General features: G+C 40.3%; 3 protein-coding genes across 3 annotated transcripts in view; all 3 read left to right on the top strand.

Annotated features, from left to right (window-relative positions):
• Positions 1 to 5729, top strand: part of CA3 (carbonic anhydrase 3) — a 13999-nt gene extending 8270 nt beyond the window's left edge. The window contains exons 4-7 of the mRNA XM_062188298.1: positions 53 to 145; positions 1597 to 1659; positions 2515 to 2670; positions 5144 to 5729. Coding sequence (XP_062044282.1) covers positions 53 to 145; positions 1597 to 1659; positions 2515 to 2670; positions 5144 to 5263 — 432 coding nt within the window. The 3' untranslated portion in view covers positions 5264 to 5729. The remainder of the gene's footprint in view (positions 1 to 52; positions 146 to 1596; positions 1660 to 2514; positions 2671 to 5143) is intronic.
• Positions 5730 to 20041: 14312 nt separating this feature from the next.
• On the top strand, positions 20042 to 36912 carry CA2 (carbonic anhydrase 2). The gene is made up of 7 exons (XM_062189518.1): positions 20042 to 20150; positions 21226 to 21423; positions 29295 to 29413; positions 29878 to 29970; positions 31021 to 31083; positions 32297 to 32452; positions 36246 to 36912. The coding sequence occupies exons 1-7, from the start codon at positions 20117 to 20119 to the stop codon at positions 36363 to 36365; spliced, it is 783 nt and encodes a 260-aa protein (XP_062045502.1). The 5' UTR covers positions 20042 to 20116; the 3' UTR covers positions 36366 to 36912.
• Positions 36913 to 37177: 265 nt separating this feature from the next.
• On the top strand, positions 37178 to 55397 carry LOC133758685 (cytochrome b-c1 complex subunit 9-like). The gene is made up of 2 exons (XM_062189868.1): positions 37178 to 37343; positions 54975 to 55397. The coding sequence occupies exons 1-2, from the start codon at positions 37178 to 37180 to the stop codon at positions 55169 to 55171; spliced, it is 363 nt and encodes a 120-aa protein (XP_062045852.1). The 3' UTR covers positions 55172 to 55397.
• The last annotated feature ends 16692 nt before the right edge of the window (positions 55398 to 72089 follow it).

Raw genomic sequence — 72089 nt, 5'->3', positions numbered from 1 at the left:
TTTGCCATCCTTATTCCAGCATTTACCCATAACCTGTACTTCACCATTGTAGCTTCATCTGGTTCACTGGAATCCAAAGTATAACACGTATGGAGAAGCTCTGAAGCAACCTGATGGAATCGCTGTGGTTGGCGTTTTTCTGAAGGTGAGGTGAAAAGAGACTCTCCTTTTTCTTTCAAAAATTAATTCCTTATCAGTGCTCAGAATAGCATGACTTTCATTCCCTCTTTTTGCTGAAAGTGGGAGGGAGGGGTTTCTATTCGGTCTCAATATCCTTTTCATTATTTGTGCAACAAATCCAAATATTTCTGCTAAGATCAGCTCAAAATGTTTTGCTTTTCTCCGAAAGTGTTCCTTTTGCTAGAGTCCAGTGCACATTTAATTTTCTGGAAGTGTGGGATGTATGTATGGAGGGGGGAGGGGATGGTGGGGAGGTTGGGGACAGAGACTTCAGAGGCAGGGGAGCTTATATGGTTGTGCTCAGGGCAACGGAGGCATATGTTTTTTTTTTGTTTGTTTGTTTTGTTTTGTTTTTGTTTTTTGTCATCTCCCACTATTCCATTGCAATTGCACTGGAAACCAGAAAAGCCAATGTTGAGAACCTCAGTGGTGCCAAGTCCCTGGCTAGACATCCCCTTGGCTTAAAGTTGCCACACCCACATGATCCCAGGCTAAGATAGCACATGGAATGTGTGTGTTGTTGAGCCAGCCTTGGTTTAAAGAGGACTTAGTGTCATTAACACATGAGCTTAGTGGTAACATAATCTAGAGTGTAAGCCAGAGGTGAAAATCTGGCTTCTTTCTGTTTGAATGACCTAATTTGTTCTATGTTCTGAATTCATTGGGTCATTTTCAATGCTTGGCCACAGCACAACAGGAGGTGGAGCAGGTCTGAAAGGAAAGACAATGAATTTAGTTTTAGATACACAGAGTCCATTCTAGCTCTAATTCTATTTAAAATGTGGAGTGACTTTGCAGAGAAGGTCGACAACACAGTAATAAATCAACATGTTATTTTGTGGTTTTTTTGTACTCAGAGGCCTGGAGTTTAGATCCGGAAATCTAAACTATGTTTAGACCAGGAAATATAGACTCTGAAATCTTGAGGGCAGGGGGAAATAAACTTATGTTTTTGCTTAGTACAAGATATTCTGCCAGATTCATAAACATCAATTGCAGACATATCAAAATCCATTTTTATAATTTTTTTATTTGAAAGGCAAAGTTAGGAGGACACATACACACACTTGCGGGGCGGGGGGAGAGAATCTTCCACCCACTGATTCACTCCCCAGATGGCCACAATAGCTGGGGCTGGGCCAGGCAAGGAGCCCAGAGCTTCGTCTGGGTCTCCCATGTGGGAGCAGGGGCCCAAGCACTTGGGCCATTTCTATTGCTTTTACAGGTGCATTAGCAGGGAGCTGGGTTGGAAGTGGAGTAGCTGGATCTTGAAAAGGCACATGTATGAGATGTTCATGGCACGCGCAGAGGAATAACCTGCTACCCTATAATGCTATCCCAACAAAATAAGTTTTAAGGCAGATGTAAATTACAGGGAAAGGAAAATACCACATTTGGATTTCTATTTTCTTACAGATAGGACGTGAGAAGGGGGACTTCCAGATTTTCCTTGATGCATTGGACAAAATTAAGACAAAGGTAAAAAGAAATAATTTTCCCTCCTAACATGTATAGCAGTGAATATTCATCTCTTTTTTACATTTTCAAGTTAATTTCTTTCACCTAAAATCCATTTATAAGTTTGATGGATAATATATATATGGTATTATATATATATATACATATATACACACACACACCTGTGTGTGTGTGTGTATTACATTTTTATGGCAATTTCAAATACATCTGTTTATTTAATTTTCACAATTCCCCATTGGATAATTCCTTTCTCAACAAAGTGGATGAAAGTCAGATGTTAAGTGGCCACTTCTTCCTCCCCAGTACACACACACACACACACGTCTCATGCATGCACACACACAACCACAGAGGTACTAAACTTGAGCAATGGTGGGTTTGCAATTCTGGTGTTGCCTTTCTGGGTAGCACTTACATACTTTAAAATCTTAACAGTAGACTCTTCTAATTAACAGACACATTTTAAGGACTGTTCTTATCAAGCACTGTTAAGTTTTATCACCAGAAAAAAATATCGCAAGTATAATATTCAATAAAAATGTGAGCTTGGGTTTTTTTTTTTTTGCCATCAAGCATGAGACATTACTTTATATGAAATAGTTCTGTTAAATTTTAGATGCAGAATGAGTTTCTCCTTTTTCTTGAAAAGTGACAGAATTTTGGTTCTACACACAGTTAATAAGGAATAAAATATAAAAGTGATTGTGTCAGATTAAGTCAAACCAGCTTAACCTCTTTGCCCCTTATTTCTGAAAGGCCTATACTTTGTTAAAAAGCTCCAATTTCCTAATTTCACACGGAAAATTGTGAGGCCCTTGGTGGGGCTCACCGCACCTGCACTCTGATCTCTCCCAGGGCAAGGAGGCGCCCTTCTCGCACTTCGACCCGTCCTGCCTGTTCCCTGCCTGCCGGGACTACTGGACCTACCGCGGCTCCTTCACCACGCCGCCCTGTGAGGAGTGCATTGTGTGGCTGCTGCTGAAAGAGCCCATCACCGTGAGCTCCGACCAGGTGAGCGGCTCCCAGCGCCCGGCACGCGCCACCGAGAGCGCTGGCTGACAGAAGATATAGGTGCTAACTGTAAAACAAACAGCAGCTCAACAGCTGACTGCGGGATGGCTCCACAACCAGAGATTTCATGGTTTGTTCCGGTTTATTGGAATCAGCTATTTCAACTTTCTAAAAGTTGCTGTCCTGAGAATACCACAAATGCAAATCATTTAGAGGTGATTGAGAGAGTGAATGTTAGCTGGGATTATGCTCCATAAACATGTAAGGGTTTAGATTGTTCTGAGCGGAACAAATATATACACAAACAAATGAAACAAGTGAAACAAATATATATATATATATAAGCAAATATAAAAAGTTCAAACATAAAAGTTTGTATTTGAACGTATTTGAACCGAAACAGTGAGTTCTGGCTGGGAGAGGAGACGGTATATAGAGGCTTGAAAGGAGAAGGGTTCTAATGGAAGGGATTTAAGGTATTTGTGTGGTGCCTGTTGTTCCTCCAGTTTTGCAGATAGATACCTTGTAGCTCAGCAGGTGAAATACTTTGCCTATGACCTCACAGCCAAGGGCAAGAACCTAATCCCAGCTCTGGTGTGAGTGCTTGCAGTACTTTTTGGCCTCTCTTCTTAGACCTCCTTTCTTATTGTTTGTCTAAGGAGTGTCTTTGCAACCTTTATTAAAGGGACTTTCAAGGAAAACTGTTTAGGAAAATATAAGTGGTGGAAACATGGAGAACAGATTAAAGTGAGTCAACAGCACAGGCACTCACAGGATAGAACATGTCTATTCTAATAATGAAATCTGTTTGCTAATATACCTGCCTTGCTTAAGGTGGAAGCTTTATTTTTTTTTAAGATTTAGTTATTTGTCTGAAAGTCAGAGTTACACACAGAGAGAAGGAGAGGCAGAGAGAGAAAGGACTTCCATCTGCTGGTTCACTCCCCAATTGGCCGCAACTGCTGAAGCTGTGCTGATCCCAAGCCAGCAGCCAAGAGTCTCCTCTGGGTCTCCTACGTGGGTACAGAGGCCCAGGTGCATGGACCACCTTCTACTGCTTTCCCAGGCTATAGCAGAAAGTTGGATTGGAAGTGGAGCAGCCGGGACTTGAACCGGCACCCAAATGGGATGCCGGCGTTGCAGGAGGCGGCTTTATGAGCTATGCCACAGTGCAGGCCCAAGGTGGCAGCTTTAATGCATCTACCAATTGAGGATACAAGTATAGATGCTATTTTTATTAAAATGTCAGGTCTAATGATTTTGTTCATTGGTATAAACTATTTTGAAAGAAGAATGAGATTTTCCTAAGGAGAATAATTAAAAATAAAAATCTATACAGAAATATAGTGTTATTTGTGAAAACTTCCTATTTTCTTATCCATTAAAAATCAGCTTAATATTTTAAATATAGGATGACTGATTTCTTTATGCTTATAAAATGAAGACCTACTAAGCTTATTCTTTTGCATTTTAAAATTTAATTATTTGACTTATTTCTAAGGCAGAGAGATGGAGAAGGGAGGGAAGGAGGAAAGGAGGGAGGGAGGGGATGCAGAGAGAGTGAAGTGGTTCATTTACCATATCCACAACAGTTAGGACTGTGTCAAGCTTAAATAAAGAGACAGGAACTCAATGTTCTGTGTTAGTGGCAGAGATCTAACGGCTGTAGCCAGCATTGGTGCCTCCAGCATGTGCATTAGCATAAGCTGAAATCAGAAATAGAGACAGGACATGAACTCCAGTATGGAATGTCACAGTCCCAAGTGGCATCTTAGCCAGTACCCCATGCACCTGCCCCAGCTTATTCTTACTTGCACTGAAGTATTAATATTTTCATCCCCTTCAATAAAACTGTAGACTTTGGGGCCAGCACTGTGGCGCAGTGTGTTAAGCCAACATCTGCATCACCAGCATCCCATTTGGACACTGGTTTGAGTCCTGGATGTTCCACTTCCAATCCAGCTCTCTGCAAATGAGCCTGGGATTGCCCCTGCACCTATGTGGGAGACCTGGATGAAGCTCCTGGGTCCCAGCTTCAACCTGGCCCAGCCTTGGCCATTGTAGTTATTTGGGAAGTGAACCAATGGATGGAAGATTGACCTCTCTCTCCCTCTCTCTCTCTCTCTCTCTCTCTGTCTTTCAAATAAATAAATAAATAAAATCTTTAAAAGAAAGTGTAGACTTCACATTGACCCCTTGAGTTGAATTGTTTAAAAATTCAGGAGCAAAAGATTTTGACTAGAGAGTATGGTGATCCTGTATAAAATAAAACAAAGTGCTTTTATAAATTAAAAAAAAATGTATAGTCCTCAGGCTATACATTTTACAGGAATGGAAATAGCTGTGGAATGAACACTGAGGCAGGTTTTGTGGTCTGCTTGTCTTGCTGAGGAAGCTAGTGCTTCCAACACTGTTGTAGCATGTGTCCGTGAAGTGTGAGTGTCTTGTAACAGTCTGTGCCTGCCCTCTGCAGATTGCCAAGCTGCGGAGCCTCTTCTCCAGTGCTGAGAACGAGCCCCCAGTGCCCATGGTGAGGAACTGGCGTCCTCCACAGCCCATCAAAGGCAGGGTGGTGAGAGCCTCCTTCAAATGAGGCCTCGGGATCTTGCCCTCTTCAGGAAAGGAAACCTACTGTTGGCGAGCATGGCTCCTTGTCTCCTGGTGCTCCTTCCTCCAAGCATATTGGATGTCTCTCCACTGAGCAAGCAGTGTGGGAGATTTCAAGATACCAAAGTTGCTTTTGATAAACTCTGATGTGAATGCACAAGTTTCACACTTGACCTTTGTAATATCACCTTTCCTATAAAAATACTATTTCTAGTAAGGTTTTAGAGAAGAAGAAACATGGAAGAATAAAAATAAGAAAAAAAGGCTATTGGACACCATTTTTTGGTTATCTTAATTTTCACAGATCTTCAGTTTTCCTATGTTCATATTAAAAGTTATAAATCTTGAAGCAACGATGATTAATTCTATATATGGGAGTAGATAAGTATGAAGATTATATAACAATTAAACATAAGCCAGAAGTTAAAATGGCTATGAACACTAAACATTGAGATGATGATGTGTTTTACCTCTTAAACAGCACAAGGCCTATAATCTATTAAAAATTTAGCTGCAATTAAGGTTATCTGGCTTTGATTATCAGTGAAAGTGAAAGACAAAAAGTTTTATAAATTTTGATCCCAAATTTTAATTTCTTCTTCATAAAGTTGGTTGACTCTATCTTAGTAATTTTCTTGACCTGAAGGAGGGCCATTTTTTTTTATTTCACTACTTTTATCTTTGCATGCCTGTTAAAATAAAGACTGCCTCTGATGTATTTTCAGTTCAAGGCTGGAATCATTGATTCCTAATACATGATGGAGTGAATGATGGCACTTGAAGTAAAAGCAGTTGTACTGATTCCAAAACAATAAAGACGTGAAAGCAAAAAGTTGGGTACTGTGTTTTCTCATGATAAAGCATCATAAATGACAAAAATGAAGTAGAACTAAGAACAGAGAGTTTTTCAAGTTAGTTTGATAACTGAAGGGTAGCAGTATGGGACTCAGGTTCTGAGGTTGTATGCCACATTCTCTAAGAAGGAACTCAGGCAATTAGTGAGGGCTTCTGATGGAACTGCAGATAAGAAGAGGGATGTGTGATTACACATCTGAGAGTATGAATTAGTTTCCAGAGGCCTCAAAGTTGGCTTAAGGTTCAAACTGAAGTTCAAACTACTGCCATGGGTCCTACTTAGGGATACAGAATCAAGTCAGACTATAAACTTTTGTATCCATAAGCATGCAAATGAAATGGGGGTAACATTAGCCTAATACTGTAAAAGCCCATCTATGCTGTATTTAGACCTTTAAGACATTTAATGTCTTTATCTGTAAAATCTAATTTTGCAGCTAGTGGCTTTGATATACCTTTCATCACTTCATTGGTCAACATGCTTACTTACTTAAGAGAATGGCAACATTAAGGTCACAGTCTCAAAGGAATGAAAACGGTACTGGGTCAGGAGTGTCCTGAGATGCCGGAAGTCAAGTCACATAATGGACTCCTGTGGGGCTAAAGTTATTTAATAGATTACCACTTGGGTGAAGTAAAACCAGGTTGGTCAGTGCGAAGTGGATGTGTTAATTAAATCCCTTGAAATTAGTAGGCATGGAACTTTGATCATTAGTGGTAATACGCCAGTTGACTCTCTCAGGGTACTTAGTAATGCTTAGAGCACTGTAAAAACATATCCAATGTTCATTCTGTGTGTAGGAGGAGCATTTAACCCAGTACCAGCTGTGCATGGTCCTTCCAATACACAGGCTGGACAAGGCTTGAGCTCTTGAGGGAAAACACCTGATCAGAAAAAGCTGTCTCCCAAAATTGCACACAGGAAGGGGTGGATATGGATCTTACACGCTGACATTCACCTTACTCCCTATTACTGAGTCTAGCATGTAACAAGCAATCAATCAATATTTGCTAAATAAATGATGTCATGGCCATAGATGAATCCAGGAAAAATACTCATCTTCTTGAATAACACATAGCATGGCTGATCTTGTTGTTATTGCTGCTCATCTTAGTTTTAGAGCTCTTTGGAATATTATTTTATTAGCTTCAGATGAGAGCTTTCCAGAACATATTTCCCCCACCTGGAGCTTACAATGATACCTAACTAAAAGCTTCCTCCTAACATTTCCCTGTCCCCAAAGTGCTGCTTTACAGTAAATATCCATACTCATGTTTAGTGTTGAGGGTCATTATTCTGATCAAGCGCAGGTCTCTAAACAACGGCACCCCAGGCAAACATAGCCTAAAAAGGGGCATGGCTGTGAGATGCCATATTGCAAAAGTTTAAGCATCAACCAAGCTTTGTCCATCAGGGTATAGCTGCTGCAGCTATCTTAGAATTTCAAAACAGTGCAGAAGCCAATTTGAACTGTTTTCTAATACTCAGATGATCATATCCTTAAAAGTCTATGAATGGGTAGCATCAACATAAATTTATTGAAATGTAATATTACTAGGCTTTGAAGGTACAGTTCCCTACCCTTTTAATGGGAAAACAGGAGATATATTTATAAAATGGCAACTAATTCTTCAAGGTCATTGATCCAAAATTCTTTAAAATGTACCAGATAGATGAATGGGAAGTATTGTACAAAACTTCAGCTTTCAGTGTTTGACTGTAATCATTTATGCAATTAAGTAAATGCGGTTGAAATGAGTCAACTCTAAAAAAACTTGGATACATGTGAAAAATTAGTATGTCAGTCAATAAGAATTGGCACAAAAATTGATCTAAAAGAAACATATATTCAAAAACTACATAAGGAGTACACATATAAAAATTGACTATATTCTGATTTCTTCTAATGCCCTCTTATTTGATATTAAAGAGGAACTCTGGACATGAGTAAAATATATTACTTCTGTAGAGAAAGAGTGAGAAGAGATAAGAATAGTTATAACTGTGAATATCATATTTTTCAATTTCAAATCTAATGCTTGTAAGTTTAATGATTTTTAAAAATTACCCATAAGGTAGTAACTTAAAGACAGTATTAAAATACAAGTAACAAGGCAAAACTGTTTGCATGTTCTTTTCATTTAAGCCACTAGATGGCAGAAAAATATTTTAAAACTTCATATAAGTCACTAGGTGGCAGCAAAATAATTACAAGAATGAAATTAAGTTCTGCTGCTTTTTTAATTCATGTTAATTGCAGAGCAATGAGATTTTTTTAAAAAAAAATTTGAGCTGAAATAATATTTTTTCTTAAATTTTTATAATTGATCGTTACTGTTTTTCTTCAAAAGAAAAGATGGCAATGTATTCTTATATATTCATGGAAATCTTAATAGCCACAAATCAAGTCTGAGGGATAAAAGGATAGTGGTTATTCAACTGAAAAATAAATGAATAAATGAGAAACAAACATGGTGAAGATTCCAAGAGGAGCAGGATCCAGTTACATAACACTTGCTGGATATGAGACCTCTGTTCCTCTTCTGAAAATAGGATGATAACAGCACCTGCCAAGAGAGTTAATGCATGGAAACCTCTAGAATAGTCATTTTGACATAACTCTTAATAGGAACTAATTGTTATTTTTAAAAATATTTATTTAATTTATTTGAAAGCCAGAGTTACAGAGAGAGGGGGTGGGGGAAAGAGCGAGAGTGAGAGCGAGAGCGAGAGCTAGAGAGAGAGAGAGAGAGAGAGAGAGTTCTTCCATCTGCTGGTTCACTTCCCAGATGGCTGCCATGGCTGGAGTATAGCCAATCTGAAGCCAGGAGCCAGGAGCTTCTTCCAGGCTTCCCACATGAGTTCGGGGGCCCAAGAACCTGGGTCACCCTCTGCTGCTTTCCCAGGTACATTAGCAGGAAGCTGGATTGGAAGTGGAGCATCTGGGACTTAAACCAGCACTCATATGGGATGCCGACAATTCATGCCATGGCTTTAACCTGCTGCAACACAGTACCAACCTAGCTGTTATATTTTATAAATTAACTTTTCTGTAACCAAAGAAGTGTTAATGGTTTATTCAATGCCTAAAATCATGTTTCTTTTTTTAAATGTATCCATTAGCAATCACAAACCCACATATTGTTAATTCAGGTGACATTAGAAGAGTTACTATCATGGGCTCCCTTCTGTTTCTAATTGTGGGGAAATGGTATTTTGAAAACAACTGTTGTCCCACAGGAAAAGGAAGCTGTGCCCACATTACACATCAGCTGGTTGTTAGAAGAGGCTTTTTGGAGGAGGACCAGAGAATTTTTCTTGAGGAATCCTCTGTTCCAACAATTCCACACTTTACCTGAGGAGGTGTTTAATTATATATATTTTAAAAAATCCATCAAATACACCAAAGAGAGAATCATAGCATTCTTTTGTTCAATAATGTCTTGCTTTTTTCAAGTCATAGTTCCAAGGAGTACTGCCTGAAGTGGAAAATCTGTCTTACAGTCAGTATAGAAAGTCTACTGCCATGAAATTGATTTTATATGAGTCTGGGCATGTCACAAAATCAGAGTCCTGGATGAGATGAACAAGTCACACCAGGGAGTAGAGTCTATACTTTGGGGGCTGGTTCAACTCCAGTTGAACTAACTGAGATAAAACAATTGAGGTATGCAATCCAGGACCAAGCGGTTGACTAGAGTGCTAATGAACTAATTTAGATGTGAAGATGTTCCGCAGGTGCAGGAATCTGACAACCTGACCAGGTAGAAAATCACAGATAATCAACAGGAGTAAGAGCGAGTCTAACGAACTGTGCAGCCACAGGGGACCAAGCGCACTGCAGCGGCATAAAACCCAGTGATTTAAAAGCTAATTTTAGCCAGGTGAGAATTGACTCTGCAGTAAACAGGGCATCACATTCTCTCTTGTATTAAAAATCATTCCCAGGTAGAGGAGCCCAGAACCTCAGAAAAATATTTTTGCCATTAAATGTACATGTTCTCTGCTCCAACATGTCCATAAATTTCTGTAATGCTCTGTCAACTAGTTTGAAATTTGGATAGATCCAAACAAGTTTGTTCAAGGGAAGTCATTCCCTGAAGGGCAACTTGAGTCCCATGGAAGTATAATACAAATGGAAATGTTTGAAAATACTGGGCTCATAGAATTCACACTTCTCCTCTGTGTGAACAGTTTACGTGCAGCCCAAGGCAGTCACAAAGGCCACCTAGATGGATCAGGACCCCAAAGAGGGGGATTGCTTTATCCAAGTATAGCCAGTGTAAGGGCTGGTCCTTGTGAAAGGAAGAATTGAGAATTAAGAGAGCTGCAGTTCAGTGACTAGTTAACTGGCACAGATTCTTGCCATGGGAACTAGTATAGGAATAACTGTAATACTTTAAAATTCTACCTGTAATGTAAGCTAATTTGTATGTGTGTGGGGGGGGGTAGTGGAGATAAGGAGGTTTTATGAAGGTAAGGACTTTGTCTTGATATACCGCTGGAGCCTGAGTACCTAACCCAGATCCTAGTGAAATCTCAAAAACATTTATTGAATATACGAATGGAAGGATAGAAGGGTGGAGGGGTGGATGGCAGGCAGGAGTATGATACAATGAGACTCCTGCCTAAAATACAGAATGACAGCCTTGGTGCATGTGCTTCTGGAAGCTCCTGCCACATCCTAGGAAGAGATCAGCGTCTCACAGAGTTCTAGGAGGAATGCACAGATATTACCGCAACCAGGTTTCTCTGTAAAGCTATTATGAATAGAAGAAGAGATGCAGCTTGTTGTCTACCTGAAACTTAGCACTTGCAAATTTAGAATTTTAAAAACTAACTTAGTACAGAAGGGACATGTTTCAGGAGATATTAAAGAGGATTCTTTACCCGGATATTTATCTCTTTTTGCACCCATGCGTCTAATTCTCAAGTTGAAGAGGAAGGTTGGCAAAGAGCCTGGACATTAGACTCCAGTGATACTAATTGGCATGAGTCATGCTTATGCTTGAGTTTTCCCACTTTCTTTTCTGTAAGTTTGGCTTGAATTTCTTGTTAGGGTGTTAGCTCCCCATTTCATTTAGTTCTGTGTAAAGATGTTTATAGCAATTCCAAGTGTATAATCCATGCACTTCTTTCTGACTCAAATGCTTGTTTCATGATCAGAGATGAGCAAACTATCATCTTTTTGAAAATGCAGTAAACATTGAAACTCTTGCATAGTTTTTTCTTAATATATAATTTCATAAACCTTTTGAATCAAGTCTCATATATTCAGGTACTTGTAATTACAACCTAGAACCTACTTTGTAATATGGTTGAGAATTTTTTGGGAAAAAAAACCTTACCATTGACTATGAATGACTAGAAGTCAGGGTCTATTTTGGAAGTGGTGGTTAGAGAATGAGGGGGCTACTTTGTGAATAAACTCATATTGTGATATGTAAGTCTCTGGCTGTCCGCTATAAACTGTTTTCATTTAATGGAATGTTTAGTGACATTTCATCAGAGAAGGTCTAATGTCTTCCTCTTATTTTGTTTTCTCTAACAAAAGGCCTGTTGTCAAGATTGCAGGGTGTACTAAATCTCTTGTCCTTAGGATCTTAATTGATATGAAACATTGATTAGATCTCCAGAGGGGGGAGAGTTCCAGAGGAACGATGAAAAAACCTTAAAGCACAAGGAAGAAATTTTACAACTGGAGGATAGTGCTGTTAGCTGAACGAATTCATTCAATATTTGATATACGTAACTCTTATAGTATATTCACTTTAAAAACCCTCTTTGTGAAAGGATTTTATGCTTTTTGAAAGTGTTTATGTATCAAGTATGTAAGAAATGAAAAAGGTCAAGGAACTATGTAGCAGTATCAAGAAGAAGAAAAAAAAAACAGAAAAGTGTAACCTCCAAATACTACCCAAGAGAAATTCTACTGAAGATGGCTGTGGCTGCCAATGGGAAGGGCTTATCTGGCATGAACACGTGTTCAACCCATTGCACGCAAGATACATGTGCAATAGTGATATTAGCATGGCTTGCAAGAAGGTGCAGATAGCAGAACCAATGGTACAGGAGAACTCAAAACACAGCTCCAGGTCCCTGAGCCACTGTGCCACAGGGTCAGCAATGGGATCCTGATTCTTTTTGTATAATGCAGGCTGTGGAGCACAATTCTTGACCACCATCCCTCAATAGAGAATTTTAAAAAATTATATACATATAATGTTGCATCATTGTACATATTATAATATCTAAGCAATGAAGAAATTTTCAGAGGGTGAAAAATTAACTAAAAATAGATGTCTCACAGTTTCCTTCTGCCATGGAATGACTGATGCTGTGTAGCCCTGAATGGATACAGACAGCTTGTGTGAAGTTGTATGGTATTGAGGTCAAGTTATAGAGTCTCTTGTCAACCAGTCGGCTGGGTTCTGACCATGCCTTTCCACTGCCTATTTCACTGTCTCACCGAGTGCCAACTACTTGAGGGTTAAGTAGAAGACAATGATTCTCCCATTGATCTTAGCAAAATAGTGCCCAGGGAAGCCTGCCCTCAAAAGTAAGAGGTGAAGCACACAATTCTGACTGACTTTCGGCTGGGTGATTTTTTTTTTTTGAATTGGTTTTAACTTTTTCAGTTTTGGTCAATGATGAAAAAAAATAGAAGAGGAAAGAAAAAGCAATTAATCATGTATCATAGGTAGGTGGAGAGAAGGGACACTTATTATACTCTTCCTTCTATACATTAAAATATTAAAATGACATTCATTTTTTCATTCTGTTGTATGTTATCCTCCAGTCAGGGTAGCCATTTGACACAGTAGTTAAGACAACAGTTGGGATACCCAGATCCCATATTGGGATGCCTGGATTTGGGGCTTGGCTCTACTCCTGATTCCAGATTCCTGCTAGTGTGTACCCTGGAAAGTAGCAGGTGATGTAGCTGGGTCTTTGCCACCTGTGTGGGGGCTCTGGTTTGAAAGTTCCTGGCTGTCAGGCATTTGGGGAGCTAACCAGCCAAGAGGAGCTTGTTCCGGACACTGGGAATCTGAACTCCTGCTTGACCAGGAGGAAACACGTACTTATAATGCCTGCCGATCCCCTTGCAAGTAGAATTTGAAGTTGTTCATGTTACTCAAACAAAGTCAGAACCTATATGAAGAGATGACTTCTAAGCAAAAGAGAAGTTTAAGCCTGTGATAAAGCTAATGTTAACACAATCAAGCTATTATGCCCCGGTAGAAAAGTCATCTCTGGAAGTGTGTCGAAGCTGAGTGAACAGACAGTGAGCTTAAGGTACAAATGCAGGGTTTCATTTTTTCCTACCCAATCTAATATACAAAAGAGTGAGAGAATATTACAGGCAACACTATCCTAGAATTTTCATTTTGCTAGCTATACACACACAAGGGTAACTCAAAAGTCTTGTAGAAAAATGGAGTCAAAATATAGGCTTATTTTGGTTAAAAAATTTTTGAAGTTCATGCTTTTTGCCATAATATCCATTTTCACAAGTTATTTGAAGACCTCTTATATATAAGCTTTTTCTGAACTTTTCAAACACATTGCCTTATAAATACTCTTAAGGTGGGGTTTCACACTCCTGGCACTATTCACATCTTGGGCTGATTTTTTTTGTGAGGGACTGTGCTAAGCATTGTAGGATGTTGAGCAATATTCCTGCCACATACTCACTAAATGCCAGTAATACCCTTACTCCCAGTGAAAAGCAAAACTGTCCCCACACTTTGTCAATCGCCCTGTGGGGCAAAACTGACCCTAGCTAGGAAGCAATGCTCTAAGGCGAGGTGGGCTTTTACTGTTACAAAGAATGGGTATTTCATAGTGCCACACGTAGCAGTTTTCCGGGCACACACAATATTTTGTGTGTGATTTGCATATTTCAATGTAATTGTTCCACTTAATACATTTCAGTTGTGGTTGAAATTGGAACTTGGTAACAGTGTTTGAGTCCATTGACTACTTTTCAAAACTAAGTAGTTTTTTTATAGGTGCAAAAAAGTTAAATGTTACTAGGTATCATGAAAGAACAACACCATTGAGGAACCGCACTTTTAAAAGCCTGAAAAGCAGGCTTTTAGTTCAGGTGAAACTGAACTGTTTATTAGATGGAGAGTTAGTTTTATCTTCTGCCACCAAAGTTTAGAAGAAATGTGGCAGAAAATTGTAAAAAAAAAAAAAAAAAAAGCCAGCATGTTGATACTACGTTTTGTTTTTTAGAATAAACCATCTTAATAATGAAGTATGGCAACTTCATGAGCTGACTGTCTCAAGTTCTTGAAAGCACAAAGCTGGTTCTCAGGAGACCACATAGCTGAGGACTGAGAGTTTAAACACTGGAGTAGAACTATCTGGCTTCACACCTGGCTCCATCAGTTCCCAGCTGAATAAGCTGGCTCACTTACTCTATGCCTCAGTGTCTCTGGCTGTAAAGTGGAGTTATGCGACACGTTCCAAACTGTATTGATGCATAATCAGTATTCAGTAAGTGCTAATTATTTTATAGAATAAGAACTTAAAAAATAATGAAATAAATGAAGATTTTTGTTTCACTCAAGTTAGAGAAACCAACGTCAATCTATCATTTTACATTTGGAACTATTTTAATGACAGTTATACTACTTATTGAATATAGAAAAAAAATGTTTCAGAAATATAGCCAGCATCTTCTAGATATACCTTCTTAGAATAATGTTTGAGAGCCAGAATGTCTGTTCCAATTTGCAGCTAGAGTAAGTGAAGTTCAGAGGGATAACTGAGCTTGCTCAAGGTGAGGCAGCAAGTAAGTGCTGGAACCAGACTATGAACTCTGATCTGTGTTATTACAAAGTTGGTTCCCATTGACAATCCTGTGTCTCGCTACTGAAATGACAATACTCCTACGACAACAGGTAACGACATGCCAGACATTGTGCTGACACATGGGTAACTCACACAACTTCGCTATTTCATTGAACACTCTCCAGCCCTGGGTACCCCTGTTACAAACTGAGGCTTGGGGAAGTGAAAGAAATCATCCAAACTTATGCAGTAGATAAATCCTACAATCCATTTGAAACTCACAAAACGTGGGCTCTTGGCTATTCTATGATACTGTCCCCTATCATACCATAGAATAATGTCAACATATGCAGAGGCCGAAAGGGAAACCAGAGCCAGGATTAAATGGCTTTATGTGTCAGAAGGAGTATGAATTTTTTTTTTTTTAAGATTTACTTATTTATTTGAAAGGCAGAGTTACAGAGAGAGAGGAGAATACAGAGTCAGAGAGAGATCTTCCATCTACTTGTTCACTCCTCAAATGGCCACAACAGCCAGGCCTGGGCCAGGCCAAAGCCAGGAGCCAGGAGCCAGGAGCTTCTTCTGGGCCGCCTTCCACTGCTTTCCCAGGTGCATTAGCAGGGAGCAGGAATGGAAAAGGAACATCTGGGACTCAAACTGGTGACCATATAGGATGCTGGCATTGCAGGTGGTAGCTTAACCTGCTACACCACAATGCAAGCCCCAGATGTTTTTCTAAGTGGCCTTAGTAGATGTATAAAAGCAAGGAAGTAGGGCACAGTATGACACTTGAACCAGTTTCCTCACCTATAAAATAGATCAGAAAACCTCTACACTTCTGTTAATTCTGAGGTACTGTATTGTTGCAATTTGTGTTATTTCCTTTGCAACCTCCCACTGGCATCCTTGTACAATTATAAAATCCTTCCCTGCCTGCCTCTGACTTCGCAACTTGTCTTCTCTTCCTCTCTCACAATGCTCCAGCCACAAGATTTGCTGATTTAGAAAGGTCCTTGCTCAGGTTTTTACATTTGCTGTTTCCTCTGCCCTTCTGGTTCCTCAAATGGCAATCCTTCAGTGGACCCCAAAACCCTGGCATCTAAAGCAGCATTTCTCCCTTCATTAGAATCTACTTCCTTCCTGTTTTATTTTCTCCAAACTAATTACTACTGTCAGGAATTCATTTTTGGTTGTTGCTCGGTTGTTCATTTATTATTACTACTCCATCCATTTCCATGTAAGCTCCGTGAAGACGAGGATCTTGCTGATCTGATGTATGGCTGATGCCCTTGATAAGATTTTCTACGAGAGTGAATGGATGATTCATCATGAGGAGTCCGTATTGTGCCTAAAAAATAGTAAGCACATGATAGGAGCTCTCAAAAAACATGAAGCAGTAATGATGCTAACAAATATCCATTACACTCCGAGTACCGGCCTTATGCCAGATCCTTTACATACATTATATCATTTAGCCTTCATCACCACTCTCTGAGGTAGGTGGTATTATTATTATTGTCCTGGTTTTTCAGAGGAGGAAACTGAATCTTTAGCAAGATCAATCAATTTGGCTGTGGTGCTACTGAGTTCACCTGGATTCAAAGCCCATCTGATTTCATCCCAATGTCATTTATTAAATGGCTGGCTTCTGTATAGTGAGATTGCTGTTATCTCCGTTTGGATTGTTAAGACTTCATAATCCCAAAGAGTAGCTACTACATGTGTCCTGGGGCTCAGGCTAGGTAAAGGGTGCTAGGTGCCTAGGAGACAGAGGTAAACAACGCGCTACAGCTCCCAACCTCAGGTGACTCAATTTAATAAGGAAAATGAAATGTGCAAATGTGGTAGAATGGACATCTCCAAGGTGCAAATACTTCGTCTTCTTCTGGTACCCTGGCTCAAACACATAAACACATGTCATGTTGCTGGAGGCGCATGCCTCAGAAATTCTCCCCTTGCACCTCACCTCACCCAGGTGTTTAATTTTGCACTCATTTCATTGTTGTCTGTTTAGCACTGTGTAGGAGGAACTGAACAGCCATCGCATACTGAAGGCCCACAGGTGGCAGGTGGTTTATATGTATCACTAGGTCAATTCTTACAACAACCCTGAGGTGGGTGTCATTATTTCTACTTTACCAATGAGCAGCCAACAGCTTATTGGGGCCAGTGGATTACAACCAGATGATTACAATGCAGTGTCTGATCAGAATGCAGTATCACAAATACTAGAATAAAGGAATTCATTCAAGGAGCTAAGGGAGCTTCCAAAAGCCAGTAGCTCTTAGTTTTAATTGATCTTTAATACTACAATTGTTAGAAATATGAGACAAACCAAGTTTTTATTAGGCTTTTAGTTAAACATTTAATATATCATGCACATTTCCCTTTGTAAAAAATGTAGTATTCACAAAATCTTTACTGTTTTAGAGAAGGCAATTACATTTACCTTCATATTTTTAATTTTCACCAGGATTAACATGTTGGAAGCATTTCATCATAATAATTGGATCACAGATGTCAGGATTTTTTAAAGCCCTATTTTTTATTTTTCTGTAATAGTTCACCCCACCCTGCCTCCTGCCTTGGGGCAGAGAAAGTATCTTTCTTCAGGTTCTATGTAGTTTCTGAAATGGGCCAATCCTTCCCTCTATGAGAAATGCAGATATAGGGTAAGGATTATTTTTAAAAATCCAATAAGAGAGTAGTGTCTTGCAGTCAGTGAATACCAACAGCCTGCTAAGAATGCCTTCAGCAGAACCAAGATAGATTGAAACTGATTAGTATGAAGGCAAAAGTCATGTCTATTACAAAAAAAAGATGTCCAGGAAAAAAAAAAAAAGACAACCACTGTAACACTAACAAAAATGGATAAGGGAACATTTGGATCTCCTCTGATTTACCCAAATGTGAGCCCTTTCTGACATCTGGGGAGCCAGGGATTCTCTCTCTTTCTCTCTTTCTCTCTCAGAGCTGGGGTCGGGCAAGCTCCCCCTGAGAATTAACCTTCTAGAAGAGAGAGATAAGAGAACAATCCCCTGGAGTAAGAATGCATTCACTGAACACTGTTTGGTGGTGTTTGAAGTTTAGTTATTTAATAATCAGAACATGCTCCTAGTTCCTCCAGTAAAGCCACAATCCAGGTCAGAGGAAATGAAAGACAAGGATTCCTGCTGATCTAATCGCCTGGCTACCTTCTCAGTTGCTTCAGAGCCCACTCGACATTCAAAGATTTTGTACCCCACTCTTAGCATTTATCAGCGCCATATCCCCAGAGCCAACAGCAGACTTTTGCTTGGAAGATCCTGCCTTCCTTATTAAGTAATATTCTAAAATTATGCAAAGAATCACAATTATTTCACTATCAACTGAGAGACTATGCAGCTACAAAGGCATAAATAGCTAGAAAGTGTACTTTATAATGCCTAGAAATTTAAAACTACATTGCTGCTCTTTTGCCTATGAATGCCCTGTGACATCTCCCAAAAGACCCAATACATAGAAATACACAGTTTTCTAGAGCCTTAGAACAAATAAGCCTCAATGTCAGTCATATTTGTGTTGAATTGACTGAAATAAACAGTAAATAATGATTTCCAAACCCATACTGCAGACACTTACTCTAACATGGCATCTTTTTATTTAGCTATGGGTTGTTAAATATAAGTAATGTGATATCAAGGCTGTAAACTGATTCCCACCTTCCCAATTCCACCCCTAACAACATACCCTCAGAGATCACGAGGACTACAGTCCAGAGGCCCCTGCTGCCCGTATGATTAATTTTTTTCTCTTGTGGCAAAGTCCCTTGTAGGAAATGCATTTTCTCTCCCTCTGAAAACAAGCTGACATCCCTTAGGCACAGGTAAGCAGCATGCCGTGCCTCCAGCCCATCGCACTGTGAGGTGTCCACCAGAAGGTTTTCTTTGGAAATCAGAATGGAAAAAATTGGCTTTAGGTCAAAGAAAACGTTTCAACACACAACATCAAGCTATTAATCTTTTTCCTAATGCAGTTGGAAACGTGCTGTTTATGAAGAAAGAAACGACTAAAGGCAGAATGCCCAGGGCCCACGGCAGTCATAATGCTGCCTGGCCTTTCTGTGGAATCATTTGGAATGATTTCCCACTATGCCAGATGCACATTGCCTTCGCCAACCAGGCAAGGTTCTCTCCTCTTTGCAAGAAATACTCTGACCCGATTTTTCTAAGAAAAGTGAATTCCATTTTAGAAGTTTTGGTTAAGTCCATAGGTACTTAAGTAGGAAGTCACCTGTCTCCACGTTAATTCTGCAAGGAGAGGAAGGCAGACAGAGGGGGGAGATGAGCACTTCAGGCAAGGCCCTGCCAGCCTAAAAGGAAATGTAATTTCTCAGGTTTGCCTCGGTGCGGGCTGCAGGAGACACAGCAGGGCGCATTTCTCGCCTTCTTCCACGGCTGTCCAGCAGAGGGCGCATGGCTCCCAGCACCCAGGGCTGCTCGCTCCCCAGCGCCTCAAGGACCGTATCCCTATTTGCCCCAAGGTCATAGCTCCTAACCTAGCTTGCCAACCCCAGGCCGGGGACACCGGAGAGCGAGGCCTCCGACTTGGAGACCTCAGCGCGAGTGTGGCCGATGGAGTGGGGCCGGATGGCTCCGAGGCCACCAATGCGATCATAAAGTGGACAGGAGACGAACGGCGCCGGGGGCCCGGGTCCCGAGCAGTCAGCGCCGCCGCCAGCGCCCGGGAGGGGGATGGGTGCGCGTAAACGCTCCGCAGCCCGGGTCGGACGGAGGAGCCCGGGAGCCTCCGCTGCCGCCGCCGCTGCAGCCAACGCGCGCCGGAGCTGCGAACCTCGCTGCCCGCCCAGAGCCCCGGCCCCTGGGCCGAGAGCGAGCTGGGCGGCGGGAGAAGCGCTCCCAAGCCTGACCGACGCCTGCAGGGAGAGCGTTTTCCCCGCCCTCGGATCCTGGCCAGTCTGGCCCGCCCCAGCGCAGGGAGATCACCTCCGCCCGTCACCTCCTCCCCTGTCGCTCAGGTCCACCCGGGGTTCCCACCCCTGGGCCGCCCCCGAGCGCGAAGTTGGCGGGAGCCTATAAAAGCCGATGACGGTGCGACCCGCGGACACAGAGCGCAAGAGGAACCCGAACGGCCGCTGCTAGACCGGTCCAACTCCGCCCTGCCCCGACCACCGGCTCGATCATGTCCCATCACTGGGGGTACGGGAAGCACAACGGTGAGTGAGGCCGGCGTCCGGAGTCCTGGGCCCCGACCCCCGCCCACGCCGGTGGCCGGCCCGGGTCCCGCAGCGCCTGCACCTGCTGTTGGCGGCGGCCGCGGGCCGCGCGGGAGGTGCAGGTGCGCCGGCGATGCCCCCTTCGCCCGGCTCCAAGGCACTGTCGAGGAATCCGCGCGTGTGCAGGCGGAGCGCAGGGCCCTAGGGACGGGGCGCAGCTCGTTCCTCTCTGGGTTTCTGGAGCCAGGGCCCTCCTAAAGCCGGCTGCGAGGGAGCGGGCAGGGTTGTAACCGTGCAGTTTAGTTGTTGACCGCTGAAAAATTAAGGGACCCCTCTTAACCCCCCGACATCCCCGTCCGCTTCAGCAGCACCACCTGTGGCCAAGGACCTGTCCCGGGGCGTTTTGCTGAGCTGAGTTTTCCCTTCGTTTCTCAACCTAGAATGTTAGGGGTAGCGGGCACCCGGACCCAGGCTTCATGAACCCCACGGATCTGGGATCTCCCGGGCAGCGGAGCCAAGAACAAGATGCGCCTGGGGACCTCTTGCGCATCTTTGAAGAGTGCAGGGCTTCGGCTTCCCGGGCAGTTGGGACCTGACCACTAATGGAGCGAGTTCCCCGAGCCTGGGCGGCAGCTCTGTCCTTCTGTCCCGTGCGAGGACACGATGAAGGAGGAATCGGACCTGCTAGAATGGCTTAGTGAGCTTGCACATCCCAAATCCCAACCAGAAGCCTTGATGATATGAGTGTCTGCCCAACTTTAATCGCTTAATTTCAGTAAAAGGACCCTGCAAATAACTAGTATTTATATGACACTCACTACTTGGTCTAAGAACTTTACATGCGTGGATTCTAAGTCTTACAACAACATGTATGAGGTAAGTGTGCATAGTATTATATTACCCCATATTATAAATGAAGAAACAGGCACAGTGTTTTCCCAAAGATATTCTGCTTTTCGGTGGTGCCGCCAAAATTGGAGCCGAGCAGATGGCTCCCGAGTCATCGCCCTGTTCTGGGGGTCTGGGTGTACCGTTCCCCACACTGTGGGATTCATACTCGTGGTCTCATCCCCAGGACCTGAGCACTGGCATAAGGATTTTCCCATTGCCAATGGCGAGCGCCAGTCTCCTATTGACATCGACACTAACGCAGCCAAGCACGACCCTTCCCTGAAGCCTCTGCGTGTTTGCTATGAGCAGCCCATTTCTCGGAGGATCATCAACAATGGCCACTCTTTCAACGTGGAGTTTGATGACTCTCACGACAAAACAGGTCAGTGTCTTGTAGCTTACGGCTGTTTTTCCAGCTTCATGGAGGAAATCAGGAGTGGTGGAAATCCTTTAACCACTACAGTCTGTCTCCATACTCTCAAAGGCTACTCTGATCATCTTCATTAGGTCAAGAGGCTCTTGAGAAGTAGGCTAATTACTTTGAAATGCCCCTGGGCTGTCTCTCCCTGGTAAAACTCCTGACTTCTATGTAGGGCGTGAAATAACTGTGATATGCTTGTGAAAAGTAGCAAAGGCAAGATTTCTCCCCCCACCAAGGTCAGCAGTGGCAATGATGAGACTCGCAAGGTATGGACTTTTTAAAGATTCTTTCTTTCTCTTTCAGGGTCCATACCTAAGCATTAAAAATTACATACTAGTGAGTGTTATCTAGATGGTAGCAGTGAGAAGGATGATGAAAACCTGACAATTTAAAATATATGAAATTCTCGGAAGACCTTGTATCTGTAAATAGTTCTTTATATTGGTCTAGTGTGATGAAGGTGGTGGAATATCTTGGGATCTATCCGGAAATTCGTCCTGGAAACTAAGATATGTTAGAGTTGGTGGACATACATGGCCTGTTACTGACAAAACCAATTACTATAACTGATTTATAATAGAGCTGTTTACAGGATACCAACTGAATGCTTTTTTTTTTTTTTCTTATTTAGATGCCAGAGAACAATCCTATTTCAACACAGTAACTGCCTTCCTCCCTCATTAGTTGGTTTAATTGCTGGTGCCCTATTTTCCTGAGCACTTTTCTCTGAATGTCATTGAATGAAATGGTGCTACAATCAGATGATGTTTGGTTTGGCATGGGAGTAGGGAGGTGTTGGGCAAACAATGAGAAAAGATAGAGGAAACATTCAATAAGGTTTTCCAAGTTTTGCAATAGTGACCCGCAATATTAATATATTATACAATGTGTAATTATTACCATTAGGTCAAATTGATTTTTTTCAGCAGCGATCTATATATTCAGTCCAGTTTTTGAAAAAATTCTTCTTTCCCCTTTCCTTAAATCTTGAGCCACTTGCCCTTCTGAAAGGGTGTCTCTGGAAGTCAGTGAAGTGGGGCAGACAGTGGAAATCATTGGAGAAGTGCTTTCTAGCTCCCTGTGCCTGTGTGCCACCCCTCCCAAGGATGACACAAACACGTTGTGGTGTAGGCCCATAGCGTGTCCGGGTCCAGTGGAGGATGTGCACTTAGGCAGGCCTTCAGGGACTCTGCCATTTATTCTTCATGGGAATTCCTCCCCAAGAAGCAATGCTAAAGTGATTAAACAGAAGGAAATGATTTCTTTTTTTTTTGCTTGCGAGAAATACCATTTATTTATAATATGGCAAGGCTGAAGGTCTCTTGGTAGTGCACATGCAGAATGGATGCTATAAAATTTCACATTTAGTCATTCAAAAGCCAACAGAAGTAAGATGTAGCTGTTAATTTTTTTAAAGAGTCACAGGAAAATCATTATTTTCAAAGAATGAACTATCTACAAAATTATATAGCTCACTGGATGCTACATAGAAATTTGGAACCATGAGGAAACAAATGTCTAACAAATGCAACCAGATGAAGTAATTCCCTTACAAAATTGATGAAAGAAATTATTCCAGTCCCATATTACTGGGAAGTAGAATTCAGCAGATAGGCTGGTGCCTGGGAGGTTTAACTGATGCCAGACAGACCTGGATTCAGGGATGATGGTAACTGAACCTTTTTAGGAGTTTGTGATTTTTGTTTTGTTTTTTGTTTTGTTGCTGTAAACAAAATTGGGGTGAGAGTGATACCTGCCACAGTGCCTGGCCATTCCTCGGTAGATGACCTCTGTGGCTGTCACTTAAAAATTTTATTTTGATATAGTCCAAGACTTCCTGCTGATGCTATTAAATACGTACTGATTCTATAAATGAAGTTATTATACTTGCATAATAAAAACTCACTTGTTTTACCATGAGTATACTATGCTGTTAGACTTAAGTTTCTTTAATACACAAAAGTATATCATGTTTTTAAAATATTTTGTGTTATGTTCAAGCCACATATTATCTATCTATGGTTATCATTCAGAGAATTTTATTCTAATTCTATATGAGCAGTAACTAATTAGAACTAATCGCATTCTTTCAATTATTTGTTAAGAAGTTGGCAATGTTTGGATTGTGAGACAGAATAAAATCAGCTGGTTTGGAAAGGAATGCCAACCCAAGTCTGTAAAGACACATGTATTTGTTGCCCATCTAGTTCCAGTACAAAAATATCACTCTCACACCGGTTAGATGTATGATAATCTAAGCATCATGAGGGCAAGGAGGCCTGGTCCCTCTCCTGCATTCCCAGAGCCCATACTGGGGGATACCCAAGTAGAAAGATACAGAAATAGTAAGACACTGACAGTCACTTTGATAAGGGCAAGGAGGAAGTACTCCAAGAACTGTGGAAACATAAAGGAGGCTTAGGAATTGAACTGTGTAAGACGGGAAAGACTTTCTAGGGTAAATAAGGCTTCTGCGGATGCATGAGGAGTACTGATCCGATGACTAAGACTGCAAACAAAGGGAAGTAGGAAACAAGAGTCAACCAAATGTGCTCTAGAAAGAAAGAAGATATGAAGGGTCTTCCAAAAGTTCACAGAAAATGCATATGAAAAAAATGTGAGATGAAATTAAACATATTAGTCTGTTAATTTCGTTTTTCCATGAACTTTTTGAAGCCCCGTCCTTTAGTAAAAAAAAAAAAGGGTCAGGAATGGATATGAGAAAAATTGTGAATGAAAGACTTCTTTGTAGTTTTGCCTGTATCTCTTCCACATTTTCAGTAACTTTGGTCAAAAATATGGACATATATTTGTCTTAAAATGTGAATTTTAAGGGCAAATGCATCTGCAAAACAAATTTTCATAAATCATACCATGTGGAAAAAATAGCCTTTGGAACATTTTTTTTTTTTTCTTTAAGAATCGTAGACTCTCAAAGCTGGAACAAATGATAGAGATACTGTAGGCAAGCCCACTTAAAATAAACATGAGGAAACAGAAAGCTAGAGAGTTTAAATAACTTGCTAAGTCGCTTCCCTCCTAGTTTGCTAGAGAATCTAAATGGCAATCACTTAAAAATAGAATTAGAATAAAATTATTTGGCTGATAACCACAGCCAACATTCAGCTTGAACATAGCAAGTATTAAAAAACTGACACACTTTTCTGTACAGTTACATCTAGAAATGACTTATTCATTTTGGTCACTTAATTTTTTTATAGCAGCAATTTAGCACCCTTTATTTGGATCTCTTCTTATGATAATGTGTTTAGAAACCCTTTACCTCTAACTTTTCTGCACTTAAAGGCATTGGTTTTGACTTTTTGTGCCTCTCAATGATATTGTAATCTTTTAGGACTTCTCATAGATTCAGATTTTCCAGTTATGTCCTGTTGTCTTATATCCCAATTTAGGAATTTAGGTATCAGGAACTGAGCTGATTGAGTTTATTGCTATGTTAAGCTTGTGCAAATTCTTTTAAAATATGGAGTTAAGAGGCTTGGGTTAAAGCTGTCACCAATCTGCTAAATTCCTTTACATATAAGCCACCTTAAATTAATGAAGAATTGCTAATCCTGTTAGTTTATTTTTAATTATTAAAAAATAACTCCCTGCTTGAGGTATGTCTGAGAGAAAAGAATAGTAGTCAAATTATTAACTCCTGCTAACTTATTAACTTCAAGAACTTAGTTTAAAATGCTCCTGTTTTATTGAAAATTTAGGGAAAAATATTGAAAGCTAACACCTGAATTATTGGGCCAACTCACATGAAATTCTCGTCATTTCTGTGTTTTAGAAATTGAAATATTCATATCTGTAAATGTTAGTTTAAGAAGAGGAAAAAGGAAGCTGAATGAGTTTGTGCTCGTTTCAAACATCATTGTCAGTGTGACACAATGGATCTTCACACAAGGGCTCTGCTTGATGTTTAGAGACTTGCTTTTGGGACTCTAGAATTTTCCCTCCACAAGCAGTCATAACAACAAATGAAAAGATTTGTCATGCACATGATAAGTGGTCTCAACAGACCTCTAAATATCTAGAAAATGGACACAACCATTCCAAACACTGTAGTTAGTGATGTTCACATCACAAGAGCTTCTTTTCTTACTCCTGTATAATTGCTTTCTAGTTTAAACTGAAACTTCTGTTCTCTTGAATTTTGACTCTATTTGCTCTAATGAGAATGACAGCTAAACATCATACTGTTATAATGGAAGTGGAATGTGGTCATTTTCAGGTTATTCCAGATTGTTCAGCTTCTGAAAAATGCCATGTTTCCTGTAGAATTATGCATTTGAATGAATGAGATTTTAATGAGAATGATTTTAATTAATTGCCATCATTCATTAATAGGAAAAATTCAAGTTTTAGTTTAAAGATTGATGGGAATAGTTTATTTGTATTTTGGATTTAAGGGAGGTATTGACATTCACTAATGTCTTTAGTTTGTTATTTGAATGCATCTTAATTAAGAAGTAATAATAACATATTAGAAAAGAAAATATTAAAAAATGTTAAATTTTCAGTTTTCAATGTGTATGAATAGTCTGATTTATTTCAATGTTACTAATTGTTATTTATTTTGCAAAATGCTATTTGATAATTTTCCCAAACAATATACTTAGGAAGAAGTATTTTTCTATAATATTATACTTACTTGGTGTTTATGTATGTGTGTTTCTCTCTCTCTCTCTCTGTGTGTGTATAACTGATGACAGATGAAAACTAAAACTGGCGGATGCTCTTGGTGTTGAGATTTATATTGAAATTAAATTTTGGGAGTCTTAAGAAATCATTAGTATAGAAAACCCCACTTACAGATCTCTGTCCCTCAGACAGCATGTCCCTGTGGACAATGAGTCATTGTCTCACTGACCCACTAAGATGGTTGGTTTTTGCAGAGGAAACAAGTAAGCAATAAGCAGTTTCCGCTGTTTTAAAAAGAGATTATTTTTTCAGTACAAGAACAAGTTTCATTTTCACTTTAGAAATGGCATGTAATAATCACAATAAATACATATATAAGAAGTTCTGGAAAATAGCGTTAAGCATCTTATCTTTAACTGAAGTGTTGTCTTCTCTTTTTCAAATAAAAAGACGTGCTGCTTTTAGTAGAGTTTATGACTGCTTATTATTATAACAAAGTTTCTGAGGGACTTCACAGTTTAAATTCCTTGTTAAGAATCGATCGAGAAATAACCAACTAAAGACTAGAACTGCTGTTTTCTATAGCAATTAGACTTTAAAGATTCAATAACCTTTCCTAATTACAGTGAGTTTCTAATCTTGACAGAAATAAATTTTATTTAAGGTATGTGGTGATAATAGAGTAGTATGGAATGTGTTTAATCATTGAACCCAGAACACTTTTTTTTTTAATATTTTTAAATAAAAACTCACATATAATTTTGACTAATTCTAAATGCTCTCTAAAGCCAGTAAGTTGGGACACACAGTTTTCAGATCTGCAAGAGAGAGACTAAGAATAAGAAATAGCAGTAAGCCTTATTATCCTTAAAATTTAAGATCCCGGGCCAGGGTAGTGACATGGTAGGTTAAAGTTGCTGATGTTGAAGCCAGCATCCTTTATCCAAAGGCTCCTGCAAGTCCTGGCTGCTTCTTTTACAAACCAGCTCCCTACTAATGCACTTGGGAAGGGAGCGGATAATGGCCCAAGTACATAGACCTCTGCTACTCATGTAGGAGACCTGGATGGTGTTTCTAGCTCCTGCCTTCAGCCTGAGCCAGTCAGGCTGTTACAGCCATTTGGGGAGTGAACTACTGGATGGAAGATCTCTTTCTCCATCTCTCCCTCTATCAATCTGCCTTTCAAATAAATAAATCCTTAAAAAAATCAAATTTAAGGTTTTGATATGATTCCTTGTAGACTACATTTAGAAAACCAGCTCTCTCAGATGCTTAATATAATTAGACTTGCCACTGGATAGAATTAATAATGTTACAAGTGGCATTTGCTTTTTTTTTTTTTTTTTTTTTGATCAACTAATTGGTTACTAACTTTAAAGACTTAAAGGGATTTTTTTTTAGAATTTATATCATAAACATATTTCACTTTTAAGGGTGTATTACAAAAACTGGAAATTACTTCATTTTTGCAAAAACCTAGTATTGGAGAAAACATCAATTCTTTTCTTACAGAATTATCAGGTAAACAGTTTATTTTTAATTTTTATTTTTAAAAATGTTTATTTATTTATTTATTTGAAAGAGTTACACAGAGAGAAAAGGAGAGGCAGAGAGAGAGGGAGAGAAGACTTCATCTGCTGGTTCACTCCCCAGTTGGCCGCAATGGCTGGAGCTGTGCGGAACCGAAGCCAGGAGCCAGGAGTTTCCTCCAGGTCTCCCACGTGGGTACCCAAGGACTTGGGCCATTGTCTACAGCTTTCCCAGGCCATAGAAGAGAACTGGATTGGAAGAGGAGCCGCCGAGACCAGAACCGGCACCCATATGGGATACCATTCATTCTTTGTATTTTTTTTTTCTTTCTCCTAGCAAGACTGAGCTGACAGTCTTGCTGTAGAGAAGCTCCACTGCTTAAAAATCCTCCAGCCAGCTTTATCTTTTACTTTGAATAGATGAGTGAGTAGTACTACTTAGGTGAAGTTAAGCAAACAAACTTTGTTATACAGACCCTGTCTTTTTGTTTTGTAAAAACAAAGCTTGAGATCATTGTTTTATGGAATTATAAAAATGAGCTAATAAGACAGTGACAGATGATTTAAATCCAATACTAGAAATTAAAATTAAAATTAAATCCAATACTAGAGAAATAAAATTATAGTAGAATTTAACTACTTCTAAAAGCTTTGAAATATATCAATTTATTCTCATTAGTTCCATATAAGTTAGGTTAAAATTTTGGAAGCATGATGAGGGAAACAGTGATTTCCCCATGTTTTAATCCTCTATCAAGACCCAAGTTGTACATTATTTATGGATAGTTTGCAGTCTGAGAATGTGTTTTATAGTATTGATTTTGCTGAATAAAGTTGCATTGATATCAGAATCATTGAAGTATGTATGGGAAAGTTATTACCATTCAAATTTAAAGTTTTTGGAGATAATGAGTACATTATTATACAGTATACAGAAGACAATAAATAAATAATTAATTAATAATTGAATACCCATTTTATAGGGGAGAAAATTAAGGTTAAAGAGGTATAATTAAAATATTTAAGAGGCCAAAAGCTAGTTAGCAGTAGTGTAAAGACAATTAGATTTCATATGTAAAGATCCACGGGAATGCTTATTATTTCACAATTTCTGATACGTCAGAACTGTGCCAGAGGTTAAAAAAGAGGCAGTAGGGCAGCCACTGGGCCTCCGCAGAAGAGAGGTTCCCACGCGTATGTGTGCAGCAGACCAGAGCTTTGGCAAGCATCTGCACGAGTTCTTCCTAAATGACCCACAGAGAAATTCTTAGTGCAGCTTACAATTTCCTCTCTCCGGACCTGAGCCTATGACTCCTGAGCAAACTCAGAAGAGCGATGTCACTGTGATCAGAAAACAAGGATGAACCACACATGCCCCCTTCATCCAACACAGGAGGATAAAAACCAGTTGAAGTGATTGTGTCAGTAGTGTAGACTCAACCTCAGGCTGGATTTAATTTTCATGGGGTAAAAATGTGGCTACCAGCAAACATTTAGTACTATAGAACGAGATTAAGATGCTGATACTTATAGGGTGTGGGTATTTAATGTGTGTATCTATGTGTGAGTGTGTGTGTGTTTTTACATACAAATATATGTGTATGCATATACATATGTACCCGGATATGTAACCTACTGTTTGTTCAATTTTAGTGCTGAAAGAAGGACCCCTTGAAGGCACTTACAGATTGATTCAGTTTCACTTTCACTGGGGCTCATCCGATGGACAAGGCTCTGAACACACTGTGAATAAGAAGAAGTATGCTGCAGAGGTAAGAGGTGCTTTGTTTTTTCTTCCAGGGGAAAATATCTGTAAATTGCTATTTAGCTTTAATTTTGAAAGCTTAATATTATAAACTCAATTCACACTAAGTGAACCCCTTCTTTTGAAAAGGATCTTCACATTTGCATCTTCTCTTGAATTATATCACAATTAAGGCTACAAAGCATCATCTAGCATTTGCAAAATAAATCCAGAGGGGAGGATCCTGTTTGAACACAAATCTGGAAATGAAATTGGCCTCCCCTCATATACATTTCTTTGTTTTAGAGTCATTGATGAGGTCACTTGCTTTCATGTCAAATCATGGATAATGAGAATTAAAATATAAGTTTTTAGTTAAAATGATCTACATTTTCATTTTGTCTAGTAACCATTAGTAAAGAGCATTGAATAAAATCTGTAGGCTTTTATTGTGACAGTCATTCACTGTGGTTTTTTCTTTTCTGGCCTTAGCTTCATTTGGTTCACTGGAACACCAAGTACGGGGATTTTGGAAAAGCTGTACAACATCCAGATGGATTGGCTGTTTTGGGTATCTTTTTGGAGGTTAGTTGATGGCCCAGGTCTTTTTTTTCCTTGTTTCCAAGAAAGGTTGACCAGATAGAACATTCATAACACACAGGACAGTCTACAAAAGAGCCTAGGAAATGCTTTGACTCTGAAATATTTTCAGACTTACTTGCCCCTCCACAACTGTTGATTGTAGTGGAGATGGAAGACAAAGACCCAATTTGAGAGGTATCATTAGATACTATCTAGATATCAATGTGGAGTACATAAAGTGGTAAACTTTAAAGGACTAGTAGGTGTTTTGTGGGTTTGTTTGTTTGTTTGTTTGTTTGTTTTTTCCAGTTAACCTTATTCTAGATAGAGCTATTTGGTGACAGGCAATGTTAAATTAAGATCAAGCTGTGGAGGGATGAAGGGCAGTGACTCAGTATTGGAGAGTTGCAGGTAACAGCGGAACATAACAGGTAGAGCTGCCTTTTAGACAGTTGGAACATGGAATGGAGAAAGGTTGGGGCTGGAGCTTTAGGAGCCCTAACATCATATATTGACACATTTTTATGAAATCATCTGGGGACAGCATGAACAGGGAGATGAGAAAGTTGCTTAAAATGAAACCCTGACAACCTGCAAATGCAGTATCTTTAAGATAGTGAGAATGATGTCAATTAAATGACAATAAAGGAATAAAAGAGTCCAGGGAAATACATGAGGATGGTGAGCACAGAGAAAGTCAAGGGAGAAGAGAATTTTTAAAAAGAAGAGAAGACAATATTGTAGAAATCCTGCAAGGAAGTTAAGTAAGGTAAACAATTGAAGAGTATTTCTTGGCATTGGGAATTACTGGAGACATCTGCGAGGGTAGTTTCAGGGAGAAAACAGGGAAAGAAGCCAGAGACAGACAGAATTTAGTGAAAGTGGGGGCACCTATAATGTGACTGTCATCAAGCTACGGATGATGGGCAGGAATGCACAGAGTGGTGGATTTTGTTTCATTATTTGGAGAAACGTTATGATAGAGCCACCTAAATCAAAAGCAGCCTGTTTGTAACTGGGTTACAAGAGCTTATCATTTTTGTTTTTCTATAGATTGGCAGTGCTACACCAGGCCTTCAGAAAGTTGTTGATACACTGAGTTCTATCAAAACAAAGGTAAGTTGAATTTTCGCTGTTGTAATTAAGTACTTACTTTCTGTGCTTCAGTGGTTACAGAACTTTCTTTGGATCAAACCAAATAGTCTTAATGACATGTAGTTTTTGGATCAACGGTTGATACAGATAAAATATTGCTCTTATATTGAATCAACTTTTCTTTTTCCAAAAGTTGATTTTAATTCTAGAATAATTGTGAGGTTTGTATTTAGTTTTGCTTCCTATCATTTGAACATCCATACATGAGTCAGAGAATTTCATGATTTCAAGGAGGCTGAAAGGGCATCTGATCACATTAGTCAATCATTCATGCAGCAGATATTTGTTGAGTGCTTACTACTTTACTAATCCACAGCTACAATAGTGAACAAGATGAACAAAGCCTTGCTTCATGGAGATTTACATTCTGTGACCTCTTTGAATCCAGCCATTCAGTGCTTAAGTCTTTTCTACAACCTTGCTGTAGAGGTCATTGAGCAACTGCTTAAACACTACAGTTACTTAAAATGAGGGGACCTTTGGAGTCATAGTGACAGCTCTGGCTTTATAAAGCTCATCCTCAAATTGAAACAGCATAAATCTCCTGAAATGCTCACCCTTTACACCTCTTTTTACCACTTTGAATTGTATGGAATAAACCTAACCCCTCTTCATGCTTCTGCTTTCTCTTTTACCTACTCCTAGGCCAGTTCTCTTCAGTTCCTTTTAATTGCTTTCATATGACGTAGTTTTCTTTCTTTGCAACCAGCTTGTCACTTTTTCAGTAGCTTATAACTTTTAGCATCTGTTGCTTTAAATGCATTGTGTCCAGAATTGAATGTACTCCTTTAGTTCTGATCTAGCTATCAAATAAGATAGCGAGGTCATCACCTCTTCGTTAGGACACTGCATTTCTGTTACTGCAAGCACTTTAAGTACTAGCTTTGATCAGTTACTGATTTAAGAGTTAAAAGTAAGGAATTGTTTCAGAGACACGATGAGAAATGGACTAAGAAACATAGCTGTCAGTTCCTTTGCTAACACTTGCAAGTCTGTATTTCCAAGTTAAACATCATCTGTTAATTTATTTTCAGTTTGTTCACTAGGGAATTTGGCATTTCTCTTTATAAAACATTCTGGCTATCAGAGAGGTATAAGCTAATCCAGGTTCTATGCAGCCCCTTCCTCTTTCTGGGAGCATGTGACGCTTTTAACTTGCCTCCCCCCGTTTCAGGGTAAGAGCGTTGACTTCACTAACTTTGATCCTCGTGGCCTCCTTCCTGAAAGCCTGGACTACTGGACCTACCCAGGCTCACTGACCACCCCTCCTCTTCTGGAATGTGTGACGTGGATCGTGCTCAAGGAACCCATCAGTGTCAGCAGTGAGCAGGTCTGTTTTCTAATGAGAAGTGGATTTCGAGAGATGAAGTTAGTCTGGCCAGAAGAGCTATGGGGTCAGACAAACCTGGGATTTAATCTTCCTCCTGCTTGTTCTAGCCATGGAGCAGCATTCAGTAAACAGTTTTCAGTAACCATAGTCCTAGACAGTTTATTTAGTGTGTAATACAGATAGTGATGTGAGAATTAAATGAAGAAGGTGGCTGTCAACTTCTTTTTGTGGTCAATAATGAAGAAACAGAAATGCAGAAAAATGAGAGTTCATCTTCAAGTTTACTTAGTTATCAGTGATAATTCCCTGCCCACTCTTCACTTAACTTCAGGTTTGTTTATATGATAATGCATCTCTGAATCCTGACAGAAGGGAGAGTCATCCCTTGGAGAAAAAGTATCAGATCTCTTGTGATGTTCAAGTGACTAATGTGGCATCTAAGTCACTGATGAGTGGATGCAAATGAACTTTTCCAAGGTTGTCTCCTAGCAGACAGTTGGAGTGGAGAATATGGACATTTCTTAGTGGGTTTCACAAGAGCTTGGATCCTGGGTAATTTAGAGACAGAGTAAGCTGCCAACTGTGTTAAAAATGATGGTATTTTGAGTAGCTGTAATGTGCTTATCAGAGAAATGTAGAGCTTCAATGAGAAATGGATCACATTGCCCAACTTTCTCATTTCCCTGGCTATTCTTGTGTTGCTAAACTGTGAGGTACAGGAAAATTAACGTGCTTTCCACTCAGCAACCTCACAGCAGAATCAGGTCTGGGAGCAAGGATTTTGTTGCTGCATTTTCCTTTAGTGTATTAACTTACAAGTACTTTTTTTTTTTAGCATCTTTTAAAGTAAATCCATATCTAGCTGGAAATTAACTTGTAGCATATCCAAGTGGGTCAAAAAAAATAGTATGCTAGACTTGTATGTGACTTGAAAATTGCCTCATAATCATAACATTTGTGTAAGCTTCCTGAAGTAGTAACGTAAGGAAAGATTATAACACTATTTCTTGCTTGTGTATGTAATAATTGAGTCATAATTTAAACCTTAATTTCTTCCTTCACTGGGAGCTATTCAGATTGAGATCCAAAGTCTTCCATTGAGAGCTATTATAACAAATGGATATATTGTGTACACACACACCCATACACACAAATACACCTATACTCCATTAGTCTTTGTGCTATGTATTTGTCCTTAAGGTACAAAGTGTTACTAAACTAGAACTACTAATTGCATATATTGGCAAAATGCCAATGTTAAAGATATTTTTCATGTCATACAACATGGAATCTTGAGGTAGGGACATGCTTAGCCCAGAAAGTCAGAGCTCTGGTCCCTCTGCTTTGGGATTCCCTTGACTTTGCCTTGCCCCTTAAGGATTTCATCCTCAAGGCGGTTGCAAAAGCAGTTTGGGCACTGTGTGCAGCTACAACCTCTGCTTGAGGAAGGAAGGAATAGAATTTCCATTGCTTCCCTATGAGCAGAGAAGTCTTTCCCTGAAGACCCCTAGAAAACCTTTCCCATCTTCACTGATCAGAGATCACTGAATTGCTTCTAACCCAGTCTTCAGCAAGGGAAAATGATCACCTACAGATTTATCCTTCTGAGTTTAAAGAAGGGGAGTGCTGGCTGGTGCCGTGGCTTAACAGGCTAATCCTCCGCCTTGTGGCGCCGGCACACCGGGTTCTAGTCCCTGTCCGGGCACCGGATTCTATCCCAGTTGCCCCTCTTCCAGGCCAGCTCTCTGCTATGGCCCGGGAGTGCAGTGGAGGATGGCCCAAGTCCTTGGGCCCTACACCTGCATGGGAGACCAGGAGAGGCACCTGGCTCCTGGCTTCGGATCAGCATGATGCGCTGGCTGCAGCGGCCATTGGAGGGTGAACCAACGGCAAAAAGGAAGACCTTTCTCTCTGTCTCTCCTCTCTCTCTCACTATCCACTCTGCCTGTCAAAAAAAAAAAAAAAAGAAGGGGAGTGCTAGTGCAAGAGAAAGTATAGGAGAGATGAATGTTAGGTAAACAACATAAATGGGTCTGTCATATTCTGCTACCTTTATCTTCTCTACTCAGGCTTTGACTCTGATACTACAATAATGAGTCAGGTTGATCAATTTGAGAATAATTTAATTGGTGGAGTGTGGTGTAGAAATCACTTACATTGTTTGACCAAAACATTTGATCTGGTTACACTTTATAAACAGATTCTAATTCTTTCAGGTTCCTGAGATTCTGTTGTAATGAATCACCCCTAGGTATTTTTAGAGAGTCCCCTTGGATTGCAGCAATAGTCATGCACATTACAGTAGTAGACCTAAATCAAAGCTGACATTGTGTGAGTGACTGGAAGACTATTACTTGTCAAAAGATATCAGCTAAGGGCTATTGGCTCTTGGCCTTCTCCTTCTCCTTCTCCTTCTCCTTCTCTTTCTCCTTCTCCTCCTCCTCCTCCTCCTCCTCCTCCTCCTCCTCCTCCTCCTTCTCCTCCTTCTCCTCCTCCTCCTCCTCCTCCTCCTTCTTTTTTTTTATTGCCCCAAACCACCCTTCTTCATTTAGATCAAGTCTTGTTTAGGAAACGAGAAGTACTACTTTTTGAGCATAACCTCAAAGAAACAGGAAACTGTTTGAGGGCTGCCTGTGTCTGACTATTGGACTGGGAAACTGAAACAAGTTTAAAAGAGAATAAAAATCAACCAATGTCAAGTTTGAGATCTCAGATGGGCACATTGGTTCCTATGTTTCTGTACGTTTAGGCAGGCTCAGCTCACAGAGCTTGCAGATCCTGGACTACTTTATCTAATAGAACAGATGCTATAGTTTGTCTTCCCTGGGAGTAGAAAACAAAAATTTAATTTAGATCTAGAATTGTTATTGTTTTAAATTTCAGAGGTATGAGTTTGTGGATTTTGATGTTTCATTTAAATTTAAAAGAAAAAAATCTCACTGAAAGTCTCTTTCAAAATAACTCCAATGTTTTGTATATTTTATATAAATTGTTATGCGAAAGAACATAACATAATCTACACAGGGGGCCGGTGCTGTGGCTTAACAGGCTAATCCTCCGCCTTGCGGCGCCGGCACACCGGGTTCTAGTCCTGGTCGGGGCGCCAGATTCTATCCTGGTTGCCCCTCTTCCAGGCCAGCTCTCTGCTATGGCCCGGGAAGGCAGTGGAGGATGGCCCAAGTCCTTGGGCCCTGCACTCGCATGGGAGACCAGGAGAGGCACCTGGCTCCTGGCTTCGGATCAGCGAGATGCGCCGGCCGCAGCAGCCATTGGAAGGTGAACCAACGGCAAAAAGGAAGACTTTTCCCTCTGTCTCTCTCTCTCACTATCCACTCTGCCTGTCAAAAATAAATAAATAAATACCTGTCCCTAAAAACATAATTTAAAAAAATAATAATAATAATCTACACAGGGGTACTTCAAAAAGTTCATGGCAAATGGAGTTAAAACAAGTTTATTTCAATCCAAAAAATTCTAGAATTTATACATACAAAGAACCTTTAAAAGTTTCATGGAAAATATGTATTATGAAAAAACTATGTGTGGGTATGAAAATTTTGCAACAGAATAAACTTTTATTTTAATTTTATCTCCTATAATTTCATCTCCCATGAGCTTTTTTGAAGTTCTCCCATATGTGATTATACATATGCATCAGGAATTAAATTGAATTTTGGCCACTGATGCGTGGTACTGTGAATATTGGGGAATGCATGTCAAAATACGTAACATAAGCACATGAGCAAATACTTCTGTGAAAGTTTAGTTTTAAAATTTTTACTATGTCTTTTAGATGTTGAAATTCCGTAACCTTAACTTCAACAAGGAGGCAGAACCTGAGGAGCCAATGGTGGACAACTGGCGCCCTGCTCAGCCGCTGAAGAGCAGACAAGTCAAAGCTTCCTTCGTTTAAGTGGTCCCAGAGCCAGTGTCCAAATGATGAACTTCCGATGTTTCCCTTTAGCTAAGCACAAATCTGCCTTGGTGATTTGGGCCCTGGTTGCTTTGTGTCTGGTTATTTAGACCCTCATCTCTCACTTGATGTGCTTTCCAATAAAATGTGAAGAGCTACACTAAATGTCACACTTGACAGAATAGCTGTGACTGGTTGGTGCAGGTGTAGGCTGTCTGTAGCAGAGACTATAATACAAGGAACAGGAATAGAGTACCTTGACTTTGTTCACAGCACCTGGAGTGCTGAGCACTCCTAATTGTTCACTGAAAGCTATTTTTAAAACATAGGAGAGTAGAATGGATGAATGCAAATCCAAATCATGAGATAAATCAAACAAGTTAAGGCAAATGAGATAAAAAAAGTCATGATTATATGTGATATGAATCAGAGAAGATACACATTCATAATTCCAAGATGTTATGTTAAAGAAAATCTTTAAAAATTCTTATATATTTGTAGCAAAGTTATCTTAAATATGAATTATGTTATAATTTAGTGACTTTTGAATTAGAGATGTAAATGAAGTATTATCTGTAAAAATTGTTATAGTTGTGATACAGAGTATATTTCCATTCAAATAATATATCAACAATAAATATTGTATTTTAGATATATTCTCTAATAAAATTCAGAATTCTATAATGGCTTTTTTTTTGCATGCTGGGCAGTGGGTAATAATGGAGGAAAAATGTCTACTTTTACAATCCATACTTATTCATTATTAATATCAAGTCATCATAAATGGCTTACTCATCATTGAAGGAGTTGCCATGAAAGGAAAAACCCTGGAAATCCTTTATTTTTTGGCCAAGCACTACATTACGTGCTTTATGAGCACTTACTCATGCAGTCCTCATGACAATCCTGTGAGGATTAATCTTGCAAGGGAAAGGGAACTTCTTAAAGCAGCAAAGCAGAGACGAGGGAGGGAAGGTGGTATGCACTGAAGCAATACAAATGCATTGGAAATAAAAGTTCATTTTATTCTGAAAGAGAACTCAGGTGTCCTCAGAAGGCAAAGGTTAATTTGAATCTTAGAAAGGTGAATGATAGGAATCACAGACAGGTGTAAGAAAAGCGAATAAGTGAAATAAAATGTCCTACTATTATGCTTGTCCTGGATATGGCTCTATGCCATGAGCTGGGAATGTTTGGCTGATGAGTGATGCTGGATAGTTAACACATAGCTTAGGTTATGCAGTTCAGGAGATAAAAATCCTTTGTTATTTTAGAAGAAAAATTTCAAACTTACAGTTTTACTTGATTTCCAAAGCAATCATACTGAGTTTTACATGGGATGTGATGATATGTTTTGAATCCTAACTCTTCCCAACCTCTTTAGTCCTGGGTACAAAGAAATGACTAGCTCTTGGTTTCCTACAGCTCAGCTCATCCTCCTTAGGGCTCCCACCCTCATCTCTGGGCCTGCACTTAGTGGTGGCATGGAACTCCCATGCTAGCACTCATGATGTTGCCTGGGTGACTGGTGAGAGGGCCTGGATCTGCAAGGAGTCCCCAGATCCTTGTTGGCCTCTGTGATAGAGCAGCTGGCCCAGAGTGACCCAGGCCCTGATCTGCACTGGCTGATATGGGGTCATCTTGTCTTTACAGACACCTACAGTGGAAAGCTCCCTGCCCTTGTCTCTAGTAGCAAAGTTCTGTACTCCCTGATTATGGCCTCTGGGAAGGGATGGGTAAGTGTTGTTTCCAGAAAGACACAATAAAAACCTTGGTCACACAAGAAGGATCATACAGGGATGGTCACCTTTGTATGACCTAGATGTCGATGTTCTTGCATTTCCTCAACATCTAGATTTGATGAAAGAATGGGGAGGGGCTGCAGAGGGATGAGAACCTTGGTACCTGACATCTTTGTTTAACTTCCTCCCAGTTTTCTTCTGACATGGTGTCAGAAGAGAGTGACTGTCCCTTCTTGAGTGACAGCAGTTTACCTTATAACTGTTTCTTGAAAGCAATATTGAGCAGGACCTTCTCCCAGGGCCATGATAGCAGCTGAAATGTGAAAGTTGGTTTTGCAAGAAGGAAACCTCCATCAGAAAGTACACCAAAGTCAGTATCCACACTAAACCTAGCACTGTGCCGCCACCAAAGACTTTAGGAGATTTATTAACCTTATTTGGTATAACAGAGAAATCTAACTCATTTCTGCTCTTTTCATCCCTTGGCTGTCCCTTACCCCTGTCTTCATTATAAGTGACATATGGTAGCTTTGGGATCTGCAAGGAGGGAAGGCCTACACTTCCGGGAATGGAGAGTCCCTACTTGTACTTCCGGGGAAGAAAAGTCCTTGTCAAGATCCCTGCGGGTGCCTAAAGGTCAACCAATGAGGATTAGACCTGCCTCAACCTTTAACCCCATTGCCCTGTATCTATAAAAGGAGCCCTCCCAGTCTCTGAAGCACGACTTCCCCAGCCCCCGCTCTGTTGGGACCTGAGAACCTTGCCTGGGAGCGGAATCCCAATAAAAGCCTGTGAATTAATTGATTCGTCTGCCTGGGAAGATTTGTTATGCGCCAGACACCTTGCAACATACTCATATAGTTCTTCAATGTGTTTAACAAAAGGTAGCATCATAGGTGGCAGGCCAATTAATGGTTGCTTTACACAGTGATCTGCCATCCAGGAGACCCAACAGGCCAGTCCACTGCATTGGTTTTCGATATGAAAATTCAGGGCTTCAGCAGAAGTCAGCTTATGAAGAGCCGTGGCAGCTCTGCCAGCCAAGAGTTGGGTCACTGGAAACGGACCTGCCCTGGAGTCCAAGGGCTCCAGGTCAGAGCCACAGGCCTTGCTCACTCTAAGCTGAAAAGCCAAGCTGTTCACTCGCCCCAGCTTCCAAAGTAACAACTGCTGTGGAGAGGATGGCCAAGTAGGGTCAACAACATTGCAGACAGAACTGTATAGTAACTAATAAATGTTTTCCTTTTAGAAATGCCACCTATCGGCGGGCGCCACGGCTCACTAGGCTAATCCTCCGCCTTGCGGCGCCTGCACACCAGGTTCTAGTCCCGGTCAGGGCACCGATCCTATCCCGGTTGCCCCTCTTCCAGGCCAGCTCTCTGCTGTGGCCAGGGAGTGCAGTGGAGGATGGCCCAAGCCCTTGGGCCCTGCACCCCATGGGAGACCAGGAGAAGCACCTGGCTCCTGCCATCGGATCAGCGCGGTGCACCAGCCGCAGCACGCTACTGCGGCGGCCATTGGAGGGTGAACCAACGGCAAAAGGAAGACCTTTCTCTCTGTCTCTCTCTCACTGTCTGTCAAAAATTAAAAAAAAAAAAAAAAAAAAAAAAAAAGAAATGCCACCTATCTTCTCTTCAAGCCAGTTCTCTCAGGCCAGCTAGGTAATGGAAGTCAACAGGATGCCTCTCTTATCATGTACCACATGTAAAGAGATATAGATAGGACTGAGCCTCCTAACTGACAAGGCCTTAAGCCCCACCTGATTATTTTCAAGCCCTTTTTGTCAGTTTGTATTTGCCTCTCCATGAAAAAACTTGTTCATGGTTTAGACACTTTTCTTAGGGTCTCTAATAATGAGTCTGCCCTCAGTTCTAGATCCTGTGATTTTAGATCCTATGAGTTTAAACTGCTTGTTAGATTTTGTTTTCTCTGGACTTAAAAAAAATTCTAGGTGGTCATGCACATGAAACCTCTGATGGAAGCAGTTTCTGCAAGCTGGCACTGCGTCCCCCTGGAGAAGCCACCTCTTGCTGGGAAGCCACCTCCTGCTGCAACCCTGTCTCCACAGTCCTTCCCAACGATGCCCCATTTCAGCACGAAGCAGCCAGAGCCATCATTGCCCAGTTCCCCCTAAGGAATGTTAGGGCTTCCATCTCCGGGAGGAGGGGGTGTGAGGAGTCAGTAATGAGTTAATAGATAATCAGGGGATCCCAATGGAATTTAGGGTGTAAAATATTTGCTTCCTGCCCCAAGACTTTATCTTTGGCTGGAACAAACAGGCTGCCCCCCTTCCTTCGGAATCTCCAAATTTACCATGAGAATAGCAAGGAAGCTCCTCCAGAGCTCACAGCTTATTGTGAAAACAAGTTATCTACCCCACCCTCAGCAGGCCAGACAGGATGGAGAATTGCAAATGGGGTTTTTTGGTGTGCTGTCCTGACCCCACCCCCACCCCCCGCCCCCAACTGAATGCCACCAATCTAATTGTCAAGTTTTTTTTTTTTTTTCCTTTGAAATTGTACTTAAAGCCCAGTACCACCAGTCCCCTGTGGGTTCTCCTCTCTTGGAAGCCCCCCTCCAAGCCACTCTAGCTGGAAGTCCTTGATTCTAATAAGTACTTTCAAATCTCAAAAAAAAAACACAACAAGAACAACAACAAGCAACCAAACAAAAGGTAGTATCATGACCTGTACTTTTAGTATTTTTATTTGTTTATTTATTTGAAAGTCAGAGTTAGGCAAAGAGAGACACACAGAGATTTTCCATGTGCTTGTTCACTCCTCAGATGGCCTGAATGAAACCAGGAACAAGGAACTTCTTCCAGGTTTGTCACATGAGGTGCAATTTCACAGGGGCCCGAGCACTTGGGCCATCATCTGCTGCCTTTCCCAGGCCATTGGCAGGGTGCTGGATTGGAAGTGGAACAGCAGGGACATGGAACCCCTCCCCATATGGGATGCTGGAGTTGCAGGAGGCAGCTTTAGCCACTACCACACAATGCTGGCTCTCTTCTAGTATTTTTAGCAATTGGTTGTGGAATGAAACAAAAGAGAACTCCGAAGGTTCTGATACTGAATAGTTCATATTCCACAAATAGACAGTTACAGAATTTTCTTTATACTAGGGATCTTCGAAAAGTTTATGGAAAGTGGGTATCATGAAAAAAACCACATAGATTTCAAAATTTTTGTACCAAAATAATCCTATGTTTCAATTCCATTTTCCACAACTTTTTTGATATATTTGTGCATGTGTGTATAGAACCCTGTGGACAGAGATGGTCCTTCAATAGGTATTGGGGGTAGAATCCCACCATTTTGTCTGGAGGTTTCATTCAGCACTTGCGGAATTACATTCTGTAGAGCAGACTGGTATTTCCACCACCAAGCACTTGTCTTACAGGCACAGATACCTAGAAAGAGGTTTAGGAACAGAATGGGCTCTCAGTCAACAGGGACCAGCATTTGCACGAGCCAAACGAGTTTTCCCATTTGCTTCAGTCCAGAAAGTCCCTTTGCAATCAGAGAAGAAAAATCAGTTGCTTCCCTATAGCATTTTCTTCTGAAAAATATATTCAGGGACATGTACTTAAGTGTGTTATGTGCATATAATACATATGTGTCATTATATATAATTATTACACATCTGCATATTATATGCATATTATATATGTATATACAAAGTTTATAAATTATTTGAGGGGCAAAAAGATAGAGACAGAGAGCTCCCATCTGTTGTTCCACTCAAGTATTTACAATGGCCAGGGCTGAACTAAGACTGAAGTGGTGGCTGGAACTCAATTCAGGTTGCTCTTACAGAACTCAATTCTTGTGCCATCATCACGCCTCCTGGGGTCTGCATTTCTGGAAAGTTGGAATCAGGAGTCAGATCCAAGAAACTTACCCAAGCCCTCCAAAGTGGGATGCAGGTGCCTTAACCACTAGACTAAGACCTGCTCCCAAAAATATCTATCTGTATCTACATATCTATATCTATCTATATCATGTATATTAATATAAAATATTTATTTACTTACTTGAAATGCGGAGTTGCAGAGAGAGAGAGATAGAAACAGAGAGATAAATTTTCCAGCTGCTGGTTCACTTCCCAAATGACCTCAATGGCTGGGCTGGGCCAAGTGGAAGCCAGGAGCTTGAAACTCCATTTGGGTCTCCCACATGGGTGCTAGGGATCCAAGCACTTGTTCCATCTTTCACTTCTTTCCTAGGCACACTAGCAGGAAGCAGGATTGGAAACGGAGCTACAAGACTGAAACCAGCTTCAGAATATATTTTTAAAATATTTTTTATTGGTTAAGCAAGCCATATTTGAGTGACTCCCCATGGAACCTGTCGAATTATTCCACTGACCCCAGGCCAGGTGGTATTGGCTATAAACTCCTCATTCCTAAGATTCACGCTCCCCCCCCCCCCCTTTATTTCCCCTTTTTCACTTTTTGCAAGGGAGATGATTAAGTTAATTCAGACCAGCATTTTTACTTGTTTAACTCACTGCCTGTTATGATGAAATTGACTGAGAGCACTTTTATATTTAGCATGTTTTAGTCTAATGTGAAGTGGAAACATAAATATCAGTTTTGAGGAAAAGGTCTTTTATATGTAGTATTATTAATCAGTGATTACCAGGTAAGATATTAGAATTTTTTGAGTGAAAAAAGGAAGTTAGAGCAGGAAGTACAGCTTTTGTAGTATAATTGAGAGGCCTGTATTCCAACTGCATGATCATGAATATGTAAAATGGGGATAGTAATGCATTTTGAAAAGTTGAAAGAAAAAGTAAATGGGATTATATAAAAGAGCACCAGGGTAGTCTGGCTTATAGTAAGTTCTCAATAAATGGTTGCTTTTACAAACATACTCAAAATAGCTTCTATTTTAGAAACAAATAAACCTGAGGCCATTATCTGACTTGAGGATCCCATTAGCTGCTCACTGGCATGTCAGTAGTAGTGACAGAGAGCAGAGAGCGGAGTGATAAGGCTTTATTGGGGATAGGGCATCCATCAGAACGGAAGGGACAGAGAAAGAGCGCAGCACCCAGTCGCTTGGACTGGGGAGAACGAGGTTACATGGTTAAGTGGAGAGAATACACCTGGGCAGGCCAGGCTGGTGGGTCAGCAGAGAGCAGAGAGCTGAGCACACCGTCCTTTGGGCTTCCTAGGTTTTTAAGGGAGTTTGTTTACCCACCTCTCCCTCTCCTCCAGGACAAAGGATGGAGAATCCTGGTGGAAAGGTTTGTTGGGTGAAAATGAGCAAATTCCTCTCCAGATTTGCTGGTGTCCAGGCAGAGTAGGGGGGCTTCCCTTAGGGCCTCTGTGAAGGTTTTATTGCCCCATGTTATCAGGTAACCCCTTTGGTCCTGAGGAGAGAATTTTCCTGGGAGCTTTCCTTGGGAGAAGGGCTGGGACCACCTGGGAGGTTATCAGGGTCTGGGCAGAACTTTGAAGTGAGAGATGCTGGGCTTCTGGAGCTTCCTCAGTAGGTGCTGATCTTCAGGCCTTTCTCATACAATCATGGGCTCAATTTCTGACTTCCTACCTAACAGTATAAGATGGTGGACAAAACAAGGTTGGTCAGGTAGCTGATGTGTGAACACTGGCCCTGCTATTGCTCATCATGAGGTGACAGAGAAAATATTCATTTTCCCAGGACTTCAGTTTCTTCATTTACTCATTGGAGCTAATAGAGGTACCTAATTGTTGCATTTGTTTTGAAGATTTCAACAGACAATCTAGATAAAAAATATTTTTAAAGATTTATTTATTTATTTGAGAGGCAGAGTTACAGTCAGAGAGAGGGAGAGACAGACAGAGGTCTTTCATCCACTGGTTTACTCCCTAAATGGCTGCAATGGTCACCACCTGGCCAAACTGAAGTCAGGAGCCAGGAGCTTCTTCTGGGTCTCCCACATGGGTGCAGGGGCCCAAGCACTTGGGCCATCCTCCATTGCTTTCTCAGGCCTTAGCAGACAGCTGGACAGGAAGAAGAGCCCCTGGGACACAAACCAGGGATGCTGGCACTGCAGGCAGAGGTTTAACCTACTATGCCAAGGCACTGGCCCTGGCCTTAACATCATTTGCAGCTCATAGCAAGTGCTCAATGAATGTTACCTGAGGTTATAAAAAATTCATTGATCAGCCATATACAAGTGTATTTAATGATGCAGTAATTTAATTTTTTTCTAGTGCTATGGAACTGTGTAACTAAATAAGTGAATATGTAGCTGTTCTGAGGCCTTTTACTCCATAACAAACTTCAGTCATGTGGCAACCCTTGTGGAATGCCTGATTCCTCAGGGTGTAACTCAAGGAACACCCACAGTGACATCTCCAAAAATGGATGCCATCCAGCAGATAAATGGTCCATTAAGTGTGGAGTGACAGGCCCTGAAATGAGTTTCTGAAGATATAAGCACCTGATGCCTTCCCTTGTCTACAGATAGAGCTGTCCATTATATTTTTTCAGCTGATCCTGTAGCGTTCAAGAGGTGCTTTTCTTGGGACACTCCCAAGCATTTTCTTAGCCTTCTTCGTTGTGCCAATAAGCCAGCACTTGCATGTATTCACTTAGTTTTCCTTTTCCTTCCTGTCAGGTAAGCTTACTGAGTACCTGCAAAACAGTTGCTATAGCTATAAATTTACCGTATGTATATTTTAAAAATCACTGTCTATTAAATAATTAATTTTATGTTTACATAGAAGACAAAAATTGCCTTTATATGTACACTAACACTCGTCTATCTAAATTTGTACACAATTTAGAAAATGTTTACATTGAGGTTTCCATTTTTGATGCACCAATTTTACTTATGGAGTCACAGAAAATTTGTTCTGCAAAATATTCTTTTTTTTTTTTTTTTTTGACAGGCAGAGTGGACAGTGAGAGACAGAGACAGAGAGAAAGGTCTTCCTTTTGCCGTTGGTTCACCCTCCAATGGCCGCCGCGGTAGCGCGCTGCGGCCGGCGCACCGCGCTGATCCGATGGCGGGAGCCAGGTGTTTATCCTGGTCTCCCATGGGGTGCAGGGCCCAAGGGCTTGGGCCATCCTCCACTGCACTCCCTGGCCACAGCAGAGAGCTGGCCTGGAAGAGGGGCAACCGGGACAGGATCGGTGCCCCGACCGGGACTAGAACCCAGTGTGCCGGCGCCGCAAGGCGGAGGATTAGCCTATTGAGCCGCGGCGCCGGCCTGTTCTGCAAAATATTCTTTCTCTCCAAATATTTCTTCGTATCTGAGAGGTGCATATATTTACTCAATAAACATTCCATGGGCATAATTCACTATTGCCTGCTGATAAAGAAGGAAACCAAAGACATTCCATCACTCCACAGGTGATGGAATGCTGAAAGACCCTGCTACCAACGATGGAATGGGTGATGTGCCTTGCAGTCAGCACCCGGGTCACAGTCATGTTCAACCTTCCTAAGGCTTCCCAAATGAGCCTTGAACATCTTGTAGCCTATAATTCATGTCTCCTTTAATGCACAAAGGTTGGATGCTCTTGAAAAATGGAGAGTGATCTCACTTCCTCTCTGTATGTTTTATACTGATTTGAAACTCTATGTACTGAAAACATAAACACATCATTGTCTTGCAGTTCCAGAGGCTGGAGGTCTAAGATCAAGGTGTCTGTGGAACTTCTAGAGGTGTTATGAAAGAATGTGTTCCAGAAATGGCTCCTAGCTCTGGTAGCATCTTGATTTATGGCATCAGAATACCTTCCTGGGTGTTCTCCTTATGTTTCTGTGTCCAATGTGTCTCTTTTATCAGTACTGTCGTTTGTCATACTGAATTTGGAATCCAACCTAATCCAAAATGAGTTTATGTTAACTAATTACATCTGCAATGACCTTATGTCCAGATAAGGTAACACTTGGAGGTACTGGTGTTAGGACTTCTGCAATATCTTTTTTTGAGTAAAAGTGAAACAGTTCAACCCGCAACACAGTCTAAAACACCTTTTCACTTAAGATTTGTGTTATATGACAAGATGGAATTATGTTCTTCACCAATTCTGAAACATTCCCTATTTGGGCCTATGATTTATGTATTACTTCCTGCTAAAGTATTGTATTACAATATTGCAAATTCTAATCACTGCAACAGAAATTCAATTTAAATTTTCAAAGGAGGGGAAAATGCCTTTGAGGGCTGCATTAGTTTGTATGACATGCATTTATATATTTCACAATAGGCAGAAATTTTAACAGAGTATTTGTATAGGTGCCAAAATGGAAATAATAACCACTTATCAAGTCAATCTTATGTCATTGATATCTTCAAATGTATTTCTTCATAAATATTCATTTATCAGGAAGCAGTGTGTCTCTTGCCCATATGCTGTGTCTCACTAGTGTATTTTATACCAGAGTTAGAAACACAGTCTTTTAATGAGGTCAAAGCTATTTCTTTACACACCAGAATGTGGCTTATTCTTACCAGGATATCAAATTTCTAAGATAAATAAATAAATATCAAACCATTTTGTTAGTTGATAAAAATTCTTTTTGTATGAAATAAGAATAAATTTGGGTTTTTAAACATAAGAGGAGAAACAATTCACTCTCAAACTACTTTCTTTACTGCCTAACATTCTGGTAATCTGGACTTCAAATATCAGGTCCCTTTAAAAAACAATTCTGTTAATAACATGTACTTTTCCTTTGTTCTTCAAGGACAAGAATGAGATCATTAGACTTGTATTGAAAAGCCTCTGAGCAGAGAAATAGCCAATCTCCATGCTGTTGATACAAAGTAAATCAGATTATGAGGTTAGAGAACATGGGAAATACTGCATTGGCACCATTACCCTGGCAGGCTTCCTTCTGGATGAAGCTGCCTCGTCACAGCTCCCTAATTTAGGGAACTGACCCTCTGTGGTCCTCACAACACCACTGACTACTTATTGGACTATTGAGACAACCTAAGTCAAATTTGCACCATAAAATGTTTTGGAATAATGATTTCTGCCCAAAAGGGATGACAGGGAATAGGTGGTCCTGTTAAGTAGGCTTCCTTACCGGTAAGAGCAGAGACGACAAAGAAGATTGTCTAATGAAGTAAGGAGAAGGAACCAGCACCCATGATCTATTACTCAGAGACAGGAAGGCCACAGGAGAAGAGGGAGAAGCTGGTCGCAGAACCGCCTGGGACTCTCTGACAGCTCTCCACGTCTGTCTGTATGTCTCAATGTGACTTCTTAGCCTCCCGTATGTCAAGGTGGCCTGAATTATTCCTTCCTTATATACAAAGTGTCTATACATAGATATTATTTTATTTTATTTCCATGAAAATTTATTCCTATGAAAAATTTATATCCTATGAAGTGCTAGGCTCTGTGTTGGAGATGTCTAGACTTTTAGGAAGGCATAGGAGAAATAGTTTATAAAGTGAAAAAGCCGAAATCTAAACAACAGATCACTTAAATGTGTTTATAGAGTATCCAAACTACATTCAGATTTTATTTCTGTGTTCTTGAAAGACTTTGTCAATGAGTTACAAACCCACGATAGCCAGGGGTTCAGGGATTTCTCCCCTCACGTGTCTTGCTCCTGTGAATGTCACTTGAGGAGCAATCACAGCTACAGTGGAATAGAACATTGGTTAGGAGAATTCCAGAAATTCTTACTTGCCATTATTTTTCTTCTCCAAAATTAACTTGAAGAAGAAACAAAGCCATGTCATATTCCAGTGATAAAGTTTTTCCTAGCATAGATGATGATACTTTGTTTAACTGTTGGAGTTGGAATTTATTTAGGCTATGCTTTGGCTCTGTAATTCACCTCTGCTATTTTAGGGAACTTCTCTGAGCCTCAATTTTACCATCTTGAAAAATGTAGATAATAAGCTTAAAAATCCTATGAGAGAATCAGAAAATAGCATGTACCTTGTAAAAAGGACTTACTATAATGCTGGAATATAATTGATCAGTAATTGCTTGTTCTTTTCTTTCCTATCTTTACTTCCTTTTGATTCTTTTTATCAATAAAATAACATATTCTTAAAGTCCAATTTTAAGTTTTACACTAAGAATCATATTTTTAATCTGAAATAACAATGTATTTTATTATTCTAAGTCATTCCTATTTCATCTTACTTGCTTCCTGTATCACATATACTGGCTGACCTAAAACACAAACCCAAGAGAAATGATTTTCCTGGTATGTCATACAAAAACTTCCAGATGAAGTATTGTGAAACCACTTTCAGTTATATTTTTTCTTTTCTTTTTTTTTTTTTTAAGATGCATTTATTTATTTGAAAGGCAGAGAGAGAGAGGCAGAGGCAGAGAGAGAGAGAGAGACAGAAAAAGGGGGAGAGAGAGAGAGAGGTCATTCCCCAAATGGCTGCAATGGCCGGAGCTGAGCCAATCCAAAGCTAGGAGACAGGAGCTTCTTCTGGATTCCAATGCAAGTGCAGGGCCCAAGGACTTGGGCCATCTTCTACTACTTTCCCAGGCCATAGCAGAGGGCTGGGTAGGAAGTGGAGCAACCGGGACTAGAACCAGCACCAATATGGGATGCCGACACTGCAGGCTGTGGCTTTAGCCAATATGCCACAGCGTTGACCCCAGGTCTACTTTTTCTATAATAAGGTATGTGGTTGGGAAATAGAAAATATTTCTCTGCTGAAGAGGGAACCCAAAAAGGTATAAATACAAAGTTAATTCTTCCTGTGGCAGAGATGAATCCCTTCAATGATGGTCTGTGCTGCACTTCAGCATTCTTTGGTGTCTTCCAGCTCTGGTATTATCAAGCCTCTTAATCCGAGAGCTGGCTTAGACAGCATCTCAGTGTCAAGCAACTGTCTATAGGGAATATTGATTTCTGAAAATTAAAGAAACAATGTTAAGGAAATACTTAGAAAGATGCTTTAGATTAAAATCAAAACCTAGTGCATTTGGTTAAGAGCTTTTCAGAACATTTGAGATTGAAGTAAGAATCTGAAGCCTTGCTGTCTGTGCTCAGCTGGGCAGTTATAGCAAACCCATGTCTTTGTTCACAGAAAAATCTCAGGAGAGTTGTCCATACTTTCCACATCCTCATTCCTTCTCTCCTGGGGTCACTTCTGTCAGCACTTTGTCTCCTCCAGACCTTTGAAATAACACTATTTCAGATCACAGGAACCTAAACACAAAGACCACAGGATCTAAATGAAGTGAACTCTCCCTTCCATGTCCTCATCTTACTTGACCTCGATACAGTGATACTCATGCACTTGATACCGTGATCACTGTCCTTTTAGTCATTTATTTAACACTTCCTTCAGCTGACTTCAAAGACTACCCCCCCCCCCCCCCCCCCAGTTTGCTGCCTATTTCCTACCAGCCTTCTTTTGCTGGCTTCTCTTTCTTTACCAGACCTTCTATTGATGAAATTCTTCATGGGTCTGTTTTGTCTGTTTCTTTCTCCTCTAAATATATTTTCCCCCTAGATTATCTAAGATTTTATCTTTAAATGCTGCGTTTATGTTGACTAGGGTAGGGCCAGGCTGAAGTCAGGAACTTCATCCAGGTCTCCTACGTGGGTGAAAGAGCCCAAACATTGGGTCCATCTTCCACTACTTTCCCAGGTGCATTAGCAGGGACCTGGATTAGAAGTGGAACATCTGGAACTTGGACTGGCACCAATATGGGATGCTGACACTGCAGGAGGAAGATTAACACACTATGACGCAACACTGGCCCTCCAGTTTTTAATTTAAGCCCTCTTTTTTTCTGATATGAGTATGGCTATTCCTACTGTTAATGGGAATGTAAGTTAGTGCTGTCACTCTGGAAAACAGTACGAAGATTTCTTAACAAACTGTAAATGGAGCTGCCATATTATCCGACAATCCCACTACTGTGTATATACCCAAAACACATAAACTCATTGTATCAAAGAAATACTTGCTCCACCATGTTTATAGCAATATTGTTCACATCTGCCAAAATATGGAATCAACCAAGGTGCCATCATCAGATGAATGGATAAAGAATAAATGTGTATATATTACAATATATATATGCATACATACAATGTATTAATATTCAGCTATAAGAAAAAAATTATGAAATCCTTGTCATCTGAGGCAAAATGGATGAGACTGGAGGACACCATGTTGAGGGAAATAAGCCAGACACAGACAGACAGACAAATACCACATGTTGTTCTTTATATGTGAGAGCTAAAATTTAAAAAAAAAAATAATAAAGCCAACTCAGTCTGAACACAGAATAGTTATTACAAGAGGCTGGGAGAGGGGCCGTGCTGTGGCACAGTGGGTTAATCCTCTGCCTGTGGCACCGGAATCCCATATGGGTGCCGGTTCTAGTCCTGGCTGTTCCCCTTCCAATCCAGCTCTGTGCTGTGGCCTGGGAAAGAAGTAGAAGATGGCCTAAGTGCCTGGGTCCCTGTACCCACATGGGAGACCTGGAAGAAGCTCCTGGCTCCTGGCTTTGGATCAGTGCAGCTCCAGCTGTTGTGGCCATTTGGGGAGTGAACCAACGGAAGGAAGACCTTTCTCTCTGTATCTCCCTCTCACTGTCTGTAACTCTACCTCTCAAGTAAATAAATAAAATCTTTTTTTTTTTTTTTAAAAAGAGGCTGGGATGGATGTGAAGGATGAAAGGAATTTGGGTGAAAAATAGGGAAGCTGAATGTGGTTCATTAATTGTGATAAAGAATCATATATATATATATATATATATACACGTATGTATATATGTATTTATGTCAGAGTTAGAGAGAGAGAGATATTCCATCTGGTGATACAGTCCTCAGATAGATGCAATAGCAAGGGCGGGGCCAGGCTAAAGCCAGTATCCAGGAGCATCATTTGGATGGTAGGAAACCAAACACTCTGCTTCATTAGCAGGTAGCTGGGTGGGAAGTTTAGCAGGACACAAACTGACACCCGTCTAGGATCCTGGCATCACAAGCAGCATTTTACCCACTATATTACAAAGTGGGCCCCTGACAAAGATTCTAATAGGAGATATTAGTGGGGGAAATGGGATGGACATATGGAAACTTCTTGTATTAGTAACAATTTTTGGTTTGTAAATTTAAAACTATTTTGAAATAAAATGTTTAAACCATGTCTAAATTAAACAAAAGAAATGTAAATTCTTTTAGATAGCAATAGGAATCTATGGAGCAAGACTTTAAAATTGTTAGGAAGGACCTCAGTAATTTTCATAAGCTTTGACTCATAAAATCCTATGAAAATATATCTATATTTTCAGACACAGTGAAATATAATATGATTACAAAGTTTATATAATAATATAGAAATTTAAGTAAGTAAAATCTTAAAGTAAACTATTACACAAACTTGTACTATGTTAAGTTCCTCCCTCTCAAATAAAAATCCATTAAAGGCCAGCGCCATGGCTCAACAGGCTAATCCTCCACCTTGCAGCGCCGGCACACCAGGTTCTAGTCCCGGTCGGGGCACCGGATTCTATCCCAGTTGCCCCTCTTCCAGGCCAGCTCTCTGCTATGGCCCGGGAAGGCAGTGGAGGATGGCCCAAGTGCTTGGGCCCTGCACCTGCATGGGAGACCAGGATAAGCACCTGGCTCCAAGCTTCGGATCAGCACGATGCGCTGGCCGCAGCGGCCATTGGAGAGTGAACCAATGGCAAAGGAAGACCTTTCTCTCTGTTTCTCTCTCTCTCACTATCCACTCTGCCTGTCAAAAAAAAAATCCATTAAAAAAAATGAGAATAGAGATACATAAACAGTGGTAGTTATGTGATGGTGCTTTGGCAAAGTCTTGCCTTTTTCTCTAATATCCAACTTTCTTCAATAACTTATGAGTATATAACAAGGGAGGAAGTACTTATTCATAATTATTTTGATCAAGGCTTATTTTAGTTTAACTTTGCCTCTCTAGTAATCTAGCTTTAATTTTTCAGTTATTTAAAAAGTTTTAAAGGCCGGCGCTGTGGCTCAATAGGCTAATCCTCCGCCTGCAGCGCCGGCACACTAGGTTCTAGTCCCACTCGGGGCGCCGGATTCTGTCCTGGTTGCCCCTCTACCAGTCCAGCTCTCTGCTGTGGCCCGGGAGTGCAGTGGAGGATGGCCCAAGTGCTTGGGTTCTGCACCGCATGGGAGACCAGGAGAAGCACCTGGCTCCAGGCTTCGGATCAGTGTGGTGCACTGGCAGCAGCGCGCTGGCTGCAGCGGCCATTAGGGAAGACCTTTCTCTCTGTCTCTCTCTCTCTCACTGTCCACTCTGCCTGTCAAAAAAACACAAAGTTTTAAAAATAATTTAAAAATAATAAAATATATAAAAATATCCCAAATATTTTATCATTGTAATGTTAAAAACCTACTATTTTATCATTTTTGCTGTGTCTTCTCTCTTTAGTTATCAATTTGAAAAAATATTAACAGTAAGATCTGTAAATATGGAAGTCAATTTTTTTGCTTGATTACTAGCAATAATAAAACCACTCACTTTGTCTTTATAATCTGTCAACCAAATATCTTCAGGAACTAGGAATGAATTACTCCTTCAAGGTCCTTGATCTTCATAGGAAGTTTTTATTTCATTTAACTGATACTCTTTCTCATCCATTACCACAATTACTTTTGAACATTTACTTCTAAAATTCTCAGTTATGCCCCAGCTCTTCCCTTTTGCCAGACAGCCTTATCTTCTATTTCAATGAGAGAATAAAGACAATAGTCACAAATACCAGCTTTCCTCTCTACTACCAAAAACCAATATGCACTGGATGTGCATCAATACCTTTATGTGAATGGTTGTTTGCATCAGTTTGTTCCATATGATTGATTCCCACATCAAACTGATTAATCGATATTTTAAACATCTTGGCTGTCACTACCTCAAAATTTATCAGTGTTCATGTTGTTACTCATCTTTATCTCTGTCTCTTATCAAAGAGGAAGCAAGTTTCATTTTTGGTTAAAAGTTAACCTCTGTATTCTACCTCTTCATCATTTTGCAACAATAATTATTCTACCCTCCCTTCTCTCTCCACTTTTTCCTTGTCATTATGTCTCCCCCCCCCCCCCCCACATACTCAAGCACTTCTCATCACTTAAAACAAGCAAATGAAAGTCACTCTTGAAGGCTTTAGAGTCAACTTACATCTATTAAAGCTATGTGAACAGAGGAACTGACTGGTTTTACCAAGAAATCTAAAGCATGAAAATACATACATAAAAATAAAACTTAAGGAACTGTCTTTGATTTTAAGAAACTTGACACATGACAATGAAAGCATCACATTTGAAACTTGTCTGGATCTTGATTTAAATTAGCCAGCTGTAAAAATACATTTTTTGACACAGGGGAAGAATTTTGAAGATAAATTTAGAATCAAATATAATAAAGTTATTGTTAATTTTGCAGTATATAATGATGGCATTATATATGTGAAAGAAAAATTTGAATTTTTAAGGAAAAATATGGGATTAAAAACCATGATACATGGATGGCATTGTCCATAAAAGTAATTCAGGAAAGAGGACCAAGGGAAAGAATAAATGTGGTCAATGAAGCAATATGATTGTTGATAATTGTTCAATTTGATTATACTATTTGATATATATATTGTATATATATATATATACAATTTGCTTATATTATTGGTTCATTTTTACTATTTTTCTTCTTTTGTATATGTCTGATTTTTTTCTTTCTAAACACTGCTTTAAAAAACCATATGAGTGAATATATTGCCTTTAATCTCATTTCCCTTCAAAGTTCATTCTCATCTCTCTTCCCCTCCCTTTCTCTTGACATCTTCAGAAATATCTGCCTGGCTAACCACTTCTGCTTCCTTATTTACACACTGTAGTCTTTCTGAGACTACTCTACCAAAGACATCTCACGTCTCTGTCATTTCTGTTTTGTTCTCTACTCCACTGCCAGAGCAGAGAGGCTGTTTTACTTATAGAAGGGAGGGAGACATGAAACACAAGTGAGGAAACATGGCTCTACTCAAAGAACTATCATGTGATGTAACTGGCATGCTTTGTTCACAGATATAGACCTACAAGAAGGTCAGTACTATCCTATTGAAGAAGTGATTATTGATTATGAGGACCACATAGCCTTCATTGGAGAAAGGATAAATGACTTCTCCATGTTTGCCAATTGATCTACCAACCAGAGCAAGTAGGAAGAGGTTCTGTCCTGCAGGAACTGTCAGTGGGAACAAAGCATGGCTTCGCATTAAGACCTAACTCTAACAAATGACCTCTATGGCCTTCTATGATTGGCTCTAACTCCTTGCTCCATTGTACAAGCTCACTGTACTCTGTTCCACCATCTCACCTAGCATTCTCGAGCTGTACTACCATGGCCTTTGCACATATATTCCTCCCACTCCTACCACCCATACCCATTCTCCTCCCAGGCCAATAGTTCCTTTAGAGCTTGTCACAGGTATTAATTTCTCTTCTCTAAGTAGTTCAATGCTTCTTATAACCTGCTCTCCCATTTCATGTACTGCTCCTTCTTATCCCTTAATGGCCATAACTTTACATGGTTTGCACTTTTATGCAATTGGTCCCTATTATAGCATAGATTTAATGATGGGGAGCATGTTTTAACTTTTTTTCCTCATTAATCCTTCCTGCTTGTGTGTAGTAATCTCTTAATTAGTCCTTGATCAATCTCCCAACATATAAGTATCATGAGTCATTTGGTTTCTCTCTTACCTCAACCAATCCTTCTCTGAACCTCTTATTTATGTCCCACTTTTCACCTGTTCCTCTTCCATCCAGTTCTGAGTCTAAATACCATGGGAGCCTCATGAACTTTGAGGTTAAAAAGTGAAGTTAATATTCTCCTAAATCCGAGGCGCGCTGGCGCAAGGTCGGCACTGAGGAAACTTGGCTGGCCCTACGATCTCTTCGAGGTTGTACTTGCTGTTCCGTCGGACTTCCACCTTTGCTCTCACCATCGTCGTGGGTGCCCTATTCTTCAAGCGCGCCTTCGATCAAGGCGCGGACGCGATCTACGAGCACATCAACCAGGGGAAGCTGTGGAAACACATCAAGCACAAGTATGAGAACAAGGAGTAGTTTCCGGGAGGCCCCTCAGGGCCGGAAGGACCAGGGCTGCCCTCCGCCGACTCTGGCCCCGAACCGAGGCCTCTGCTTGAAGATGGAGCACAAGTGAAATCTTCCTGGACCACCCTTAGCTGTTGGCAAGAAATGATGTTAGCTCCCTAACAGACTCTTTAATTTCTGCCACGTGTGGCGTTTATTTAGTCAAAGTCATCAGCAAATAAATGTGAATTGTCCTTGAAAAAAAATATTCTCCTAAATCCCAGTTGCTGTGTCCAAACTCAGTCACCTCTCCTTCCCTTTGTAAAATCTCATTATTTTTTAGTATAAGTTCTCCAACTGGTCTCCTGCTCACTTCCCAGCCATCAGTGATTTTTTGGTTCCTCGTGTACTGCTAACTTATCAGTGACGTCAGTCACTTGCATTAGTGACCTCATAGTCCCTTGACTTCTTCATTGCTAAAGATCTTTACATCTGGTCATACTCCTAACCTGAATCTTGTCACTAAACCAGACTAATCCATATAATAAATCTTTAAACTCAGTATCCTATCATGACAATAATCTTCTATGTGTGTCCAATCCTTATTCTTGCTGAAATTTGTGGGTTATTTTCAGTCCTCTTCTTACCTGACTAGTTTATAGCATTTGACAATGTTGCCAAGTTTTTCCCAAGAAAAACTTTTTTCTTTTTAAGATTTATTTATTTATTTGAAAGTCAGAGTTACACATAGAGAGGAGAGGCAGAGAGAGAGAGGTCTTCCATCTGATGGTTCACTCCCCAATTGGCCGCAAAGGCAGGAGCTGCTGCGCCAATCCTAAGCCAGGAGCCAGGAGCCAGGAGCCTCCTCTGGGTCTCCCACATAGGTGCAGGGACCCAAGGACTCGGACTGTCTTCTACTGCTTTCCCAAGCCACAGCAGAGATCTGGATCAGAAGAGGAGCAGCCGGGACTAGAACCGACACCCATAAAGGATGCTGGCACTTCAGGCCAGGGCGTTAACCGCTGAGCCACAGTGCCAACCCCAAGAAAAACTCTTAACTGTCCTCTCTATCATGAAAATCATCTTTCTTGGCTGTCCTTCTCATTCTTCTCATTCCTTCTTACTCCCATATGTGCCCTGCATCTCAAATGGTGGCTTTTCTGGTTTCTGTCCTTACTGCACTTCTCATTCAACATGTCTTTCTGGGAGAGTCACGTAGTTTAATCAACTCCTATATAAAGAGGACTCTATCATTTATCCATCCATTCATCTATCTGTCTTTGAAGTCTTGACTTTATACCTTGGATGCACACTTGAATAGCTAAATGCTTTTTGAACATCCTCATTTGTGTGTACAGTAGACTCCTCGGGACTTTGTGTATCTCACCCTCAGCCCCACTACCTTCTCCTACTCTGTTTGGCTCTCCCTGCTGACTTTCCTGTTTATCAAAGGGCACAGTCATTCCAGTCAATGTTGAGTCACCCTGAGACCCTCCTACTCCCTCCCTTCTACACATTAATCAACCAGTAAATATTCTACTTCTTACGTAGTTTGAGTCAATGTTCTGTTACATATCAGATATGACACATTTCTTTCATTTACTCATCATTTCTCTCACCTGGAATATTACAACAGCCTCCTACCTTTGTTTACCTCCCACTGATCTCATTATTTCTCACAGTAATATTATAATATCCTTTACTTTTCTTTCATCTTGGGGAGCTTTCAAGTTTATCTTCTATACTGTTACTAGAATGGTCTATCTATATTACAATTAAACAGTTACTCCAAAGTTTTTGTTTTCCAAAAGATAATGTTCAAAGCTTGAAGCAACACACAAGACCTACATGACCTACCACTACCACCTTAGCCAAATTAGCTTTTTATTAGTAGAAATATCAAGCTGCTTGTCATTCCCATTTAAACCACTCTATTTCCCATCTCTCATCACCATTGGCCCAAACTATTGTTCTCAGTATTTTTAATATTGTGCTATTGCAAACTGGTTATTACCTACTTGCTTGTATCTTCCCTCCTGGCTAATTCATTTACCAAATGGTTGCCCAATTGTTTTCTCTGAACTGTTGATATAACCATGTTATTCTTTGGCTCCACACCTTTGCTAACCAATCAGTGTTTCAAAATATATTCAATTGCTCACCCATTTAGTCAACAAATTGATGTACACCCAGCATGATTCAGGCATTGTGTTGAAGTTTCCAGCAGCATGACATCTGCATTTGAGGATGGAATTAGACTTTTAGCTCCAGATCCCTTCTGCTGGTCCCTCTGATTGGAATTCTCTTCCCTGGTTTAGTGTAGTTCATTCATTGCCTCCTGTCACAACTCAGCTAAAATATCCTTTATTTAGGATGGTATTCCAACATGTGTTATCCAAATCCTTTTGATTTTCTCTGAAGGACACCATAGAAACCTCTGCATTTATCCCACAGAAGTTTGCATTTTATCAGTGCTTATCTCTGTCACTGATCTTTTTGCCTGTCATGAACTGTAAGTTCCATGAGGACTGAGAACTGGCACAGCACTTGGCACACAGAAGTTACTTGTGGTGAGATTAAGTGAAGTTTTCATATATGGAATAATACAAACCATGATTCTTTGTAGTTTCTCCTAATTTAAAAGTTTGAAATTTTCAACAAAACAGATAGGCTACATTTAAGTAGTCTAGGCCCTGCCCCAGTATTCTAGTTATATACCACTGATGTTGACAGTTCCCCAAGTATTTCCTGTCTCCATCTCCCTTCCATACTGTGTACACTGCCAGGAATTGTCTACTCTCTTTCCTTACCTAATGTCTCTTTATTATTGTCCATCAGTTATTCCCTTTTCCATTAGGAACACTGGATTTTACCCTTGTGTGCTCATATATTTAGCATACATTGTACTTCAGCATTTACAAGATAGTACATATATTCCTACTGAACTATGAGTTACTGAAGACTAAGGCTGTCTCCAGATCTAGGCCAAACAAATGCTTCTTCTGCTAAGTCTGGATATAAGATATCTTACTTAATATTTCATCCATTACACAAAACTTTCACAAAGTAGATAATATTGTCTATTTTTGCAGGTAAATGAAGTTGAAAGTGAAAGGGATTAAAATAGTTTGCTCAAGCTTGATGATAAATTTTAATAAGTCAATAATAGCTACTAATAAGTTAATCAATGGTAAGGCTGGGATTCAAAATATGGTAAGACTGATTTCAAGAAAAAGTTTTTATGCTTTCTTCTTTTGGTCACCTTTGTATCCTCAGCACTTAGCTCAGTGTCTTCTACAGAACATACAGTAAATAAAATATAAATTTAATCAAATTGAAAGAAGATGGGCACTAATCTGCTTTGAAGTTCATTGAGTTGAATAAATTCTTATGCCTATTAATTTTGTTCATAAACTGTAATATATACACACACAAAATAGATATTATCATGCTCTCTTTTGCCAGCTGATAACAATTTCTTCCTTTCTTTACTCCCAAAGAAACACAAATAATGTTTTGTAAGGGATATTGTGATATCCCATCATTCATTTCTTCTGTGTTACCTTAAAAGGAAGCTACAGCAGATTTTATCAATTATCATGATTCAGTCTATTCTACCATTCTTCAAACTTGTTGCTTTGTGAGTATATGGATTAAGAGTATGGATATATAACACCATAGAAAATTCTAGATTGAGGCCGGCGCCGTGGCTTAACAGGCTAATCCTCCACCTTGCGGCGCCGGCACACTGGGTTCTAGTCCCGGTTGGGGCGCCAGATTCTATCCCAGTTGCCCCTCTTCCAGGCCAGCTCTCTGCTATGGCCTGGGAAGGCAGTGGAGGATGGCCCAAGGCCTTGGGCCCGGTACCCGCATGGGAGACCAAGAGAAGCACCTGGCTCCTGGCTTTGGATCAGTGAGATGCGCTGGCCGCAGCGGCCATTGTAGGGTGAACGAACGGCAAAAAGGAAGACCTTTCTCTCTGTCTCTCTCTCTCTCTCACTATCCACTCTGCCTGTCAAAATAAATAAATTAAAAAAAAAAGAAAATTCTAGATTGATCAAAATGATAAAATTCTAACCATCTCTTCTAAAACAGTAGCCTCATGTAAAATTACTACATAAAGTAGTTATAATCCAATTTCCTGAGTAGTTTTAGATTCCAAAGAAAGATTAAAAGTAGTTGTAGTGGGACACATTTTTTATTTGTGCTAACGTATTCCAGCTTCACTTTTGTTTAAATTGCAATAGTTTTTTGGTTTATTTGATAGCCTTAGAAAAGCATGATTTTATTTGTGCAGGATTCAGCAATATGCTTTCCCAATGGTACTAAAATGACCTCATCTCATAGGGAAATATAGTGATAGACCATTATGGAAGCAGTTCCAGCTACATAATCTAGAAGGCTGGCCTCCAAATCATTTGGTCAGTACAGTCTTCACTGGAAAAGCCCAAAAAGTCTCCAACAGCAAAACTGAAGCCAAGTTTTCATTGTTTTTGCCTCAATATATTTAGCATACAACTTTCTGGAAGGTAGCCAGGGAAGGAGTTTCCATAACTAACAATACATTTCCTTTAAATTGGAATGTGGGTGTGATTTCAGCAATTGTTATTTGAGGTGATCCATATTGTTGCTTAATAAATCTGTCCCACAGAATTGGAGGAATTTTCTGACATGATTTCATTAAGTTCCAGTTGCATACTTTTGTCACCAATTAAATAAGGATTTAAAGCTACAATCCATTCTAGTTGAAAATATATTTCTTTGATACTAGTTACCTCATGTACTAGTATGTGTTAGTTCATATGTGATTTTCCACAGCAGGTTTTGAAATGAACAGGGGTTGACTTTCTCTCAGTTAAAGGTAAAGCCTTAACCATTTGTGAAGATGTCAGGAAGAACTTTGAACATTCACAGAATTGTGCGTATAGACTAGTTTAGTGGCTACAGGTATTATACATTCTACTATATCAAGCTTCCTGGGGAAAGTGTATGGAAGAAGTTGCAAAGACATTTCTCTTGTATTAAAATGGAAAAAAAAGTTAAAAAATTACATTCTGAATTAAGTTTGTAATTTTCATTAAATGATCTGCTTGAAGAGAGTGTGACCTCAAGGACTGAACACCGAGGCCAAAAGAGATCTGATTGTGCTGGTATTTCCATTAGGATTGTTAATTGTTCTCATTAGTGCTCTGGCTGCAAAGTTCCAAGGCTTCTGAATGATTTTCCCTGATTCTATTCTTGCTATAAACACTCTTATTTTTAGTTTGCAATTTTGTAGAATGTGAATATGCATTATAGTAGAAATCAATTCCATTTTATAAATGGAATTTTATAAATTTATAAAATTCTTATTTTGTAAATAAGAAAAAAACTAAATGTGTGAGGAATTAAAGCCAAGTTACAATCTAATGTAGAAATCAAGTTAATATTAGGATTTATGATTCATAACTCTAATATTCTGCTTTAAGAATATGTTTATATCTACCACTGAAGATATATTGTTGCATAATATATATAGATGCCAGAATATCACATTTACTTATGAATATATAATTATTATTTTTCAATTAAAAACAAGTTGTTAAATAAAAACAAATTGAAACTTTTCAATGAACTTCACTTTTCTTTGATTTTTAATATGTACATCTATTACACAGTGATTAATATATCAGTACAGAGGGGCCCAATGCGTTATGACTATTTCAGGGCCTCCTTGTGAAACATTTTGAGATATGGTTGAAGTGAAAAGTTGCAGAGTTGAAAAATACCACATAGTGTAGGATTTTACTTGGTAAATTTTTTTTTTTGACAGGCAGAGTTAGACAGTGAGAGAGAGAGAGAGAGAGAGACAGAGAGGAAGGTCTTCCTTTTTCCGTTGGTTCACCCCCCTAGTGGCCACTACTGCAGGCACGTTGTGGCTGGTGCACTGTGCTGATCCGAAGCCAGGAGCTGGACTGAACTGACGCCCAGACCGGGACTAGAACCCGGGGTGCTGGCGCTGCAGGCGGAGGATTAGCCTAGTGAGCCGTGGTGCCAGCTACTTGGTAATTTTTCAAAATATCAGTGCACTATTCCAAAGATGAACCTATTGAGTGATGATGGGTAGAAAGGTGCTAACTGCCCTGATGGCAAGCTAAGCTGGTAGTGGGTGGTACCTTTGTGGTGGATAAGGATATGGAAGGTAGTGGTGGAAGTTACTGTCCTATAGGACCCAATGAGATGTAGCCAGGCAAAAGGTGCATGTGTGAATTACCTTTTCATCAAATGAAATACCTTAGGTAGGTTATTTTGTTAAGCGGTTTATTTTGGCTCACAGTTCTTCAATGGAAAATCCAAACAAAATAATGTAGGATTCTCCAAGGGTTTTCTGGCCTATATCATATACTAGTAGGAGCATTCATGTCTCTTTATGTCTGTGTGGTCTCTCTCCCTCTCCTTAAAAAGCACCAGAATTCAACCATGGGGCTCCATATTAACTTCAAATCTAATCTAGTTACTTTTCAAAGCATCCCCCCCCCCCCGCCACCTCTAAACACCATAATCAGATATTGTTAATATAAGACTTTGGGGATTAGAGTCCTCGTGAGTTTGAGGATGAGGGGGGCAAATAATATGCAAACTATAGGAATAGGAATGTGATACCAAAAATTAGCCTTCGGTATTTTCCATACATGTAAAGGTTACTGGATATCTCTGCACATGACATTTTCTCTACATTAATTAATTATTCATTTGATCCAAGAAATGTATATTGCACATCTACTTTATTCCAGGTGCTGTGCTCAACATGAGGGAGAGAGATGAAAAGCATGCAGTATTTGCTTCTGTTTAACAAGTCAAAAGCCAATCACAGTCTGGTGCAGTAATGACTATCTGGGCCTGAGGAAGCAGAGGGGGCACTTCTAACAGACTGTGATCAGAAAAGGCTTGGAAATGCAAAGACAATACTTCAGTTTAGAATCCCCCAAAATTTGAGCCTGCAGGTCAATACAGATCAAAAAATGGAGATAAGGGACTTTCAGGAAAAGAGAATGCAATGTGCAAAAGCATGAGACAATGGGAGTGATGGGAAATACAAGTGAGTATGACCATGGCATAGCCTCTGTGTGTGTGTGGTGTGTGGTGTGGTGTGTGTGTGTCCCCAATATCTAGCCATAGGGAGAACTAGAGAGATCAATGCCTTGGAAGATGGCTTTTAAGATTTATTTTATTTATTTGAAGGCAGAATTACAGAGAGAGAGGGATAGAGGGAGAGAGAGAGGGAGACACCCACACACACAGAGGTCTTGCATCTGATGGTTCACTCCCCAAATGGCCACAACAGCCAGGGCTAGACCAGGCTGAAGCCAGGAGCCAGGAGCTTCCCCTGCATGTACCACATGGGTGAAGGGGCCCAAGCACTTGAGCCATCTTCTGCTGCTTTTGCAAGCACATTAGTAGGGAACTGGATCAGGAGTGGAGTGCCTGGGACTCGAATCGGTTCCTATATGAGATGCTGGTGCTGCATAACCTTGGATACATACTGTTCCAGTGTCTAATTACATTTGAGTACTTTTCCATAATGTTTGACTCCCAGGTTATCTGGATGAACTTCCCATAGGGAGAAGTAAGCACCCTTTCAGACTTCCAAAATCAACACAATGCTCTTATAGGAATAGTCATCAATCACTGTCTGGGATTAGACTATCTCCCTACTGAACAAGAGGTATTTGCTGTGCATCTATGTGAAGAAGACAGGGGAGCTAGAAACCAACATCTGGAACATCTGTGAACATGCAGAGTAGTTGCATTAGAGCAACCAACAGTTCAATGGCCAACTCAATTGGACAATCAAAAAGGCAGCTCTTCCTTCTCTCACCAGTTCTTACCCCATGCAAGACCTTGACAGTCATTACACAGCTGCTAATATTAAGTCCTGCGTGTTTAATCTCTCTGTGAAGTTTGTGTCTTTTAGGTTTCAACAGTTTCATATAAAATAATGGCTAAGCAAGGGTTTAAGCCTGTGACTGCTGCTGATGGGCATAGCTGGCCATGGAGGACTCTTAGATAGGTCCATGAGGGAATTTGATTCTTTCTATGAGAGGGCAGTACCTATACCCATTATAAGTAGTAAGCAACTACAGAAGATAAACTCTCCATCCAAATTCTCTTAAGAATCAGGAGGAATAAATGTCTCTTGGGAGATTGAAATAGTATGTGGCAAACCTCAGCTCCACTCACCAGGAAGCAAGGTAAAAAAAAACAAAACAAAACAAACAAATAAACAAAAACAAAAAGAAGATCCAGGCAAATGCCTGATTCCAATTAGTTGGATCCAATATGGCATTCAGATAAATCACTACCAGACCCCAAACTTCATTACAGTGAGGTACTCTTCCTTTTGCCATGACATTTTATGATTCCTATGACAACCCATGAAAGAGATCATACAAGGGGAGAAAATGTGGGTCCCTAAGTTCCTGGAAGGTGCCCTTACCTTTCTCAGAAGTAAAATGCATATTTTGCTGAGGAATTAATATACATTTCTTGGACACTGTAAATACAGAATGCCTCCTGTAGAGTAGCCTGCTCTTCACTGCTTTCTTTAATGAAATTCTCTTGCTTTTACTTCAAAAACAGAAACAAAACCAAAAACTGCTCATCAACAGTTAGAATTCTGTTGTTTGACAATCAATGTATTCCCGTCGACCTGTTCCTATCATTGCCTACTCTCCACATGAGCAGCATCTTTAGACCTTTCGGTGCCATGACTGTCTTACCAATGGGTAACACAATTCACAATTGCTGACACATGGAACTTGTTCAAAAATTATGGTGGAATGAATGAAGAGATGTATCTCTCTTCTTATGCTTTCAGCTCTGTGCCACCTCCTGTCTCACAGATCTGGCAGCTGACAGTCTGAGATTGAAGAGCATTGCTTCCTTCTCAGCGCCATGAGGAAGGCTCCCTTCCACGCCCACCCCGTAGCCTTTGGTGGTTTGCTGCAATCGTTTGCTTCTGTGATTTGCAGAAGCATCGCTGCAGTCTCTGCCTCGTCTTCACAAGGCGTTCTCCTGTGTGTCTGTGTCTAACTCTTCCCTTTTTATAAGGACACCATGCCTCGTGGGGTTAGGGCCCATTACAATAACCTCATTTTGCCTTCTTTACCTCTGTAACGACTCCATCACTGAATAAGGTCCCATTTTGAGGTATTAGAGGTTAGCATTTCAACATATGAATTTATATTTTTGGAAGGAGGCAGAATTCAACTCATAAGAGACACAAACTTCTAGAACTACCTTCAATCAACTTTAGTAATTTACTCTATATAGAGCTTATTGTTCCCATTTGAAAAGGATAAGACAGATGCTTAGGTTCATTATATGATTTCATTAAGTTCCCCAAACAAGCAAACAGTAGAATTTGAACATTGTATCCAATTACCCAGATTGAACCCAGCCAGAAGAAACCTTTGAGGAAGGAATTACTTGTTTTTTAGTTGTGTGACATTCAATATAGCAGTTGTTCCTCCACCATTTTATGTATCTGATATTTACCGAGTACCTATGATGTATTGGGCACTGTGCCAGGTGCTGGGAGAAACGAGATTAGCAAAACAAGGTTGACCTTAAAGCAATTTGCCATTTACTCATCCAAACTTCAATATTAGAACATATGAGAATTGATTAAACGTAGGGAATGCTTTTTCTTTTCTTTTCTTTTTTTTTTTTTTTTTTTTTAAGATTTATTTATTTGAAAGTCAGAGTTACACAGAGGGAAGGAGAGAGAGAAAGAAAGAGGAGTCTTCGTTCCACTGAATCGCTTCCCAGCTGGCCGCAAAGGCAGAGCTAAGCCATTCCGAAGTCAGGAGCCAGGAGCTTCTTCCGGGTCTCCCAAGCGAGTGCATCTTCCATTGCTTTCCCAGGCCACAGCAGAGAGCTGGATTGGAAGTGGAGCCATCAGAACTTGAACCGGCACGCATATGGGATGCCAGCACTGAGGGCGGTGGCTTTGCCCACTATACTGGCCCCGGTTTTTCTACATTGATTAGAAAATCTCAAGCTACTTGTTCTCCCAAAATTTCTCTTAGATATCTTAATTAAAAAACACAGGACTTGACTTTAAGTCATTTTTCTTTCAACAGCTTATGCACATCAATAATTTTATGCATACTGAAATACAAATAATTATACATTACATTTTTTGTACTCTATTAGTTACCACAGATCAGGGAAAACATGGTATTTGTCTTTTTGGGACTGGCTTATTTGGCTTAAAGTCTAACTGAACTTTATTATAACCACACAAGAAATATTTAGATGCTACAATTGTTTTTGTGTTTCTATTTCATTGGAAGAATTATGAATGACTAATTTTCAAAAAACCTGGTAAATGGGTGAAATGGCCATTTTCCCATTCAGTTATTGTCTATAGCCATTGTCTATATTCCCACTAAGCTGTTTTTTCGCTTTTTTTACTTGTTAAACTTCTTATTCAGTGAAGTATTAAGCCTTTTTACTGCAATGTAAATCATAATATGTTATCTCAAAAACTAAAAAAAATCAAAGGTAGAAGGAAGGAGCATGGCTAAGGAGGGAAGAAGTGAATATCATCGTGTTGTTAGACTTGTATCTACAAATCATATTGAATCTGTTAAAAATAATTAAAATTAAAATTAAAATGAAATAAAAACACAGGAGAAAAATATAGTGTTAATTAAACAATATAATCTGAATACATTGGTTTCAAACATGTTTAGGGAATACAAGAACATTTGACAGTGTTTAATAATTTGCTTAGATAAAAATAACAGAACAATTATAAAAAGGATTACCTAAATATGCCAGAATGGTTACTGAGCCATGTCTCCTCATTTACTGTGGTGGGATCTAAGAACTGAAAAGAAGAACGTTCGGCAAGCATTTACTGAATGCCTCTCCCGTGCCAAACTGTTTCACAGGCATTTTCTACTCTACTTGTGTGATGGTAAGCGACTTATTTATCTGCATCAATCCCAGTTCCCAATCCATAAACTAGAGATGGTAATAATATCTTCCTTACCATGTTGTTATAAAGACCAAATGAAACATGAGGAAGCACTTGGTACAGTGGCTGGCATGCAGTAGCGTTTCAATAAATGTTGAATCAGAATCATAACTTTTCCTCATTATTTTTAGAATAGCACTGGGGAGTTTTTACAAAATCTTATATGCTGTATATTGGAAAGTTTTCTCATAGCTTTATTAAAATACATATCATCAAAACAAACACAAACATTTCTTGCTGAAAGAATATAATAATGAAAATTATAAAACTCTGAAAATAAACAAGAACTATAGATTGAATGATAACATGAGGCTTAAAACTACTCTTTCAAGTATTTGAAAAATTGCATTCTCCCAGGATCTTAAAAACAAACATTTTTTTCAAATCTTTTCCTCTGTTATTCAGTGCATTGGGTTAATTTTTATTTATTTATTTATTTTTGACAGGCAGAGCGGACAGTGAGAGAGAGAGACAGAGAGAAAGGTCTTCCTTTGCCATTGGTTCACCCACCAATGGCCAGCGCGCTGCGGCCGGTGCACCACGCTGATCCGAAACCAGGAGCCAGGTGCTTCTCCTGGTCTTCCATGGGGTGCAGGGCTCAAGCACTTGGGCCATCCTCCACTGCCTTCCCAGGCCATAGCAGAGAGCTGGCCTGGAAGAGGGGCAACCGGGACAGAATCTGGCACCCCAACCGGGACTAGAACCTGGTTTGCCGGCGCCGCAAGGCGGAGGATTAGCCTATTGAGCCACGGCACCGGCCTAGGGCATTGGGTTAAAATCAAAGCTATCTAAATGAAGTAGTCACAGTCTCTATTAAAAATAATAATGTTTAAATCTTTTATAAAGTAAAGCAAAGCAGTGAATTAAAATATGTAGGTATAAAATAGATCAATTTAACTTTATAAATATACATCAAATATATTACATGGCGAGTCTTGACAACACTGTAGTTATTATTTATAGATTAAATTACAGCTTTATTTGTTTTAGATTAATGCTCTATTTTTTTCTGAAAGGAGTGGAGGCAATGTATTATATACATATGGTTTAAATTTACAATAAGATAAAAAATACAAATAAATCAATAAATCCCATCATAAAACCTAAGCAATCTGTGCTTATCATTTTCTGGGAAACATCTGTGTGTTTTCTTAAGAGAAAATTAGACTCAGCGTCCTTTTATCCATTCTCGTTTCCTTGGAGAGGTACCCCAGTTGCAGCAGTTAAGTGTATTGGGCCAAGAGAGGTGAGAGGGCAGAAGACTGGCCTTTTACTTAGCTTACACCTGCTATTGAAACCCTGCTGAAGCACATTATTACATTGGATCTGATGTCAATGAATAAATTTAAGATTACAGATTCTAGAGTAGATCTACTTAAAAAAACAGACCTAGAATCCTATTCTTGATTATAAATAACTTGCCACCATAACTTTTTAAAAAAGTATTTATTTTCATTTTATTTGAAAAGCAGTGAGACATATGGAGAAAAGCAGTGAGACATATGCTAGTTCATTCCTCAAATGCCTTCAACAGCCAGGGCTGTTCCAGGCTTAAGCCAGGAACTGGGAATTCAATAGGGGTCTCCCATATGGGTAGCAGGGATGGAAGTTCTTGATCCATCACCTGCTGTCTCCCAGGTGCACATTAACAGGAAGCTGGAATTCGACTTAGAGCCAGGAAGCAAACATAGATACTCTGATTTGAGAAAGCAGGTTTCCTGAGTGGCATCTTAACCGCTATGCCAAACTGCAACTTTACTGTCATAAATGACACTCCAAATGATGATTCCTTCATTTTCCTTTTATCAAAATTCTTTTAGTGAAGAGTAGAACTGTGTAACTTTTGTTCAATACCTTTTCATTGCCTTTGTCTTCTATTCAACACACATTGAATGGACACTCAGTATATGCTGAGCAATTGTAAACACACCCAAGAGGCAAAGATGACTAAAACACAGACCCTGCCAACAGACATGTGAAAAACTGCTTAGGTTCACTAGCCATCAGGGAAATTTAAATAAAAACCACAGCGAGGTTTTATTTCACTCTAGTTAGAATGGCTCTCATGGAAAAATAAAAAAACAAAATTGGTGACGATGTGAGGAAAAAGGTACCCTAATACATTGTTGGTGGAAATGCAAACTAGTACAAACATATGGAAGATAGTATGACGATTCCTTAGAAATCTGAATAGATCTACCATATGACCCAGCCATCCTACTCCTGGAAATTTACCTAAATGAAATAAAATCAGGATATGAAAGAGTTATCCATACCCCCATATTCATTGCAGCTCAATTCACAATAGCTAAGATATGGAATCCACCGATATCCATCAACTGATGACTGGATCAAGAAAATATGGTGTATATATACACTATGGAATACTACTCAACCATAAAAAGTCATGTTTTTGCAACAAAATGGATGCAACGGGAAGCCATTATGCTTAATGAAGCCAGTCTCAAAAGGACACATACCATATGCTTTCTCTGATATATGGCAGTTAATATAGAACACAAAAATGTATAGGAATGAAACAGACATCTTATGATATGATTGTCCTTTTCAGCTCTTGTTTAGTGGAACTTTGATCTTCCTACTTGTTACTTGTTGAATGTTATGGTTAGTGGTGATTAAAATTATGTCTTTGTGGGGCTGGCGCTGTGGCGTAGGGTAAAGCCGCTGCTTTCTGTGCCGGCATCTCATATGGGCGCTTGTTCAAGACCCGGCTGCTCCATTTCCAATCCAGCTCTTTGCTATGGCCTGGGAAAGCAGTAGAAGATGGCCCAAGTAGAAGATGGGCCCTTGCACCTGTGTGGGAGACCTGGAAGAAGCTCCTGGCTCCTGGTTTCAGATTGGCACAGCTCTGGCCATTACGGTCAACTGGGGAGTGAACCAGTGGATGGAAGACTCTCTCTCTCTCTCTCTCTTTCTCTGTGTAACTCTGACTTTCAAGTAAATAAATAAATCTTTAAAAAAATTATGTCTTTGCAAAAATTAATGAAAAGAAGGGAGGGAAGGAGGAGGGCTGGGGGAGAAAAGAGGGAAGAGAGAATTATAGTTATCTTCTTAGAACTGTACCTACAAAATACATAAAATTTGTTCTCTTTATATTAATAAAGATAAGAAATTAAAAAATCCTTCCATCAGTAAAAGGCTAAACTCAGGTTTTGATTTAGATTTTCTGAGTCCATGTCCAGGGTCTTCCATCCCCTTCACTGACCAGGAGGGGGGAATTTTTCTACTCTGCAGTTAAAAAGACATTCTACTAGATTTTCTTCTAATGTATTACCCATTTATCACAACATTTCTGGCAACTCCTCTTTTTAAAGACAGCCAAGCTCTTCTGTTAAGAAGCCCCAGACAGCCAGCCCCACAGTAACTGGGCAGTGAAAATTGGCAGCTCAGGCAGGGGTCTGATTTAGTCAAACTTCAATCCACTTGTAAAACTCCTAGGAAAACAAAACAAAACAAAACAAAACAAAATGTCTTTAACACTTTGCCAAACGGTAGAGAGGAGTCTGGCTGAAGAGTTCTAAGAGCTTTCTTCTCACAGTTCAGAATATTCTCCTTCACAGCTTCAAACGTCGTTGCATTTTTTTCTTCTTGTTTGGTCACTTCTCCCACACTTGGGAATGAATTTTTTCTTGAGGAGACACATAAAACTGTTGGCGAGCACACCAGGGAACCCACAGCTGCATTTGGGGTTTGGTGCCTTCCTCACCTGCCTGCCGCTGCAGCCATCAGAACAGGAACATTTGCATTCACAGACCTGGCAGCTTCTCTCTAGGACAGACCTCTGCTCCAGCCCCTTTGTCCCTCCTCCTCTGAGCTTTCCCTGCAGTCTCTAGGCTGAGTAAGACTGGGAAAATCTCCTCAAAACTTATGGCTAAGCATCTCAACCCACTTGGAAAAATCTAAACAGGGATGAGGTGGCCCAGTGACTGGAGTCATCTTCCAGCTTTATTCCATATTCATTCATGCATTCATTCATTTATTTACCATACATTTTTTCAGGGGTACACACATTTCAAGCTCTGTTTTGAGCACTGGGGTGATTACTCTCTGCTTCAAAAGCTGACCAAGAGGTGACTTATAAAAGCAGTCCAGGGGTCCGTGCTGTGGCAAATCGGGGAAAGCGGCCACCTGCAGTGCCGGAATCCCATATGGGCACCGGTTCGAGTCCTGGCTGCTCCACTTCCAATTCAGCTTTCTGCTGTGGCCTGGGAAAGCAGTGGATGGCCCAAGTCCTTGGGCCCTGCACCCACATGGGAGACCCGGAAGAAGCTCCTGGCTTCAGATTGGCGCAGCTCCAGCTGTTGTGCCAGCTGGGGAGTGAAGCAGGGATGGAAGACCTCTCTCTCTCTGCCTCTGCCTCTCTGAAACTCTAACTTTCAAGTAAACAAATAAAATCTTTGAAACAAAAAAGCAGTCCAAAAAATATGAGGGGGTCTTCAAGAGTTTGTGGAAAATTTGCATTCTCTTTTAATTTCATTTTTCCACAAATTGAAGCTCTTGGGTACACTGATAGACACACAGGGCATTGTGGGGGCACAGAAGGCTCATCTATCCTAGCTGTGCTGGGGGGAGGAGTGGGGAGACAGCTCCGAGGTGGAGAGGGTGAGGGAAAGCTTCCTGGGGAGGTCACCCCTTAGTTCATTATCATAGGATGAAGTCGAGGAATTAGGTCGAAGTGGGAAAAGGTAATGGATTAGGAGTTGATGAGGGGCATCCTATACAATAAGGACGTTATTGGCCAAGACATGGAAGAAGAAAAGTTCCGTGTGTGAGGGGATAAGTGTCATCTAACGTCTCCATAACTGCCCCTTAACAACCATGTGCTGAATAAAAAAATAGTATGGAATGAAGCCAGAAAACTATCCTCTTATAAGACATCATACCTAGATCTTTAAAAGTGGACTGATATGTTTAGGTGTTTAGGCATAGATTCTCGGGAGGTTTTCCCAGTCTTGCTTGGTCAAGTGTGTGTTGAGGAGCAAAGATGCAAAAGATGCAGCTGGGAAGGCAGGCAGTGAGGGCCACCTTGGGGTTTTGTGCACAGCTGACAAAATCAGTTCACTGTGTCAGCAGGGAGCAAGGCAGAAGAGCACAGGAGGAAAGACTACACCCATGGCTGCCTTTTTACTGCTCTTTGTTTACTGATCAGAATTCCTGAGGTGTGCAAAGATCTAACAACTTCCCAAAGCCTGAGAATAGAGCCCAGTACTCTCATGGATCCTTAACCACTCCTCCTCAAAGATTTCATTGGTTTTAGTTTCTTCTCAAGGCATGAAATGGAAAGCTGGGACTCTGGAGTGATAACCCTTGAAGACTCCGAACCTGGCTACCTGGCTGCCTGTATCCTGACTACAACTGCAAGCTTTGTAAGCTGACACCAAAGAGCAAAAGTTGTTTTTCTTTTCTATTTTTAAAAAGATTTATTTATTTATTTGAAAGGCAGTAAAAGCAGAGATAGGGAGAGAGAGAGAGAGAGAGAGAGAGAGACTTTCCATCAGTTGGCTCACCCCCCAAATAACCACAATTGCTGGGGCTTAGCCAGGTGGACCAGGAGCCAGAAACTCCATCTGGGTCTCCTGCACGGCTGGCAGGGGCCTAAGGACTTGGACAGTTTCCGCTGGTTTCCCAGGGACATTAGCAGATAACTGTTTCAGAAGTGGAGCAGCCAGAAGTGAAAGCAGTGCTCATTTGGGATGCCTGCATCAATGTCTCAGACAGCTACCTGTGCCACAACACCGACTCCAAGTTTCTTTGTTTATATAACGAAGAAGATGGTGGTTTTTGAGTTGTTGTTGCCTGGTACAAAAGAAGCACTATATCTCTAAGATATGGCTGGTTAATTTTCCTTGTAAAAATGGTTACTATGGGTTTAGAGGAAACAGAAAAACAGATTGGTCGTTAGAG

Source organism: Lepus europaeus, chromosome 4 (genome assembly GCF_033115175.1).
Source record: "Lepus europaeus isolate LE1 chromosome 4, mLepTim1.pri, whole genome shotgun sequence".
Taxonomy (NCBI): domain Eukaryota; kingdom Metazoa; phylum Chordata; class Mammalia; order Lagomorpha; family Leporidae; genus Lepus; species Lepus europaeus.
Note: the sequence above shows the minus strand (reverse complement) of the source record. Positions and strands in the feature narration are given on the sequence as shown.

Excerpts from the sequence above, each read along its gene's own strand:
- CA2 (XM_062189518.1), top strand. The coding sequence starts at position 20,117 with ATGTCCCATCACTGGGGGTACGGGAAGCACAACG. Across the intron at positions 20,151-21,225 it reads GGGGTACGGGAAGCACAACG|GACCTGAGCACTGGCATAAG; the intron begins GTGAGTGAGGCC and ends TCTCATCCCCAG. Across the intron at positions 29,971-31,020 it reads TTTTGGGTATCTTTTTGGAG|ATTGGCAGTGCTACACCAGG; the intron begins GTTAGTTGATGG and ends GTTTTTCTATAG.
- LOC133758685 (XM_062189868.1), top strand. The coding sequence starts at position 37,178 with ATGAAAGGAAAAACCCTGGAAATCCTTTATTTTTTGGCCAAGCACTAC. Across the intron at positions 37,344-54,974 it reads GAGACGAGGGAGGGAAGGTG|GAAACTTGGCTGGCCCTACG; the intron begins GTATGCACTGAA and ends GTCGGCACTGAG.